This window comes from Manis pentadactyla, chromosome 4 (genome assembly GCF_030020395.1).
Source record: "Manis pentadactyla isolate mManPen7 chromosome 4, mManPen7.hap1, whole genome shotgun sequence".
NCBI classification, from domain to species: Eukaryota; Metazoa; Chordata; class Mammalia; order Pholidota; family Manidae; genus Manis; species Manis pentadactyla.
In genome coordinates, this window is record NC_080022.1 from 169,700,561 (window position 1) to 169,769,893 (window position 69,333).

A 69,333-nucleotide genomic window follows, 5' to 3' on the forward strand; every position below is an offset into this window, starting at 1 on the left:
GAAGCCGTTTTGTCCCCTCCGCTGGTTCAGAAGTTACGGATTACTCAGTGTCATCCACGCCCATTGCCTAGCTTCTCAGTGCCCAACTTTGCCCGTACTGAATTTCCTTCCTAACATTTTGATCAGGTGGAAGAATGGCCTTAAAGTTGGGGAGCGTAATATGCTTGGCAGAAAATTACTTAATTCCTCATTTGGTGTCTATAGGTTCTCAGGCCAAGGAGGTCATTCGAGAATACGGTTTTCATGATGCCCAAGAACGCATGTCCTTAGATGGCCTCCTTGTCATGAGGAACCTGGATTCTAACAAATGTTTGGTGCAGATGAATTTCAGGGAGTGGCTGGACAGCACCTGAGGCCAGGAAAGGCTCCCTGCATTCAGAAGAGCTCCCAGATGCAGAAGAGCTCCTACTGGCCCAACATTAGTTGCTGTTCCTGAGGTGTAAGACACCGATTGGGCAGGAACTTTGGACACAGGTATCATCTGCGTATACAAGAGAATAGGACTTCTGTTGTTCAAGAAGGAACTCATGTTAACATTTTGCTCATGCTCAGTCCCAGGGTTCGTTCTGACTTGTCTTGACCAATAAACTTTAAGTACCCTTGAACAGAGGACAGCCTTGGTTGTCCATCTGTCCATTTCAGCTATATAACATGACACTGTGAAATTTTCTCCTATGGAAAAGGGAGAGAGTAATTTTATGGGGACTGTATGAGGCTCAGAATGCCCAATGCATATGCTATTCCGCATGTATGTAAGTTCATATTTCTGGAATGCTGTACAATAAGACAAAAAACAATGTGGCATGTATGACGGTACAGGATTTATTAAGCCTAATGGGGGAGACACCCTACATCTAGGGAGATAACTCCAAGAGATCATAAAAGGCAGAAAGCAGGATACAAGAACTGGGAGTACATGGAAAAACAAAGCATGACTGAGAGATTTTCAACAGTGGCAGAAACGTGTGTAAAAGCTCTAAGGATATGTTTTCCCAAGTCACTTAGAAGGAGAGGAAGAAGATCTTGAGTGCAGAGTCAGAGCAGCGACCAACACTCCATGTGGAGGATGCATGAAGCTGCCACACGATTCACAAGGTCTAAGGACCAAGAGAATCGGGGTGAAGCACGCCGCACTCCATCAAGCTGGTTCACACGCTGAACAGGCAGATGAGTAAAGCAACTTTGGCGAGAGCGTGCTGCCTTTCAGTACGTTTCTAAGTGGATTTGTTGGCAAATGGCACGTCAACGTTGTGGGCAGATGACTGTTCTTGGCCGGGCAATCAGCAGCAGGAAGGCTGGCAGCAGCTGGATCCACAGCTCTGTGGCAGGCAGCCAGGCAGGCAGCAGCAGGTGGGCTGGTAGCAGGTTCTGTGGCAGTACACGGGTCCAGAGCACACTGGCTGGCTGCAGCTGGATCCACAGCAGGACTGTCCACAGCCACTAGACCCACAGCAGGAGGGCTGGCAGCAGGGGGTCACACAAGTCGGCCGGCAGCAGGTGGTCCTGCAGCAGCTGGTTTGACAGCAGGTTGGGCGGCAGCAAGGCTGGCAGCAGCTGGACCCCCAGCCACTAGACCCACAGCAGGTGGGCTGGCAGCAGGAGGCCACACAAGTCGGCCGGCAGCACGTGGTCCTGCAGCAGCTGGTTTGACAGCAGGTTGGGCGGCGGCAAGGCTGGCAGCAGCTGGACCCCCAGCAGGTCTGTCCACAGCCAATGGACCCACAGCAGGAGGGCTGGCAGCAGGGAGCGCTGCAGCAGGTGGGCTGGCAGCAGGTGGCCACACAGGTTGGCCGGCAGAAGGTGGTCCTGCAGCAGGTGGTTTGACAGCAAGTTGGGCGGCTGCAAGACCCACAGCAGGTGGGCTGGCAGCAGGGGGAGCAGCACGACTGGCACATCGTGTTACGATAGAGGGGGGCTCTTGCTCGCAGGTGAGTTGTTCAGATTCTGATGTCTCCTTGTGTTCTGGAGCTTTTTATAGTCCAGTCCCCCCAAAATTTGGGCCAATGACAAGGACTTTGCTTGTTGTTGTTTATATTGTTTTCCATAGCCGCTAGGGAATTGTAAAAGAGGAAGACTTTGTTCCCTCTTATGAATTTTTAGCAAGTAAGTGTTTGATGTGTTTCTTAATTGAGAATAACTCACAGCAACTCTTTCCAGGAAAAAGGAAGGTGGTCACCTCATCAGCATCGTTCCTGTAATGATCACAATCTGATCATGTGATGCAGTTCCCACTGGCCGACGGAGGGTCAGAGCACTTGTCCCTCGAGCTTTGTCCCTTGGTTGTACTTAGATTGGGATGTGTTCCTGCAGAGGGGCACCATGCTGATATGTTCACAGTCACAAACTGCATGCACGCCCGAGTCCAAGTCTGTTTCCCCACAGAAGCCTGATTCAGGACCACTGCACATATCTATCCATAGCATCCACCCCACCTGCGTACCCTGTTCAACCAGAGGCACTTGGGTAGAGGGTGTTTGGCACAACGTCTTTCATATGGCAAGGCAGAACCGAAGCAGTTGGATAGAGGCAGTGGGACAGTGGCACTAAGAAAGCGTCTTGTTCAATCCTGGGTGAACAACAGTCCTAATGGGTCCAGTACTAAGGGGTTTCCCAGGAAGTGGGACTTGCAACTGCAGTTTGGGCAGACCAGGGTGAGTTGGAGACTCTAGCCCAAACATGGAGAGAAAGCACCCTCAACTGACCTCATGTCACTGACAGTACGTTCATTGTGCCATTGTGCTGTCTTCTTTCTTCTCTCCCTCTCTCTCTCTCTCTCCCTCTCTCTTTTTTCCTTTCCTTCTCTTTTTATGTCTCTTGTTCTTTCTATGTTTCTTTATCTATCTCCCTTTCTGTCTGTCTCCCTCCCTTCCTTCCTCCTTCCCTATGTTTTGTCTCCCTCCTCCTTCTCCTCCTTCAATTCCTCCTCCACGTCCTTCTTTGAAAAGTTGTGGCTGTCCACCACACTGAAGATGCAAATATTCGATCCGAGTGGAGAAAATCTTAGATTACAGATGGAGTTTTTAATACGCTATGCATATGTCTTGGATCTCAGTATGTTCAGGTTAATTTCTGTCTGTCAGATCCACTTCTCTATACCTGAGGGCTCTTTTCATCCAACAGCACAAAGTCGTGCTCTGTGTGTGTGCCCCGCTGAGAAAAACACTCATCCAGTGCTTCTGGAGAGTTGGCCTATAGAGACTCCAGCTTCCTTGTTCCTCAATTAAGATCATCCCCAAATGAGTGTCTCCCATCATTTCTGATAGTGTCCCTCCAGGGTGAGCTTCAGCCGCCCACTGTGATGCTGGCTCATGACCGCCCTTCCCGCTATCACTTCCCCACTGCACTACCGCTATGGACCACACTCCCCAGACAACGACATGCACTTGAACCTTTCCTCCAGAGTAACTTCTGGGAGGAAGCAAACTATGACATTAGCTTCTTCCGTTTTAATACCTTTTTTGGGCTGTTGAGTTGTTCTCCTCTGTTCTTGTCCCCGCCGCTACAAACGATTGAAGGGCAGAGACCCAGTAGTGAAGCGGCGTGCAAGTTTTCTTTAAATACCCTCTAAGTGAGGAATGGGCCAGGGTCGAGGTTAATGAAGGCTAGTTTACTTGACTACAGTCGAGATTAAGGAAAAAAGAGGAGGAAAAGGAAGCTCATTGAACTGCTGCTTGGCCCAGGGCATAATCCCTTGCCAACTTCTAAAGCCACACTCACCTGCCGTCCAGTGCCCGCTTGAGTGTGCATGGCAAGGGATCTAAGTCTCCACCACCCAGGACTTGGGGGAGCCTGAGAGCCCTGCAATCAATGAGATTGTGTCCTCAGAACTTCCTAAACATCAAGAGAAGAGATTTTCGGGCAGGCTACTAAGGAGTATGATCGTATTGCTGCCGTTGCGTCTGGGCCACCCAGGCGATGGGAAGTTGCAAGCCCAAATCACAGCTCTCAGTAGCCCCTCCCTGCTTACTTGGAGTAGGACAGAGAGAGGGACACACTGGAAGAAAGGCGAGTGCGGGCAACCTCAGAGAGGCGGCACTCTTAAGGGCTTCGGATTCTGTCTCTCAAGGCTTTCAAGAACGGGATAAAGGTAAACGGATGGGGGGTTGGGTGGAGGTAGGCTTGATGTGTGGGTTCAACTTGTCTATCTTCAGTGAGGGACACTATGTCCTCATCCACTGTCAGTCCTCCAGGAAATTCTGTATGTGAAGCTTAACACAATGGATTGATTGATCCTGTTCCTCTCCAAGATACTCGTTAGGTGACCCGAAAGCACTGGGAATATATCAACTAAGACTGCTTACCGTGCCTTAAGATAGGTAGTTGGCTGACTACCAGAGAACATCTTAGGAATCTCACCTCCTAACTCCCTGGTTTTTAAAATGGAATCTTAGCCTATGATGGCGCCCCTCCTGTTCCTCCTGCCCTGTTTATCTCAGCATTTCTCATCACAGGCAGGAAAAGGTAATGATGATGCTTGTCTCATGTCTCAGCTCTATCTCAGCTGCATTAGCTAGAGCGAGTCTCAAGGTCAGCCCGAATCCAGAGCACGTGGCATGAACTCACATTGCCACGGGACGTTATCTCTGTGAGTCCTTTCTGGCTCTCTGGCTTTATCTGATTAACCCCCTGTATTCTTGTTGAGCGCGCCCCTCTTTGCATTGCACTTATATCTGTCTTCATGACTAACACCTTCGTCTCCAAAAGGGGAACCTTTAGACCTGCTTTGCGCATGTCTCCAAGCACTAAAGGTAATGTGTGTGAAGCATCCAGTGGCAATACCAGCAGCAGTAGGCAGCCCAGGACACGTGAGTTCCTCCTCGCATCCACCCAGATCCCCAGCAGGAAGCAGCAGCCGGCAAGCTCGGTGTGGGCAGTCTCTTCAGAACATGCCACGCACACAGTGTCACCAGCTGACACGTGTCCTGGGCACTGACCTTGTTAACTCAGCAGAGTTAGCTCTACTGCTCCCAAGGAGGTGATCCAAGTCCCAAAGTCTTCTATTCCTTTCAGAGCCCGAATCACGCCCTACCTCCCTGAATCTCAGGCAGCATCATTAGTTCAGGGCCCAAAGCGCCAGCCTCCTCTGCTGGCTCCTTTGAATGCACAGGTTCCTCGCTTTCCTTCTTTCCCACGTCGTTCAGATTCCGCTGGATTATTAACTTCATTTCCCTCCAGTGCCTCAGATTTCCCTCACAAAACACAGGAAGCCGTTTTGTCCCCTCCGCTGGTTCAGAAGTTACGGATTACTCAGTGTCATCCACGCCCATTGCCTAGCTTCTCAGTGCCCAACTTTGCCCGTACTGAATTTCCTTCCTAAAATTTTGATCAGGTGGAAGAATGGCCTTAAAGTTGGGGAGCGTAATATGCTTGGCAGAAAATTACTTAATTCCTCATTTGGTGTCTATAGGTTCTCAGGCCAAGGAGGTCATTCGAGAATACGGTTTTCATGATGCCCAAGAACGCATGTCCTTAGATGGCCTCCTTGTCATGAGGAACCTGGATTCTAACAAATGTTTGGTGCAGATGAATTTCAGGGAGTGGCTGGACAGCACCTGAGGCCAGGAAAGGCTCCCTGCATTCAGAAGAGCTCCCAGATGCAGAAGAGCTCCTACTGGCCCAACATTAGTTGCTGTTCCTGAGGTGTAAGACACCGATTGGGCAGGAACTTTGGACACAGGTATCATCTGCGTATACAAGAGAATAGGACTTCTGTTGTTCAAGAAGGAACTCATGTTAACATTTTGCTCATGCTCAGTCCCAGGGTTCGTTCTGACTTGTCTTGACCAATAAACTTTAAGTACCCTTGAACAGAGGACAGCCTTGGTTGTCCATCTGTCCATTTCAGCTATATAACATGACACTGTGAAATTTTCTCCTATGGAAAAGGGAGAGAGTAATTTTATGGGGACTGTATGAGGCTCAGAATGCCCAATGCATATGCTATTCCGCATGTATGTAAGTTCATATTTCTGGAATGCTGTACAATAAGACAAAAAACAATGTGGCATGTATGACGGTACAGGATTTATTAAGCCTAATGGGGGAGACACCCTACATCTAGGGAGATAACTCCAAGAGATCATAAAAGGCAGAAAGCAGGATACAAGAACTGGGAGTACATGGAAAAACAAAGCATGACTGAGAGATTTTCAACAGTGGCAGAAACGTGTGTAAAAGCTCTAAGGATATGTTTTCCCAAGTCACTTAGAAGGAGAGGAAGAAGATCTTGAGTGCAGAGTCAGAGCAGCGACCAACACTCCATGTGGAGGATGCATGAAGCTGCCACACGATTCACAAGGTCTAAGGACCAAGAGAATCGGGGTGAAGCACGCCGCACTCCATCAAGCTGGTTCACACGCTGAACAGGCAGATGAGTAAAGCAACTTTGGCGAGAGCGTGCTGCCTTTCAGTACGTTTCTAAGTGGATTTGTTGGCAAATGGCACGTCAACGTTGTGGGCAGATGACTGTTCTTGGCCGGGCAATCAGCAGCAGGAAGGCTGGCAGCAGCTGGATCCACAGCTCTGTGGCAGGCAGCCAGGCAGGCAGCAGCAGGTGGGCTGGTAGCAGGTTCTGTGGCAGTACACGGGTCCAGAGCACACTGGCTGGCTGCAGCTGGATCCACAGCAGGACTGTCCACAGCCACTAGACCCACAGCAGGAGGGCTGGCAGCAGGGGGTCACACAAGTCGGCCGGCAGCAGGTGGTCCTGCAGCAGCTGGTTTGACAGCAGGTTGGGCGGCAGCAAGGCTGGCAGCAGCTGGACCCCCAGCCACTAGACCCACAGCAGGTGGGCTGGCAGCAGGAGGCCACACAAGTCGGCCGGCAGCACGTGGTCCTGCAGCAGCTGGTTTGACAGCAGGTTGGGCGGCGGCAAGGCTGGCAGCAGCTGGACCCCCAGCAGGTCTGTCCACAGCCAATGGACCCACAGCAGGAGGGCTGGCAGCAGGGAGCGCTGCAGCAGGTGGGCTGGCAGCAGGTGGCCACACAGGTTGGCCGGCAGAAGGTGGTCCTGCAGCAGGTGGTTTGACAGCAAGTTGGGCGGCTGCAAGACCCACAGCAGGTGGGCTGGCAGCAGGGGGAGCAGCACGACTGGCACATCGTGTTACGATAGAGGGGGGCTCTTGCTCGCAGGTGAGTTGTTCAGATTCTGATGTCTCCTTGTGTTCTGGAGCTTTTTATAGTCCAGTCCCCCCAAAATTTGGACCAATGACAAGGACTTTGCTTGTTGTTGTTTATATTGTTTTCCATAGCCGCTAGGGAATTGTAAAAGAGGAAGACTTTGTTCCCTCTTATGAATTTTTAGCAAGTAAGTGTTTGATGTGTTTCTTAATTGAGAATAACTCACAGCAACTCTTTCCAGGAAAAAGGAAGGTGGTCACCTCATCAGCATCGTTCCTGTAATGATCACAATCTGATCATGTGATGCAGTTCCCACTGGCCGACGGAGGGTCAGAGCACTTGTCCCTCGAGCTTTGTCCCTTGGTTGTACTTAGATTGGGATGTGTTCCTGCAGAGGGGCACCATGCTGATATGTTCACAGTCACAAACTGCATGCACGCCCGAGTCCAAGTCTGTTTCCCCACAGAAGCCTGATTCAGGACCACTGCACATATCTATCCATAGCATCCACCCCACCTGCGTACCCTGTTCAACCAGAGGCACTTGGGTAGAGGGTGTTTGGCACAACGTCTTTCATATGGCAAGGCAGAACCGAAGCAGTTGGATAGAGGCAGTGGGACAGTGGCACTAAGAAAGCGTCTTGTTCAATCCTGGGTGAACAACAGTCCTAATGGGTCCAGTACTAAGGGGTTTCCCAGGAAGTGGGACTTGCAACTGCAGTTTGGGCAGACCAGGGTGAGTTGGAGACTCTAGCCCAAACATGGAGAGAAAGCACCCTCAACTGACCTCATGTCACTGACAGTACGTTCATTGTGCCATTGTGCTGTCTTCTTTCTTCTCTCCCTCTCTCTCTCTCTCTCCCTCTCTCTTTTTTCCTTTCCTTCTCTTTTTATGTCTCTTGTTCTTTCTATGTTTCTTTATCTATCTCCCTTTCTGTCTGTCTCCCTCCCTTCCTTCCTCCTTCCCTATGTTTTGTCTCCCTCCTCCTTCTCCTCCTTCAATTCCTCCTCCACGTCCTTCTTTGAAAAGTTGTGGCTGTCCACCACACTGAAGATGCAAATATTCGATCCGAGTGGAGAAACTCTTAGATTACAGATGGTGTTTTTAATACGCTATGCATATGTCTTGGATCTCAGTATGTTCAGGTTAATTTCTGTCTGTCAGATCCACTTCTCTATACCTGAGGGCTCTTTTCATCCAACAGCACAAAGTCGTGCTCTGTGTGTGTGCCCCGCTGAGAAAAACACTCATCCAGTGCTTCTGGAGAGTTGGCCTATAGAGACTCCAGCTTCCTTGTTCCTCAATTAAGATCATCCCCAAATGAGTGTCTCCCATCATTTCTGATAGTGTCCCTCCAGGGTGAGCTTCAGCCGCCCACTGTGATGCTGGCTCATGACCGCCCTTCCCGCTATCACTTCCCCACTGCACTACCGCTATGGACCACACTCCCCAGACAACGACATGCACTTGAACCTTTCCTCCAGAGTAACTTCTGGGAGGAAGCAAACTATGACATTAGCTTCTTCCGTTTTAATACCTTTTTTGGGCTGTTGAGTTGTTCTCCTCTGTTCTTGTCCCCGCCGCTACAAACGATTGAAGGGCAGAGACCCAGTAGTGAAGCGGCGTGCAAGTTTTCTTTAAATACCCTCTAAGTGAGGAATGGGCCAGGGTCGAGGTTAATGAAGGCTAGTTTACTTGACTACAGTCGAGATTAAGGAAAAAAGAGGAGGAAAAGGAAGCTCATTGAACTGCTGCTGGGCCCAGGGCATAATCCCTTGCCAACTTCTAAAGCCACACTCACCTGCCGTCCAGTGCCCGCTTGAGTGTGCATGGCAAGGGATCTAAGTCTCCACCACCCAGGACTTGGGGGAGCCTGAGAGCCCTGCAATCAATGAGATTGTGTCCTCAGAACTTCCTAAACATCAAGAGAAGAGATTTTCGGGCAGGCTACTAAGGAGTATGATCGTATTGCTGCCGTTGCGTCTGGGCCACCCAGGCGATGGGAAGTTGCAAGCCCAAATCACAGCTCTCAGTAGCCCCTCCCTGCTTACTTGGAGTAGGACAGAGAGAGGGACACACTGGAAGAAAGGCGAGTGCGGGCAACCTCAGAGAGGCGGCACTCTTAAGGGCTTCGGATTCTGTCTCTCAAGGCTTTCAAGAACGGGATAAAGGTAAACGGATGGGGGGTTGGGTGGAGGTAGGCTTGATGTGTGGGTTCAACTTGTCTCTCTTCAGTGAGGGACACTATGTCCTCATCCACTGTCAGTCCTCCAGGAAATTCTGTATGTGAAGCTTAACACAATGGATTGATTGATCCTGTTCCTCTCCAAGATACTCGTTAGGTGACCCGAAAGCACTGGGAATATATCAACTAAGACTGCTTACCGTGCCTTAAGATAGGTAGTTGGCTGACTACCAGAGAACATCTTAGGAATCTCACCTCCTAACTCCCTGGTTTTTAAAATGGAATCTTAGCCTATGATGGCGCCCCTCCTGTTCCTCCTGCCCTGTTTATCTCAGCATTTCTCATCACAGGCAGGAAAAGGTAATGATGATGCTTGTCTCATGTCTCAGCTCTATCTCAGCTGCATTAGCTAGAGCGAGTCTCAAGGTCAGCCCGGATCCAGAGCACGTGGCATGAACTCACATTGCCATGGGACGTTATCTCTGTGAGTCCTTTCTGGCTCTCTGGCTTTATCTGATTAACCCCCTGTGTTCTTGTTGAGCGCACCCCTCTTTGCATTGCACTTATATCTGTCTTCATGACTAACACCTTCGTCTCCAAAAGGGGAACCTTTAGACCTGCTTTGCACATGTCTCCAAGCACTAAAGGTAATGTGTGTGAAGCATCCAGTGGCAATACCAGCAGCAGTAGGCAGCCCAGGACACGTGAGTTCCTCCTCGCGTCCAACCAGACCCCCAGCAGGAAGCAGCAGCCGGCAAGCTCGGTGTGGGCAGTCTCTTCAGAACATGCCACGCACACAGTGTCACCAGCTGACACGTGTCCTGGGCACTGACCTTGTTAACTCAGCAGAGTTAGCTCTACTGCTCCCAAGGAGGTGATCCAAGTCCCAAAGTCTTCTATTCCTTTCAGAGCCCGAATCACGCCCTACCTCCCTGAATCTCAGGCAGCATCATTAGTTCAGGGCCCAAAGCGCCAGCCTCCTCTGCTGGCTCCTTTGAATGCACAGGTTCCTCGCTTTCCTTCTTTCCCACGTCGTTCAGATTCCGCTGGATTATTAACTTCATTTCCCTCCAGTGCCTCAGATTTCCCTCACAAAACACAGGAAGCCGTTTTGTCCCCTCAGCTGGTTCAGAGGTTACGGATTACTCAGTGTCATCCACGCCCATCGCATAGCTTCTCAGTGCCCAACTTTGCCCGTACTGAATTTCCTTCCTAACATTTTGGTCAGGTGGAAGAATGGCCTTAAAGTTGGGGAGCTTAATATGCTTGGCAGAAAATTACTTAATTCCTCATTTGGTGTCTATAGGTTCTCAGGCCAAGGAGGTCATTCGAGAATACGGTTTTCATGATGCCCAAGAACGCATGTCCTTAGATGGCCTCCTTGTCATGAGGAACCTGGATTCTAACAAATGTTTGGTGCAGATGAATTTCAGGGAGTGGCTGGACAGCACCTGAGGCCAGGAAAGGCTCCCTGCATTCAGAAGAGCTCCCAGATGCAGAAGAGCTCCTACTGGCCCAACATTAGTTGCTGTTCCTGAGGTGTAAGACACCGATTGGGCAGGAACTTTGGACACAGGTATCATCTGCGTATACAAGAGAATAGGACTTCTGTTGTTCAAGAAGGAACTCATGTTAACATTTTGCTCATGCTCAGTCCCAGGGTTCGTTCTGACTTGTCTTGACCAATAAACTTTAAGTACCCTTGAACAGAGGACAGCCTTGGTTGTCCATCTGTCCATTTCAGCTATATAACATGATACTGTGAAATTTTCTCCTATGGAAAAGGGAGAGAGTAATTTTATGGGGACTGTATGAGGCTCAGAATGCCCAATGCATATGCTGTTCCGCATGTATATAAGTTCATATGTCTGGAATGCTGTACAATAAGACAAAAAACAATGTGGCATGTATGACGGTACAGGATTTATTAAGCCTAATGGGGGAGACACCCTACATCTAGGGAGATAACTCCAAGAGATCATAAAAGGCAGAAAGCAGGATACAAGAACTGGGAGTACATGGAAAAACAAAGCATGACTGAGAGATTTTCAACAGTGGCAGAAACGTGTGTAAAAGCTCTAAGGATATGTTTTCCCAAGTCACTTAGAAGGAGAGGAAGAAGATCTTGAGTGCAGAGTCAGAGAAGCGACCAACACTCCATGTGGAGGATGCATGAAGCTGCCACACGATTCACAAGGTCTAAGGACCAAGAGAATCGGGGTGAAGCACGCCGCACTCCATCAAGCTGGTTCACACGCTGAACAGGCAGATGAGTAAAGCAACTTTGGCGAGAGCGTGCTGCCTTTCAGTACGTTTCTAAGTGGATTTGTTGGCAAATGGCACGTCAACGTTGTGGGCAGATGACTGTTCTTGGCCGGGCAATCAGCAGCAGGAAGGCTGGCAGCAGCTGGATCCACAGCTCTGTGGCAGGCAGCCAGGCAGGCAGCAGCAGGTGGGCTGGTAGCAGGTTCTGTGGCAGTACACGGGTCCAGAGCACACTGGCTGGCTGCAGCTGGATCCACAGCAGGACTGTCCACAGCCACTAGACCCACAGCAGGAGGGCTGGCAGCAGGGGGTCACACAAGTCGGCCGGCAGCAGGTGGTCCTGCAGCAGCTGGTTTGACAGCAGGTTGGGCGGCAGCAAGGCTGGCAGCAGCTGGACCCCCAGCCACTAGACCCACAGCAGGTGGGCTGGCAGCAGGAGGCCACACAAGTCGGCCGGCAGCACGTGGTCCTGCAGCAGCTGGTTTGACAGCAGGTTGGGCGGCGGCAAGGCTGGCAGCAGCTGGACCCCCAGCAGGTCTGTCCACAGCCAATGGACCCACAGCAGGAGGGCTGGCAGCAGGGAGCGCGGCAGCAGGTGGGCTGGCAGCAGGTGGCCACACAGGTTGGCCGGCAGAAGGTGGTCCTGCAGCAGCTGGTTTGACAGCAAGTTGGGCGGCTGCAAGACCCACAGCAGGTGGGCTGGCAGCAGGGGGAGCAGCACGACTGGCACATCGTGTTACGATAGAGGGGTCTCTTGCTCGCAGGTGAGTTGTTCAGATTCTGATGTCTCCTTGTGTTCTGGAGCTTTTTATAGTCCAGTCCCCCCAAAATTTGGACCAATGACAAGGACTTTGCTTGTTGTTGTTTATATTGTTTTCCATAGCCACTAGGGAATTGTAAAAGAGGAAGACTTTGTTCCCTCTTATGAATTTTTAGCAAGTAAGTGTTTGATGTGTTTCTTAATTGAGAATAACTCACAGCAACTCTTTCCAGGAAAAAGGAAGGTGGTCACCTCATCAGCATCGTTCCTGTAATGATCACAATCTGATCATGTGATGCAGTTCCCACTGGCCGACGGAGGGTCAGAGCACTTGTCCCTCGAGCTTTGTCCCTTGGTTGTACTTAGATTGGGATGTGTTCCTGCAGAGGGGCACCATGCTGATATGTTCACAGTCACAAACTGCATGCACGCCCGAGTCCAAGTCTGTTTCCCCACAGAAGCCTGATTCAGGACCACTGCACATATCTATCCATAGCATCCACCCCACCTGCGTACCCTGTTCAACCAGAGGCACTTGGGTAGAGGGTGTTTGGCACAACGTCTTTCATATGGCAAGGCAGAACCGAAGCAGTTGGATAGAGGCAGTGGGACAGTGGCACTAAGAAAGCGTCTTGTTCAATCCTGGGTGAACAACAGTCCTAATGGGTCCAGTACTAAGGGGTTTCCCAGGAAGTGGGACTTGCAACTGCAGTTTGGGCAGACCAGGGTGAGTTGGAGACTCTAGCCCAAACATGGAGAGAAAGCACCCTCAACTGACCTCATGTCACTGACAGTACGTTCATTGTGCCATTGTGCTGTCTTCTTTCTTCTCTCCCTCTCGCTCTCTCTCTCCCTCTCTCTTTTTTCCTTTCCTTCTCTTTTTATGTCTCTTGTTCTTTCTATGTTTCTTTATCTATCTCCCTTTCTGTCTGTCTCCCTCCCTTCCTTCCTCCTTCCCTAAGTTTTGTCTCCCTCCTCCTTCTCCTCCTTCAATTCCTCCTCAACGTCCTTCTTTGAAAAGTTGTGGCTGTCCACCACACTGAAGATGCAAATATTCGATCCGAGTGGAGAAACTCTTAGATTACAGATGGTGTTTTTAATACGCTATGCATATGTCTTGGATCTCAGTATGTTCAGGTTAATTTCTGTCTGTCAGATCCACTTCTCTATACCTGAGGGCTCTTTTCATCCAACAGCACAAAGTCGTGCTCTGTGTGTGTGCCCCGCTGAGAAAAACACTCATCCAGTGCTTCTGGAGAGTTGGCCTATAGAGACTCCAGCTTCCTTGTCCTCAATTAAGATCATCCCCAAATGAGTGTCTCCCATCATTTCTGATAGTGTCCCTCCAGGGTGAGCTTCAGCCGCCCACTGTGATGCTGGCTCATGACCGCCCTTCCCGCTATCACTTCCCCACTGCACTACCGCTATGGACCACACTCCCCAGACAACGACATGCACTTGAACCTTTCCTCCAGAGTAACTTCTGGGAGGAAGCAAACTATGACTTTAGCTTCTTCCGTTTTAATACCTTTTTTGGGCTGTTGAGTTGTTCTCCTCTGTTCTTGTCCCCGCCGCTACAAACGATTGAAGGGCAGAGACCCAGTAGTGAAGCGGCGTGCAAGTTTTCTTTAAATACCCTCTAAGTGAGGAATGGGCCAGGGTCGAGGTTAATGAAGGCTAGTTTACTTGACTACAGTCGAGATTAAGGAAAAAAGAGGAGGAAAAGGAAGCTCATTGAACTGCTGCTTGGCCCAGGGCATAATCCCTTGCCAACTTCTAAAGCCACACTCACCTGCCGTCCAGTGCCCGCTTGAGTGTGCATGGCAAGGGAACTAAGTCTCCACCACCCAGGACTTGGGGGAGCCTGAGAGCCCTGCAATCAATGAGATTGTGTCCTCAGAACTTCCTAAACATCAAGAGAAGAGATTTTCGGGCAGGCTACTAAGGAGTATGATCGTATTGCTGCCGTTGCGTCTGGGCCACCCAGGCGATGGGAAGTTGCAAGCCCAAATCACAGCTCTCAGTAGCCCCTCCCTGCTTACTTGGAGTAGGACAGAGAGAGGGACACACTGGAAGAAAGGCGAGTGCGGGCAACCTCAGAGAGGCGGCACTCTTAAGGGCTTCGGATTCTGTCTCTCAAGGCTTTCAAGAACGGGATAAAGGTAAACGGATGGGGGGTTGGGTGGAGGTAGGCTTGATGTGTGGGTTCAACTTGTCTATCTTCAGTGAGGGACACTATGTCCTCATCCACTGTCAGTCCTCCAGGAAATTCTGTATGTGAAGCTTAACACAATGGATTGATTGATCCTGTTCCTCTCCAAGATACTCGTTAGGTGACCCGAAAGCACTGGGAATATATCAACTAAGACTGCTTACCGTGCCTTAAGATAGGTAGTTGGCTGACTACCAGAGAACATCTTAGGAATCTCACCTCCTAACTCCCTGGTTTTTAAAATGGAATCTTAGCCTATGATGGCGCCCCTCCTGTTCCTCCTGCCCTGTTTATCTCAGCATTTCTCATCACAGGCAGGAAAAGGTAATGATGATGCTTGTCTCATGTCTCAGCTCTATCTCAGCTGCATTAGCTAGAGCGAGTCTCAAGGTCAGCCCGGATCCAGAGCACGTGGCATGAACTCACATTGCCACGGGACGTTATCTCTGTGAGTCCTTTCTGGCTCTCTGGCCTTATCTGATTAACCCCCTGTGTTCTTGTTGAGCGCGCCGCTCTTTGCATTGCACTTATATCTGTCTTCATGACTAACACCTTCGTCTCCAAAAGGGGAACCTTTAGACCTGCTTTGCACATGTCTCCAAGCACTAAAGGTAATGTGTGTGAAGCATCCAGTGGCAATACCAGCAGCAGTAGGCAGCCCAGGACACGTGAGTTCCTCCTCACGTCCACCCAGACCCCCAGCAAAAAGCAGCAGCCGGCAAGCTCGGTGTGGGCAGTCTCTTCAGAACATGCCACGCACACAGTGTCACCAGCTGACACGTGTCCTGGGCACTGACCTTGTTAACTCAGCAGAGTTACCTCTACTGCTCCCAAGGAGGTGATCCAAGTCCCAAAGTCTTCTATTCCTTTCAGAGCCCGAATCACGCCCTACCTCCCTGAATCTCAGGCAGCATCATTAGTTCAGGGCCTAAAGCGCCAGCCTCCTCTGCTGGCTCCTGTGAATGCACAGGTTCCTCGCTTTCCTTCTTACCCACGTCGTTCAGATTCCGCTGGATTATTAACTTCATTTCCCTCCAGTGCCTCAGATTTCCCTCACAAAACACAGGAAGCCGTTTTGTCCCCTCAGCTGGTTCAGAGGTTACGGATTACTCAGTGTCATCCACGCCCATCGCCTAGCTTCTCAGTGCCCAACTTTGCCCGTACTGAATTTCCTTCCTAACATTTTGGTCAGGTGGAAGAATGGCCTTAAAGTTGGGGAGCGTAATATGCTTGGCAGAAAATTACTTAATTCCTCATTTGGTGTCTATAGGTTCTCAGGCCAAGGAGGTCATTCGAGAATACGGTTTTCATGATGCCCAAGAACGCATGTCCTTAGATGGCCTCCTTGTCATGAGGAACCTGGATTCTAACAAATGTTTGGTGCAGATGAATTTCAGGGAGTGGCTGGACAGCACCTGAGGCCAGGAAAGGCTCCCTGCATTCAGAAGAGCTCCCAGATGCAGAAGAGCTCCTACTGGCCCAACATTAGTTGCTGTTCCTGAGGTGTAAGACACCGATTGGGCAGGAACTTTGGACACAGGTATCATCTGCGTATACAAGAGAATAGGACTTCTGTTGTTCAAGAAGGAACTCATGTTAACATTTTGCTCATGCTCAGTCCCAGGGTTCGTTCTGACTTGTCTTGACCAATAAACTTTAAGTACCCTTGAACAGAGGACAGCCTTGGTTGTCCATCTGTCCATTTCAGCTATATAACATGACACTGTGAAATTTTCTCCTATGGAAAAGGGAGAGAGTAATTTTATGGGGACTGTATGAGGCTCAGAATGCCCAATGCATATGCTGTTCCGCATGTATGTAAGTTCATATGTCTGGAATGCTGTACAATAAGACAAAAAACAATGTGGCATGTATGACGGTACAGGATTTATTAAGCCTAATGGGGGAGACACCCTACATCTAGGGAGATAACTCCAAGAGATCATAAAAGGCAGAAAGCAGGATACAAGAACTGGGAGTACATGGAAAAACAAAGCATGACTGAGAGATTTTCAACAGTGGCAGAAACGTGTGTAAAAGCTCTAAGGATATGTTTTCCCAAGTCACTTAGAAGGAGAGGAAGAAGATCTTGAGTGCAGAGTCAGAGCAGCGACCAACACTCCATGTGGAGGATGCATGAAGCTGCCACACGATTCACAAGGTCTAAGGACCAAGAGAATCGGGGTGAAGCACGCCGCACTCCATCAAGCTGGTTCACACGCTGAACAGGCAGATGAGTAAAGCAACTTTGGCGAGAGCGTGCTGCCTTTCAGTACGTTTCTAAGTGGATTTGTTGGCAAATGGCACGTCAACGTTGTGGGCAGATGACTGTTCTTGGCCGGGCAATCAGCAGCAGGAAGGCTGGCAGCAGCTGGATCCACAGCTCTGTGGCAGGCAGCCAGGCAGGCAGCAGCAGGTGGGCTGGTAGCAGGTTCTGTGGCAGTACACGGGTCCAGAGCACACTGGCTGGCTGCAGCTGGATCCACAGCAGGACTGTCCACAGCCACTAGACCCACAGCAGGAGGGCTGGCAGCAGGGGGTCACACAAGTCGGCCGGCAGCAGGTGGTCCTGCAGCAGCTGGTTTGACAGCAGGTTGGGCGGCAGCAAGGCTGGCAGCAGCTGGACCCCCAGCCACTAGACCCACAGCAGGTGGGCTGGCAGCAGGAGGCCACACAAGTCGGCCGGCAGCACGTGGTCCTGCAGCAGCTGGTTTGACAGCAGGTTGGGCGGCGGCAAGGCTGGCAGCAGCTGGACCCCCAGCAGGTCTGTCCACAGCCAATGGACCCACAGCAGGAGGGCTGGCAGCAGGGAGCGCTGCAGCAGGTGGGCTGGCAGCTGGTGGCCACACAGGTTGGCCGGCAGAAGGTGGTCCTGCAGCAGCTGGTTTGACAGCAAGTTGGGTGGCTGCAAGACCCACAGCAGGTGGGCTGGCAGCAGGGGGAGCAGCACGACTGGCACATCGTGTTACGATAGAGGGGGGCTCTTGCTCGCAGGTGAGTTGTTCAGATTCTGATGTCTCCTTGTGTTCTGGAGCTTTATATAGTCCAGTCCCCCCAAAATTTGGACCAATGACAAGGACTTTGCTTGTTGTTGTTTATATTGTTTTCCATAGCCACTAGGGAATTGTAAAAGAGGAAGACTTTGTTCCCTCTTATGAATTTTTAGCAAGTAAGTGTTTGATGTGTTTCTTAATTGAGAATAACTCACAGCAACTCTTTCCAGGAAAAAGGAAGGTGGTCACCTCATCAGCATCGTTCCTGTAATGATCACAATCTGATCATGTGATGCAGTTCCCACTGGCCGACGGAGGGTCAGAGCACTTGTCCCTCGAGCTTTGTCCCTTGGTTGTACTTAGATTGGGATGTGTTCCTGCAGAGGGGCACCATGCTGATATGTTCACAGTCACAAACTGCATGCACGCCCGAGTCCAAGTCTGTTTCCCCACAGAAGCCTGATTCAGGACCACTGCACATATCTATCCATAGCATCCACCCCACCTGCGTACCCTGTTCAACCAGAGGCACTTGGGTAGAGGGTGTTTGGCACAACGTCTTTCATATGGCAAGGCAGAACCGAAGCAGTTGGATAGAGGCAGTGGGACAGTGGCACTAAGAAAGCGTCTTGTTCAATCCTGGGTGAACAACAGTCCTAATGGGTCCAGTACTAAGGGGTTTCCCAGGAAGTGGGACTTGCAACTGCAGTTTGGGCAGACCAGGGTGAGTTGGAGACTCTAGCCCAAACATGGAGAGAAAGCACCCTCAACTGACCTCATGTCACTGACAGTACGTTCATTGTGCCATTGTGCTGTCTTCTTTCTTCTCTCCCTCTCTCTCTCTCTCTCCCTCTCTCTTTTTTCCTTTCCTTCTCTTTTTATGTCTCTTGTTCTTTCTATGTTTCTTTATCTATCTCCCTTTCTGTCTGTCTCCCTCCCTTCCTTCCTCCTTCCCTATGTTTTGTCTCCCTCCTCCTTCTCCTCCTTCAATTCCTCCTCCACGTCCTTCTTTGAAAAGTTGTGGCTGTCCACCACACTGAAGATGCAAATATTCGATCCGAGTGGAGAAACTCTTAGATTACAGATGGAGTTTTTAATACGCTATGCATATGTCTTGGATCTCAGTATGTTCAGGTTAATTTCTGTCTGTCAGATCCACTTCTCTATACCTGAGGGCTCTTTTCATCCAACAGCACAAAGTCGTGCTCTGTGTGTGTGCCCCGCTGAGAAAAACACTCATCCAGTGCTTCTGGAGAGTTGGCCTATAGAGACTCCAGCTTCCTTGTCCTCAATTAAGATCATCCCCAAATGAGTGTCTCCCATCATTTCTGATAGTGTCCCTCCAGGGTGAGCTTCAGCCGCCCACTGTGATGCTGGCTCATGACCGCCCTTCCCGCTATCACTTCCCCACTGCACTACCGCTATGGACCACACTCCCCAGACAACGACATGCACTTGAACCTTTCCTCCAGAGTAACTTCTGGGAGGAAGCAAACTATGACTTTAGCTTCTTCCGTTTTAATACCTTTTTTGGGCTGTTGAGTTGTTCTCCTCTGTTCTTGTCCCCGCCGCTACAAACGATTGAAGGGCAGAGACCCAGTAGTGAAGCGGCGTGCAAGTTTTCTTTAAATACCCTCTAAGTGAGGAATGGGCCAGGGTCGAGGTTAATGAAGGCTAGTTTACTTGACTACAGTCGAGATTAAGGAAAAAAGAGGAGGAAAAGGAAGCTCATTGAACTGCTGCTTGGCCCAGGGCATAATCCCTTGCCAACTTCTAAAGCCACACTCACCTGCCGTCCAGTGCCCGCTTGAGTGTGCATGGCAAGGGAACTAAGTCTCCACCACCCAGGACTTGGGGGAGCCTGAGAGCCCTGCAATCAATGAGATTGTGTCCTCAGAACTTCCTAAACATCAAGAGAAGAGATTTTCGGGCAGGCTACTAAGGAGTATGATCGTATTGCTGCCGTTGCGTCTGGGCCACCCAGGCGATGGGAAGTTGCAAGCCCAAATCACAGCTCTCAGTAGCCCCTCCCTGCTTACTTGGAGTAGGACAGAGAGAGGGACACACTGGAAGAAAGGCGAGTGCGGGCAACCTCAGAGAGGCGGCACTCTTAAGGGCTTCGGATTCTGTCTCTCAAGGCTTTCAAGAACGGGATAAAGGTAAACGGATGGGGGGTTGGGTGGAGGTAGGCTTGATGTGTGGGTTCAACTTGTCTATCTTCAGTGAGGGACACTATGTCCTCATCCACTGTCAGTCCTCCAGGAAATTCTGTATGTGAAGCTTAACACAATGGATTGATTGATCCTGTTCCTCTCCAAGATACTCGTTAGGTGACCCGAAAGCACTGGGAATATATCAACTAAGACTGCTTACCGTGCCTTAAGATAGGTAGTTGGCTGACTACCAGAGAACATCTTAGGAATCTCACCTCCTAACTCCCTGGTTTTTAAAATGGAATCTTAGCCTATGATGGCGCCCCTCCTGTTCCTCCTGCCCTGTTTATCTCAGCATTTCTCATCACAGGCAGGAAAAGGTAATGATGATGCTTGTCTCATGTCTCAGCTCTATCTCAGCTGCATTAGCTAGAGCGAGTCTCAAGGTCAGCCCGGATCCAGAGCACGTGGCATGAACTCACATTGCCACGGGACGTTATCTCTGTGAGTCCTTTCTGGCTCTCTGGCCTTATCTGATTAACCCCCTGTGTTCTTGTTGAGCGCGCCCCTCTTTGCATTGCACTTATATCTGTCTTCATGACTAACACCTTCGTCTCCAAAAGGGGAACCTTTAGACCTGCTTTGCACATGTCTCCAAGCACTAAAGGTAATGTGTGTGAAGCATCCAGTGGCAATACCAGCAGCAGTAGGCAGCCCAGGACACGTGAGTTCCTCCTCACGTCCACCCAGACCCCCAGCAAAAAGCAGCAGCCGGCAAGCTCGGTGTGGGCAGTCTCTTCAGAACATGCCACGCACACAGTGTCACCAGCTGACACGTGTCCTGGGCACTGACCTTGTTAACTCAGCAGAGTTACCTCTACTGCTCCCAAGGAGGTGATCCAAGTCCCAAAGTCTTCTATTCCTTTCAGAGCCCGAATCACGCCCTACCTCCCTGAATCTCAGGCAGCATCATTAGTTCAGGGCCTAAAGCGCCAGCCTCCTCTGCTGGCTCCTGTGAATGCACAGGTTCCTCGCTTTCCTTCTTACCCACGTCGTTCAGATTCCGCTGGATTATTAACTTCATTTCCCTCCAGTGCCTCAGATTTCCCTCACAAAACACAGGAAGCCGTTTTGTCCCCTCAGCTGGTTCAGAGGTTACGGATTACTCAGTGTCATCCACGCCCATCGCCTAGCTTCTCAGTGCCCAACTTTGCCCGTACTGAATTTCCTTCCTAACATTTTGGTCAGGTGGAAGAATGGCCTTAAAGTTGGGGAGCGTAATATGCTTGGCAGAAAATTACTTAATTCCTCATTTGGTGTCTATAGGTTCTCAGGCCAAGGAGGTCATTCGAGAATACGGTTTTCATGATGCCCAAGAACGCATGTCCTTAGATGGCCTCCTTGTCATGAGGAACCTGGATTCTAACAAATGTTTGGTGCAGATGAATTTCAGGGAGTGGCTGGACAGCACCTGAGGCCAGGAAAGGCTCCCTGCATTCAGAAGAGCTCCCAGATGCAGAAGAGCTCCTACTGGCCCAACATTAGTTGCTGTTCCTGAGGTGTAAGACACCGATTGGGCAGGAACTTTGGACACAGGTATCATCTGCGTATACAAGAGAATAGGACTTCTGTTGTTCAAGAAGGAACTCATGTTAACATTTTGCTCATGCTCAGTCCCAGGGTTCGTTCTGACTTGTCTTGACCAATAAACTTTAAGTACCCTTGAACAGAGGACAGCCTTGGTTGTCCATCTGTCCATTTCAGCTATATAACATGACACTGTGAAATTTTCTCCTATGGAAAAGGGAGAGAGTAATTTTATGGGGACTGTATGAGGCTCAGAATGCCCAATGCATATGCTGTTCCGCATGTATGTAAGTTCATATGTCTGGAATGCTGTACAATAAGACAAAAAACAATGTGGCATGTATGACGGTACAGGATTTATTAAGCCTAATGGGGGAGACACCCTACATCTAGGGAGATAACTCCAAGAGATCATAAAAGGCAGAAAGCAGGATACAAGAACTGGGAGTACATGGAAAAACAAAGCATGACTGAGAGATTTTCAACAGTGGCAGAAACGTGTGTAAAAGCTCTAAGGATATGTTTTCCCAAGTCACTTAGAAGGAGAGGAAGAAGATCTTGAGTGCAGAGTCAGAGCAGCGACCAACACTCCATGTGGAGGATGCATGAAGCTGCCACACGATTCACAAGGTCTAAGGACCAAGAGAATCGGGGTGAAGCACGCCGCACTCCATCAAGCTGGTTCACACGCTGAACAGGCAGATGAGTAAAGCAACTTTGGCGAGAGCGTGCTGCCTTTCAGTACGTTTCTAAGTGGATTTGTTGGCAAATGGCACGTCAACGTTGTGGGCAGATGACTGTTCTTGGCCGGGCAATCAGCAGCAGGAAGGCTGGCAGCAGCTGGATCCACAGCTCTGTGGCAGGCAGCCAGGCAGGCAGCAGCAGGTGGGCTGGTAGCAGGTTCTGTGGCAGTACACGGGTCCAGAGCACACTGGCTGGCTGCAGCTGGATCCACAGCAGGACTGTCCACAGCCACTAGACCCACAGCAGGAGGGCTGGCAGCAGGGGGTCACACAAGTCGGCCGGCAGCAGGTGGTCCTGCAGCAGCTGGTTTGACAGCAGGTTGGGCGGCAGCAAGGCTGGCAGCAGCTGGACCCCCAGCCACTAGACCCACAGCAGGTGGGCTGGCAGCAGGAGGCCACACAAGTCGGCCGGCAGCACGTGGTCCTGCAGCAGCTGGTTTGACAGCAGGTTGGGCGGCGGCAAGGCTGGCAGCAGCTGGACCCCCAGCAGGTCTGTCCACAGCCAATGGACCCACAGCAGGAGGGCTGGCAGCAGGGAGCGCTGCAGCAGGTGGGCTGGCAGCTGGTGGCCACACAGGTTGGCCGGCAGAAGGTGGTCCTGCAGCAGCTGGTTTGACAGCAAGTTGGGTGGCTGCAAGACCCACAGCAGGTGGGCTGGCAGCAGGGGGAGCAGCACGACTGGCACATCGTGTTACGATAGAGGGGGGCTCTTGCTCGCAGGTGAGTTGTTCAGATTCTGATGTCTCCTTGTGTTCTGGAGCTTTATATAGTCCAGTCCCCCCAAAATTTGGACCAATGACAAGGACTTTGCTTGTTGTTGTTTATATTGTTTTCCATAGCCACTAGGGAATTGTAAAAGAGGAAGACTTTGTTCCCTCTTATGAATTTTTAGCAAGTAAGTGTTTGATGTGTTTCTTAATTGAGAATAACTCACAGCAACTCTTTCCAGGAAAAAGGAAGGTGGTCACCTCATCAGCATCGTTCCTGTAATGATCACAATCTGATCATGTGATGCAGTTCCCACTGGCCGACGGAGGGTCAGAGCACTTGTCCCTCGAGCTTTGTCCCTTGGTTGTACTTAGATTGGGATGTGTTCCTGCAGAGGGGCACCATGCTGATATGTTCACAGTCACAAACTGCATGCACGCCCGAGTCCAAGTCTGTTTCCCCACAGAAGCCTGATTCAGGACCACTGCACATATCTATCCATAGCATCCACCCCACCTGCGTACCCTGTTCAACCAGAGGCACTTGGGTAGAGGGTGTTTGGCACAACGTCTTTCATATGGCAAGGCAGAACCGAAGCAGTTGGATAGAGGCAGTGGGACAGTGGCACTAAGAAAGCGTCTTGTTCAATCCTGGGTGAACAACAGTCCTAATGGGTCCAGTACTAAGGGGTTTCCCAGGAAGTGGGACTTGCAACTGCAGTTTGGGCAGACCAGGGTGAGTTGGAGACTCTAGCCCAAACATGGAGAGAAAGCACCCTCAACTGACCTCATGTCACTGACAGTACGTTCATTGTGCCATTGTGCTGTCTTCTTTCTTCTCTCCCTCTCTCTCTCTCTCTCCCTCTCTCTTTTTTCCTTTCCTTCTCTTTTTATGTCTCTTGTTCTTTCTATGTTTCTTTATCTATCTCCCTTTCTGTCTGTCTCCCTCCCTTCCTTCCTCCTTCCCTATGTTTTGTCTCCCTCCTCCTTCTCCTCCTTCAATTCCTCCTCCACGTCCTTCTTTGAAAAGTTGTGGCTGTCCACCACACTGAAGATGCAAATATTCGATCCGAGTGGAGAAACTCTTAGATTACAGATGGTGTTTTTAATACGCTATGCATATGTCTTGGATCTCAGTATGTTCAGGTTAATTTCTGTCTGTCAGATCCACTTCTCTATACCTGAGGGCTCTTTTCATCCAACAGCACAAAGTCGTGCTCTGTGTGTGTGCCCCGCTGAGAAAAACACTCATCCAGTGCTTCTGGAGAGTTGGCCTATAGAGACTCCAGCTTCCTTGTTCCTCAATTAAGATCATCCCCAAATGAGTGTCTCCCATCATTTCTGATAGTGTCCCTCCAGGGTGAGCTTCAGCCGCCCACTGTGATGCTGGCTCATGACCGCCCTTCCCGCTATCACTTCCCCACTGCACTACCGCTATGGACCACACTCCCCAGACAACGACATGCACTTGAACCTTTCCTCCAGAGTAACTTCTGGGAGGAAGCAAACTATGACATTAGCTTCTTCCGTTTTAATACCTTTTTTGGGCTGTTGAGTTGTTCTCCTCTGTTCTTGTCCCCGCCGCTACAAACGATTGAAGGGCAGAGACCCAGTAGTGAAGCGGCGTGCAAGTTTTCTTTAAATACCCTCTAAGTGAGGAATGGGCCAGGGTCGAGGTTAATGAAGGCTAGTTTACTTGACTACAGTCGAGATTAAGGAAAAAAGAGGAGGAAAAGGAAGCTCATTGAACTGCTGCTTGGCCCAGGGCATAATCCCTTGCCAACTTCTAAAGCCACACTCACCTGCCGTCCAGTGCCCGCTTGAGTGTGCATGGCAAGGGATCTAAGTCTCCACCACCCAGGACTTGGGGGAGCCTGAGAGCCCTGCAATCAATGAGATTGTGTCCTCAGAACTTCCTAAACATCAAGAGAAGAGATTTTCGGGCAGGCTACTAAGGAGTATGATCGTATTGCTGCCGTTGCGTCTGGGCCACCCAGGCGATGGGAAGTTGCAAGCCCAAATCACAGCTCTCAGTAGCCCCTCCCTGCTTACTTGGAGTAGGACAGAGAGAGGGACACACTGGAAGAAAGGCGAGTGCGGGCAACCTCAGAGAGGCGGCACTCTTAAGGGCTTCGGATTCTGTCTCTCAAGGCTTTCAAGAACGGGATAAAGGTAAACGGATGGGGGGTTGGGTGGAGGTAGGCTTGATGTGTGGGTTCAACTTGTCTATCTTCAGTGAGGGACACTATGTCCTCATCCACTGTCAGTCCTCCAGGAAATTCTGTATGTGAAGCTTAACACAATGGATTGATTGATCCTGTTCCTCTCCAAGATACTCGTTAGGTGACCCGAAAGCACTGGGAATATATCAACTAAGACTGCTTACCGTGCCTTAAGATAGGTAGTTGGCTGACTACCAGAGAACATCTTAGGAATCTCACCTCCTAACTCCCTGGTTTTTAAAATGGAATCTTAGCCTATGATGGCGCCCCTCCTGTTCCTCCTGCCCTGTTTATCTCAGCATTTCTCATCACAGGCAGGAAAAGGTAATGATGATGCTTGTCTCATGTCTCAGCTCTATCTCAGCTGCATTAGCTAGAGCGAGTCTCAAGGTCAGCCCGGATCCAGAGCACGTGGCATGAACTCACATTGCCACGGGACGTTATCTCTGTGAGTCCTTTCTGGCTCTCTGGCTTTATCTGATTAACCCCCTGTGTTCTTGTTGAGCGCGCCCCTCTTTGCATTGCACTTATATCTGTCTTCATGACTAACACCTTCGTCTCCAAAAGGGGAACCTTTAGACCTGCTTTGCGCATGTCTCCAAGCACTAAAGGTAATGTGTGTGAAGCATCCAGTGGCAATACCAGCAGCAGTAGGCAGCCCAGGACACGTGAGTTCCTCCTCGCGTCCACCCAGACCCCCAGCAGGAAGCAGCAGCCGGCAAGCTCGGTGTGGGCAGTCTCTTCAGAACATGCCACGCACACAGTGTCACCAGCTGACACGTGTCCTGGGCACTGACCTTGTTAACTCAGCAGAGTTAGCTCTACTGCTCCCAAGGAGGTGATCCAAGTCCCAAAGTCTTCTATTCCTTTCAGAGCCCGAATCACACCCTACCTCCCTGAATCTCAGGCAGCATCATTAGTTCAGGGCCTAAAGCGCCAGCCTCCTCTGCTGGCTCCTGTGAATGCACAGGTTCCTCGCTTTCCTTCTTACCCACGTCGTTCAGATTCCGCTGGATTATTAACTTCATTTCCCTCCAGTGCCTCAGATTTCCCTCACAAAACACAGGAAGCCGTTTTGTCCCCTCAGCTGGTTCAGAGGTTACGGATTACTCAGTGTCATCCACGCCCATCGCCTAGCTTCTCAGTGCCCAACTTTGCCCGTACTGAATTTCCTTCCTAACATTTTGGTCAGGTGGAAGAATGGCCTTAAAGTTGGGGAGCGTAATATGCTTGGCAGAAAATTACTTAATTCCTCATTTGGTGTCTATAGGTTCTCAGGCCAAGGAGGTCATTCGAGAATACGGTTTGCATGATGCCCAAGAACGCATGTCCTTAGATGGCCTCCTTGTCATGAGGAACCTGGATTCTAACAAATGTTTGGTGCAGATGAATTTCAGGGAGTGGCTGGACAGCACCTGAGGCCAGGAAAGGCTCCCTGCATTCAGAAGAGCTCCCAGATGCAGAAGAGCTCCTACTGGCCCAACATTAGTTGCTGTTCCTGAGGTGTAAGACACCGATTGGGCAGGAACTTTGGACACAGGTATCATCTGCGTATACAAGAGAATAGGACTTCTGTTGTTCAAGAAGGAACTCATGTTAACATTTTGCTCATGCTCAGTCCCAGGGTTCGTTCTGACTTGTCTTGACCAATAAACTTTAAGTACCCTTGAACAGAGGACAGCCTTGGTTGTCCATCTGTCCATTTCAGCTATATAACATGACACTGTGAAATTTTCTCCTATGGAAAAGGGAGAGAGTAATTTTATGGGGACTGTATGAGGCTCAGAATGCCCAATGCATATGCTGTTCCGCATGTATGTAAGTTCATATGTCTGGAATGCTGTACAATAAGACAAAAAACAATGTGGCATGTATGACGGTACAGGATTTATTAAGCCTAATGGGGGAGACACCCTACATCTAGGGAGATAACTCCAAGAGATCATAAAAGGCAGAAAGCAGGATACAAGAACTGGGAGTACATGGAAAAACAAAGCATGACTGAGAGATTTTCAATAGTGGCAGAAACGTGTGTAAAAGCTCTAAGGATATGTTTTCCCAAGTCACTTAGAAGGAGAGGAAGAAGATCTTGAGTGCAGAGTCAGAGCAGCGACCAACACTCCATGTGGAGGATGCATGAAGCTGCCACACGATTCACAAGGTCTAAGGACCAAGAGAATCGGGGTGAAGCACGCCGCACTCCATCAAGCTGGTTCACACGCTGAACAGGCAGATGAGTAAAGCAACTTTGGCGAGAGCGTGCTGCCTTTCAGTACGTTTCTAAGTGGATTTGTTGGCAAATGGCACGTCAACGTTGTGGGCAGATGACTGTTCTTGGCCGGGCAATCAGCAGCAGGAAGGCTGGCAGCAGCTGGATCCACAGCTCTGTGGCAGGCAGCCAGGCAGGCAGCAGCAGGTGGGCTGGTAGCAGGTTCTGTGGCAGTACACGGGTCCAGAGCACACTGGCTGGCTGCAGCTGGATCCACAGCAGGACTGTCCACAGCCACTAGACCCACAGCAGGAGGGCTGGCAGCAGGGGGTCACACAAGTCGGCCGGCAGCAGGTGGTCCTGCAGCAGCTGGTTTGACAGCAGGTTGGGCGGCAGCAAGGCTGGCAGCAGCTGGACCCCCAGCCACTAGACCCACAGCAGGTGGGCTGGCAGCAGGAGGCCACACAAGTCGGCCGGCAGCACGTGGTCCTGCAGCAGCTGGTTTGACAGCAGGTTGGGCGGCGGCAAGGCTGGCAGCAGCTGGACCCCCAGCAGGTCTGTCCACAGCCAATGGACCCACAGCAGGAGGGCTGGCAGCAGGGAGCGCTGCAGCAGGTGGGCTGGCAGCAGGTGGCCACACAGGTTGGCCGGCAGAAGGTGGTCCTGCAGCAGCTGGTTTGACAGCAAGTTGGGCGGCTGCAAGACCCACAGCAGGTGGGCTGGCAGCAGGGGGAGCAGCACGACTGGCACATCGTGTTACGATAGAGGGGGGCTCTTGCTCGCAGGTGAGTTGTTCAGATTCTGATGTCTCCTTGTGTTCTGGAGCTTTATATAGTCCAGTCCCCCCAAAATTTGGACCAATGACAAGGACTTTGCTTGTTGTTGTTTATATTGTTTTCCATAGCCACTAGGGAATTGTAAAAGAGGAAGACTTTGTTCCCTCTTATGAATTTTTAGCAAGTAAGTGTTTGATGTGTTTCTTAATTGAGAATAACTCACAGCAACTCTTTCCAGGAAAAAGGAAGGTGGTCACCTCATCAGCATCGTTCCTGTAATGATCACAATCTGATCATGTGATGCAGTTCCCACTGGCCGACGGAGGGTCAGAGCACTTGTCCCTCGAGCTTTGTCCCTTGGTTGTACTTAGATTGGGATGTGTTCCTGCAGAGGGGCACCATGCTGATATGTTCACAGTCACAAACTGCATGCACGCCCGAGTCCAAGTCTGTTTCCCCACAGAAGCCTGATTCAGGACCACTGCACATATCTATCCATAGCATCCACCCCACCTGCGTACCCTGTTCAACCAGAGGCACTTGGGTAGAGGGTGTTTGGCACAACGTCTTTCATATGGCAAGGCAGAACCGAAGCAGTTGGATAGAGGCAGTGGGACAGTGGCACTAAGAAAGCGTCTTGTTCAATCCTGGGTGAACAACAGTCCTAATGGGTCCAGTACTAAGGGGTTTCCCAGGAAGTGGGACTTGCAACTGCAGTTTGGGCAGACCAGGGTGAGTTGGAGACTCTAGCCCAAACATGGAGAGAAAGCACCCTCAACTGACCTCATGTCACTGACAGTACGTTCATTGTGCCATTGTGCTGTCTTCTTTCTTCTCTCCCTCTCTCTCTCTCTCTCCCTCTCTCTTTTTTCCTTTCCTTCTCTTTTTATGTCTCTTGTTCTTTCTATGTTTCTTTATCTATCTCCCTTTCTGTCTGTCTCCCTCCCTTCCTTCCTCCTTCCCTATGTTTTGTCTCCCTCCTCCTTCTCCTCCTTCAATTCCTCCTCCACGTCCTTCTTTGAAAAGTTGTGGCTGTCCACCACACTGAAGATGCAAATATTCGATCCGAGTGGAGAAACTCTTAGATTACAGATGGTGTTTTTAATACGCTATGCATATGTCTTGGATCTCAGTATGTTCAGGTTAATTTCTGTCTGTCAGATCCACTTCTCTATACCTGAGGGCTCTTTTCATCCAACAGCACAAAGTCGTGCTCTGTGTGTGTGCCCCGCTGAGAAAAACACTCATCCAGTGCTTCTGGAGAGTTGGCCTATAGAGACTCCAGCTTCCTTGTTCCTCAATTAAGATCATCCCCAAATGAGTGTCTCCCATCATTTCTGATAGTGTCCCTCCAGGGTGAGCTTCAGCCGCCCACTGTGATGCTGGCTCATGACCGCCCTTCCCGCTATCACTTCCCCACTGCACTACCGCTATGGACCACACTCCCCAGACAACGACATGCACTTGAACCTTTCCTCCAGAGTAACTTCTGGGAGGAAGCAAACTATGACATTAGCTTCTTCCGTTTTAATACCTTTTTTGGGCTGTTGAGTTGTTCTCCTCTGTTCTTGTCCCCGCCGCTACAAACGATTGAAGGGCAGAGACCCAGTAGTGAAGCGGCGTGCAAGTTTTCTTTAAATACCCTCTAAGTGAGGAATGGGCCAGGGTCGAGGTTAATGAAGGCTAGTTTACTTGACTACAGTCGAGATTAAGGAAAAAAGAGGAGGAAAAGGAAGCTCATTGAACTGCTGCTTGGCCCAGGGCATAATCCCTTGCCAACTTCTAAAGCCACACTCACCTGCCGTCCAGTGCCCGCTTGAGTGTGCATGGCAAGGGATCTAAGTCTCCACCACCCAGGACTTGGGGGAGCCTGAGAGCCCTGCAATCAATGAGATTGTGTCCTCAGAACTTCCTAAACATCAAGAGAAGAGATTTTCGGGCAGGCTACTAAGGAGTATGATCGTATTGCTGCCGTTGCGTCTGGGCCACCCAGGCGATGGGAAGTTGCAAGCCCAAATCACAGCTCTCAGTAGCCCCTCCCTGCTTACTTGGAGTAGGACAGAGAGAGGGACACACTGGAAGAAAGGCGAGTGCGGGCAACCTCAGAGAGGCGGCACTCTTAAGGGCTTCGGATTCTGTCTCTCAAGGCTTTCAAGAACGGGATAAAGGTAAACGGATGGGGGGTTGGGTGGAGGTAGGCTTGATGTGTGGGTTCAACTTGTCTATCTTCAGTGAGGGACACTATGTCCTCATCCACTGTCAGTCCTCCAGGAAATTCTGTATGTGAAGCTTAACACAATGGATTGATTGATCCTGTTCCTCTCCAAGATACTCGTTAGGTGACCCGAAAGCACTGGGAATATATCAACTAAGACTGCTTACCGTGCCTTAAGATAGGTAGTTGGCTGACTACCAGAGAACATCTTAGGAATCTCACCTCCTAACTCCCTGGTTTTTAAAATGGAATCTTAGCCTATGATGGCGCCCCTCCTGTTCCTCCTGCCCTGTTTATCTCAGCATTTCTCATCACAGGCAGGAAAAGGTAATGATGATGCTTGTCTCATGTCTCAGCTCTATCTCAGCTGCATTAGCTAGAGCGAGTCTCAAGGTCAGCCCGGATCCAGAGCACGTGGCATGAACTCACATTGCCACGGGACGTTATCTCTGTGAGTCCTTTCTGGCTCTCTGGCTTTATCTGATTAACCCCCTGTGTTCTTGTTGAGCGCGCCCCTCTTTGCATTGCACTTATATCTGTCTTCATGACTAACACCTTCGTCTCCAAAAGGGGAACCTTTAGACCTGCTTTGCACATGTCTCCAAGCACTAAAGGTAATGTGTGTGAAGCATCCAGTGGCAATACCAGCAGCAGTAGGCAGCCCAGGACACGTGAGTTCCTCCTCGCGTCCACCCAGACCCCCAGCAGGAAGCAGCAGCCGGCAAGCTCGGTGTGGGCAGTCTCTTCAGAACATGCCACGCACACAGTGTCACCAGCTGACACGTGTCCTGGGCACTGACCTTGTTAACTCAGCAGAGTTAGCTCTACTGCTCCCAAGGAGGTGATCCAAGTCCCAAAGTCTTCTATTCCTTTCAGAGCCCGAATCACGCCCTACCTCCCTGAATCTCAGGCAGCATCATTAGTTCAGGGCCCAAAGCGCCAGCCTCCTCTGCTAGCTCCTGTGAATGCACAGGTTCCTCGCTTTCCTTCTTTCCCACGTCGTTCAGATTCCGCTGGATTATTAACTTCATTTCCCTCCAGTGCCTCAGATTTCCCTCACAAAACACAGGAAGCCGTTTTGTCCCCTCAGCTGGTTCAGAGGTTACGGATTACTCAGTGTCATCCACGCCCATCGCCTAGCTTCTCAGTGCCCAACTTTGCCCGTACTGAATTTCCTTCCTAACATTTTGGTCAGGTGGAAGAATGGCCTTAAAGTTGGGGAGCGTAATATGCTTGGCAGAAAATTACTTAATTCCTCATTTGGTGTCTATAGGTTCTCAGGCCAAGGAGGTCATTCGAGAATACGGTTTTCATGATGCCCAAGAACGCATGTCCTTAGATGGCCTCCTTGTCATGAGGAACCTGGATTCTAACAAATGTTTGGTGCAGATGAATTTCAGGGAGTGGCTGGACAGCACCTGAGGCCAGGAAAGGCTCCCTGCATTCAGAAGAGCTCCCAGATGCAGAAGAGCTCCTACTGGCCCAACATTAGTTGCTGTTCCTGAGGTGTAAGACACCGATTGGGCAGGAACTTTGGACACAGGTATCATCTGCGTATACAAGAGAATAGGACTTCTGTTGTTCAAGAAGGAACTCATGTTAACATTTTGCTCATGCTCAGTCCCAGGGTTCGTTCTGACTTGTCTTGACCAATAAACTTTAAGTACCCTTGAACAGAGGACAGCCTTGGTTGTCCATCTGTCCATTTCAGCTATATAACATGACACTGTGAAATTTTCTCCTATGGAAAAGGGAGAGAGTAATTTTATGGGGACTGTATGAGGCTCAGAATGCCCAATGCATATGCTGTTCTGCATGTATGTAAGTTCATATGTCTGGAATGCTGTACAATAAGACAAAAAACAATGTGGCATGTATGACGGTACAGGATTTATTAAGCCTAATGGGGGAGACACCCTACATCTAGGGAGATAACTCCAAGAGATCATAAAAGGCAGAAAGCAGGATACAAGAACTGGGAGTACATGGAAAAACAAAGCATGACTGAGAGATTTTCAACAGTGGCAGAAACGTGTGTAAAAGCTCTAAGGATATGTTTTCCCAAGTCACTTAGAAGGAGAGGAAGAAGATCTTGAGTGCAGAGTCAGAGCAGCGACCAACACTCCATGTGGAGGATGCATGAAGCTGCCACACGATTCACAAGGTCTAAGGACCAAGAGAATCGGGGTGAAGCACGCCGCACTCCATCAAGCTGGTTCACACGCTGAACAGGCAGATGAGTAAAGCAACTTTGGCGAGAGCGTGCTGCCTTTCAGTACGTTTCTAAGTGGATTTGTTGGCAAATGGCACGTCAACGTTGTGGACAGATGACTGTTCTTGGCCGGGCAATCAGCAGCAGGAAGGCTGGCAGCAGCTGGATCCACAGCTCTGTGGCAGGCAGCCAGGCAGGCAGCAGCAGGTGGGCTGGTAGCAGGTTCTGTGGCAGTACACGGGTCCAGAGCACACTGGCTGGCTGCAGCTGGATCCACAGCAGGACTGTCCACAGCCACTAGACCCACAGCAGGAGGGCTGGCAGCAGGGGGTCACACAAGTCGGCCGGCAGCAGGTGGTCCTGCAGCAGCTGGTTTGACAGCAGGTTGGGCGGCAGCAAGGCTGGCAGCAGCTGGACCCCCAGCCACTAGACCCACAGCAGGTGGGCTGGCAGCAGGAGGCCACACAAGTCGGCCGGCAGCACGTGGTCCTGCAGCAGCTGGTTTGACAGCAGGTTGGGCGGCGGCAAGGCTGGCAGCAGCTGGACCCCCAGCAGGTCTGTCCACAGCCAATGGACCCACAGCAGGAGGGCTGGCAGCAGGGAGCGCGGCAGCAGGTGGGCTGGCAGCAGGTGGCCACACAGGTTGGCCGGCAGAAGGTGGTCCTGCAGCAGCTGGTTTGACAGCAAGTTGGGCGGCTGCAAGACCCACAGCAGGTGGGCTGGCAGCAGGGGGAGCAGCACGACTGGCACATCGTGTTACGATAGAGGGGTCTCTTGCTCGCAGGTGAGTTGTTCAGATTCTGATGTCTCCTTGTGTTCTGGAGCTTTTTATAGTCCAGTCCCCCCAAAATTTGGACCAATGACAAGGACTTTGCTTGTTGTTGTTTATATTGTTTTCCATAGCCACTAGGGAATTGTAAAAGAGGAAGACTTTGTTCCCTCTTATGAATTTTTAGCAAGTAAGTGTTTGATGTGTTTCTTAATTGAGAATAACTCACAGCAACTCTTTCCAGGAAAAAGGAAGGTGGTCACCTCATCAGCATCGTTCCTGTAATGATCACAATCTGATCATGTGATGCAGTTCCCACTGGCCGACGGAGGGTCAGAGCACTTGTCCCTCGAGCTTTGTCCCTTGGTTGTACTTAGATTGGGATGTGTTCCTGCAGAGGGGCACCATGCTGATATGTTCACAGTCACAAACTGCATGCACGCCCGAGTCCAAGTCTGTTTCCCCACAGAAGCCTGATTCAGGACCACTGCACATATCTATCCATAGCATCCACCCCACCTGCGTACCCTGTTCAACCAGAGGCACTTGGGTAGAGGGTGTTTGGCACAACGTCTTTCATATGGCAAGGCAGAACCGAAGCAGTTGGATAGAGGCAGTGGGACAGTGGCACTAAGAAAGCGTCTTGTTCAATCCTGGGTGAACAACAGTCCTAATGGGTCCAGTACTAAGGGGTTTCCCAGGAAGTGGGACTTGCAACTGCAGTTTGGGCAGACCAGGGTGAGTTGGAGACTCTAGCCCAAACATGGAGAGAAAGCACCCTCAACTGACCTCATGTCACTGACAGTACGTTCATTGTGCCATTGTGCTGTCTTCTTTCTTCTCTCCCTCTCGCTCTCTCTCTCCCTCTCTCTTTTTTCCTTTCCTTCTCTTTTTATGTCTCTTGTTCTTTCTATGTTTCTTTATCTATCTCCCTTTCTGTCTGTCTCCCTCCCTTCCTTCCTCCTTCCCTAAGTTTTGTCTCCCTCCTCCTTTTCCTCCTTCAATTCCTCCTCCACGTCCTTCTTTGAAAAGTTGTGGCTGTCCACCACACTGAAGATGCAAATATTCGATCCGAGTGGAGAAACTCTTAGATTACAGATGGTGTTTTTAATACGCTATGCATATGTCTTGGATCTCAGTATGTTCAGGTTAATTTCTGTCTGTCAGATCCACTTCTCTATACCTGAGGGCTCTTTTCATCCAACAGCACAAAGTCGTGCTCTGTGTGTGTGCCCCGCTGAGAAAAACACTCATCCAGTGCTTCTGGAGAGTTGGCCTATAGAGACTCCAGCTTCCTTGTCCTCAATTAAGATCATCCCCAAATGAGTGTCTCCCATCATTTCTGATAGTGTCCCTCCAGGGTGAGCTTCAGCCGCCCACTGTGATGCTGGCTCATGACCGCCCTTCCCGCTATCACTTCCCCACTGCACTACCGCTATGGACCACACTCCCCAGACAACGACATGCACTTGAACCTTTCCTCCAGAGTAACTTCTGGGAGGAAGCAAACTATGACTTTAGCTTCTTCCGTTTTAATACCTTTTTTGGGCTGTTGAGTTGTTCTCCTCTGTTCTTGTCCCCGCCGCTACAAACGATTGAAGGGCAGAGACCCAGTAGTGAAGCGGCGTGCAAGTTTTCTTTAAATACCCTCTAAGTGAGGAATGGGCCAGGGTCGAGGTTAATGAAGGCTAGTTTACTTGACTACAGTCGAGATTAAGGAAAAAAGAAGAGGAAAAGGAAGCTCATTGAACTGCTGCTTGGCCCAGGGCATAATCCCTTGCCAACTTCTAAAGCCACACTCACCTGCCGTCCAGTGCCCGCTTGAGTGTGCATGGCAAGGGAACTAAGTCTCCACCACCCAGGACTTGGGGGAGCCTGAGAGCCCTGCAATCAATGAGATTGTGTCCTCAGAACTTCCTAAACATCAAGAGAAGAGATTTTCGGGCAGGATACTAAGGAGTATGATCGTATTGCTGCCGTTGCGTCTGGGCCACCCAGGCGATGGGAAGTTGCAAGCCCAAATCACAGCTCTCAGTAGCCCCTCCCTGCTTACTTGGAGTAGGACAGAGAGAGGGACACACTGGAAGAAAGGCGAGTGCGGGCAACCTCAGAGAGGCGGCACTCTTAAGGGCTTCGGATTCTGTCTCTCAAGGCTTTCAAGAACGGGATAAAGGTAAACGGATGGGGGGTTGGGTGGAGGTAGGCTTGATGTGTGGGTTCAACTTGTCTATCTTCAGTGAGGGACACTATGTCCTCATCCACTGTCAGTCCTCCAGGAAATTCTGTATGTGAAGCTTAACACAATGGATTGATTGATCCTGTTCCTCTCCAAGATACTCGTTAGGTGACCCGAAAGCACTGGGAATATATCAACTAAGACTGCTTACCGTGCCTTAAGATAGGTAGTTGGCTGACTACCAGAGAACATCTTAGGAATCTCACCTCCTAACTCCCTGGTTTTTAAAATGGAATCTTAGCCTATGATGGCGCCCCTCCTGTTCCTCCTGCCCTGTTTATCTCAGCATTTCTCATCACAGGCAGGAAAAGGTAATGATGATGCTTGTCTCATGTCTCAGCTCTATCTCAGCTGCATTAGCTAGAGCGAGTCTCAAGGTCAGCCCGGATCCAGAGCACGTGGCATGAACTCACATTGCCACGGGACGTTATCTCTGTGAGTCCTTTCTGGCTCTCTGGCTTTATCTGATTAACCCCCTGTGTTCTTGTTGAGCGCGCCCCTCTTTGCATTGCACTTATATCTGTCTTCATGACTAACACCTTCGTCTCCAAAAGGGGAACCTTTAGACCTGCTTTGCGCATGTCTCCAAGCACTAAAGGTAATGTGTGTGAAGCATCCAGTGGCAATACCAGCAGCAGTAGGCAGCCCAGGACACGTGAGTTCCTCCTCGCGTCCACCCAGACCCCCAGCAGGAAGCAGCAGCCGGCAAGCTCGGTGTGGGCAGTCTCTTCAGAACATGCCACGCACACAGTGTCACCAGCTGACACGTGTCCTGGGCACTGACCTTGTTAACTCAGCAGAGTTAGCTCTACTGCTCCCAAGGAGGTGATCCAAGTCCCAAAGTCTTCTATTCCTTTCAGAGCCCGAATCACACCCTACCTCCCTGAATCTCAGGCAGCATCATTAGTTCAGGGCCTAAAGCGCCAGCCTCCTCTGCTGGCTCCTGTGAATGCACAGGTTCCTCGCTTTCCTTCTTACCCACGTCGTTCAGATTCCGCTGGATTATTAACTTCATTTCCCTCCAGTGCCTCAGATTTCCCTCACAAAACACAGGAAGCCGTTTTGTCCCCTCAGCTGGTTCAGAGGTTACGGATTACTCAGTGTCATCCACGCCCATCGCCTAGCTTCTCAGTGCCCAACTTTGCCCGTACTGAATTTCCTTCCTAACATTTTGGTCAGGTGGAAGAATGGCCTTAAAGTTGGGGAGCGTAATATGCTTGGCAGAAAATTACTTAATTCCTCATTTGGTGTCTATAGGTTCTCAGGCCAAGGAGGTCATTCGAGAATACGGTTTTCATGATGCCCAAGAACGCATGTCCTTAGATGGCCTCCTTGTCATGAGGAACCTGGATTCTAACAAATGTTTGGTGCAGATGAATTTCAGGGAGTGGCTGGACAGCACCTGAGGCCAGGAAAGGCTCCCTGCATTCAGAAGAGCTCCCAGATGCAGAAGAGCTCCTACTGGCCCAACATTAGTTGCTGTTCCTGAGGTGTAAGACACCGATTGGGCAGGAACTTTGGACACAGGTATCATCTGCGTATACAAGAGAATAGGACTTCTGTTGTTCAAGAAGGAACTCATGTTAACATTTTGCTCATGCTCAGTCCCAGGGTTCGTTCTGACTTGTCTTGACCAATAAACTTTAAGTACCCTTGAACAGAGGACAGCCTTGGTTGTCCATCTGTCCATTTCAGCTATATAACATGACACTGTGAAATTTTCTCCTATGGAAAAGGGAGAGAGTAATTTTATGGGGACTGTATGAGGCTCAGAATGCCCAATGCATATGCTGTTCCGCATGTATGTAAGTTCATATGTCTGGAATGCTGTACAATAAGACAAAAAACAATGTGGCATGTATGACGGTACAGGATTTATTAAGCCTAATGGGGGAGACACCCTACATCTAGGGAGATAACTCCAAGAGATCATAAAAGGCAGAAAGCAGGATACAAGAACTGGGAGTACATGGAAAAACAAAGCATGACTGAGAGATTTTCAACAGTGGCAGAAACGTGTGTAAAAGCTCTAAGGATATGTTTTCCCAAGTCACTTAGAAGGAGAGGAAGAAGATCTTGAGTGCAGAGTCAGAGCAGCGACCAACACTCCATGTGGAGGATGCATGAAGCTGCCACACGATTCACAAGGTCTAAGGACCAAGAGAATCGGGGTGAAGCACGCCGCACTCCATCAAGCTGGTTCACACGCTGAACAGGCAGATGAGTAAAGCAACTTTGGCGAGAGCGTGCTGCCTTTCAGTACGTTTCTAAGTGGATTTGTTGGCAAATGGCACGTCAACGTTGTGGGCAGATGACTGTTCTTGGCCGGGCAATCAGCAGCAGGAAGGCTGGCAGCAGCTGGATCCACAGCTCTGTGGCAGGCAGCCAGGCAGGCAGCAGCAGGTGGGCTGGTAGCAGGTTCTGTGGCAGTACACGGGTCCAGAGCACACTGGCTGGCTGCAGCTGGATCCACAGCAGGACTGTCCACAGCCACTAGACCCACAGCAGGAGGGCTGGCAGCAGGGGGTCACACAAGTCGGCCGGCAGCAGGTGGTCCTGCAGCAGCTGGTTTGACAGCAGGTTGGGCGGCAGCAAGGCTGGCAGCAGCTGGACCCCCAGCCACTAGACCCACAGCAGGTGGGCTGGCAGCAGGAGGCCACACAAGTCGGCCGGCAGCACGTGGTCCTGCAGCAGCTGGTTTGACAGCAGGTTGGGCGGCGGCAAGGCTGGCAGCAGCTGGACCCCCAGCAGGTCTGTCCACAGCCAATGGACCCACAGCAGGAGGGCTGGCAGCAGGGAGCGCTGCAGCAGGTGGGCTGGCAGCTGGTGGCCACACAGGTTGGCCGGCAGAAGGTGGTCCTGCAGCAGCTGGTTTGACAGCAAGTTGGGCGGCTGCAAGACCCACAGCAGGTGGGCTGGCAGCAGGGGGAGCAGCACGACTGGCACATCGTGTTACGATAGAGGGGGGCTCTTGCTCGCAGGTGAGTTGTTCAGATTCTGATGTCTCCTTGTGTTCTGGAGCTTTATATAGTCCAGTCCCCCCAAAATTTGGACCAATGACAAGGACTTTGCTTGTTGTTGTTTATATTGTTTTCCATAGCCACTAGGGAATTGTAAAAGAGGAAGACTTTGTTCCCTCTTATGAATTTTTAGCAAGTAAGTGTTTGATGTGTTTCTTAATTGAGAATAACTCACAGCAACTCTTTCCAGGAAAAAGGAAGGTGGTCACCTCATCAGCATCGTTCCTGTAATGATCACAATCTGATCATGTGATGCAGTTCCCACTGGCCGACGGAGGGTCAGAGCACTTGTCCCTCGAGCTTTGTCCCTTGGTTGTACTTAGATTGGAATGTGTTCCTGCAGAGGGGCACCATGCTGATATGTTCACAGTCACAAACTGCATGCACGCCCGAGTCCAAGTCTGTTTCCCCACAGAAGCCTGATTCAGGACCACTGCACATATCTATCCATAGCATCCACCCCACCTGCGTACCCTGTTCAACCAGAGGCACTTGGGTAGAGGGTGTTTGGCACAACGTCTTTCATATGGCAAGGCAGAACCGAAGCAGTTGGATAGAGGCAGTGGGACAGTGGCACTAAGAAAGCGTCTTGTTCAATCCTGGGTGAACAACAGTCCTAATGGGTCCAGTACTAAGGGGTTTCCCAGGAAGTGGGACTTGCAACTGCAGTTTGGGCAGACCAGGGTGAGTTGGAGACTCTAGCCCAAACATGGAGAGAAAGCACCCTCAACTGACCTCATGTCACTGACAGTACGTTCATTGTGCCATTGTGCTGTCTTCTTTCTTCTCTCCCTCTCTCTCTCTCTCTCCCTCTCTCTTTTTTCCTTTCCTTCTCTTTTTATGTCTCTTGTTCTTTCTATGTTTCTTTATCTATCTCCCTTTCTGTCTGTCTCCCTCCCTTCCTTCCTCCTTCCCTATGTTTTGTCTCCCTCCTCCTTCTCCTCCTTCAATTCCTCCTCCACGTCCTTCTTTGAAAAGTTGTGGCTGTCCACCACACTGAAGATGCAAATATTCGATCCGAGTGGAGAAACTCTTAGATTACAGATGGTGTTTTTAATACGCTATGCATATGTCTTGGATCTCAGTATGTTCAGGTTAATTTCTGTCTGTCAGATCCACTTCTCTATACCTGAGGGCTCTTTTCATCCAACAGCACAAAGTCGTGCTCTGTGTGTGTGCCCCGCTGAGAAAAACACTCATCCAGTGCTTCTGGAGAGTTGGCCTATAGAGACTCCAGCTTCCTTGTTCCTCAATTAAGATCATCCCCAAATGAGTGTCTCCCATCATTTCTGATAGTGTCCCTCCAGGGTGAGCTTCAGCCGCCCACTGTGATGCTGGCTCATGACCGCCCTTCCCGCTATCACTTCCCCACTGCACTACCGCTATGGACCACACTCCCCAGACAACGACATGCACTTGAACCTTTCCTCCAGAGTAACTTCTGGGAGGAAGCAAACTATGACATTAGCTTCTTCCGTTTTAATACCTTTTTTGGGCTGTTGAGTTGTTCTCCTCTGTTCTTGTCCCCGCCGCTACAAACGATTGAAGGGCAGAGACCCAGTAGTGAAGCGGCGTGCAAGTTTTCTTTAAATACCCTCTAAGTGAGGAATGGGCCAGGGTCGAGGTTAATGAAGGCTAGTTTACTTGACTACAGTCGAGATTAAGGAAAAAAGAGGAGGAAAAGGAAGCTCATTGAACTGCTGCTTGGCCCAGGGCATAATCCCTTGCCAACTTCTAAAGCCACACTCACCTGCCGTCCAGTGCCCGCTTGAGTGTGCATGGCAAGGGATCTAAGTCTCCACCACCCAGGACTTGGGGGAGCCTGAGAGCCCTGCAATCAATGAGATTGTGTCCTCAGAACTTCCTAAACATCAAGAGAAGAGATTTTCGGGCAGGCTACTAAGGAGTATGATCGTATTGCTGCCGTTGCGTCTGGGCCACCCAGGCGATGGGAAGTTGCAAGCCCAAATCACAGCTCTCAGTAGCCCCTCCCTGCTTACTTGGAGTAGGACAGAGAGAGGGACACACTGGAAGAAAGGCGAGTGCGGGCAACCTCAGAGAGGCGGCACTCTTAAGGGCTTCGGATTCTGTCTCTCAAGGCTTTCAAGAACGGGATAAAGGTAAACGGATGGGGGGTTGGGTGGAGGTAGGCTTGATGTGTGGGTTCAACTTGTCTATCTTCAGTGAGGGACACTATGTCCTCATCCACTGTCAGTCCTCCAGGAAATTCTGTATGTGAAGCTTAACACAATGGATTGATTGATCCTGTTCCTCTCCAAGATACTCGTTAGGTGACCCGAAAGCACTGGGAATATATCAACTAAGACTGCTTACCGTGCCTTAAGATAGGTAGTTGGCTGACTACCAGAGAACATCTTAGGAATCTCACCTCCTAACTCCCTGGTTTTTAAAATGGAATCTTAGCCTATGATGGCGCCCCTCCTGTTCCTCCTGCCCTGTTTATCTCAGCATTTCTCATCACAGGCAGGAAAAGGTAATGATGATGCTTGTCTCATGTCTCAGCTCTATCTCAGCTGCATTAGCTAGAGCGAGTCTCAAGGTCAGCCCGGATCCAGAGCACGTGGCATGAACTCACATTGCCACGGGACGTTATCTCTGTGAGTCCTTTCTGGCTCTCTGGCTTTATCTGATTAAACCCCTGTGTTCTTGTTGAGCGCGCCCCTCTTTGCATTGCACTTATATCTGTCTTCATGACTAACACCTTCGTCTCCAAAAGGGGAACCTTTAGACCTGCTTTGCACATGTCTCCAAGCACTAAAGGTAATGTGTGTGAAGCATCCAGTGGCAATACCAGCAGCAGTAGGCAGCCCAGGACACGTGAGTTCCTCCTCGCGTCCACCCAGACCCCCAGCAGGAAGCAGCAGCCGGCAAGCTCGGTGTGGGCAGTCTCTTCAGAACATGCCACGCACACAGTGTCACCAGCTGACACGTGTCCTGGGCACTGACCTTGTTAACTCAGCAGAGTTAGCTCTACTGCTCCCAAGGAGGTGATCCAAGTCCCAAAGTCTTCTATTCCTTTCAGAGCCCGAATCACGCCCTACCTCCCTGAATCTCAGGCAGCATCATTAGTTCAGGGCCCAAAGCGCCAGCCTCCTCTGCTAGCTCCTGTGAATGCACAGGTTCCTCGCTTTCCTTCTTTCCCACGTCGTTCAGATTCCGCTGGATTATTAACTTCATTTCCCTCCAGTGCCTCAGATTTCCCTCACAAAACACAGGAAGCCGTTTTGTCCCCTCAGCTGGTTCAGAGGTTACGGATTACTCAGTGTCATCCACGCCCATTGCCTAGCTTCTCAGTGCCCAACTTTGCCCGTACTGAATTTCCTTCCTAACATTTTGATCAGGTGGAAGAATGGCCTTAAAGTTGGGGAGCGTAATATGCTTGGCAGAAAATTACTTAATTCCTCATTTGGTGTCTATAGGTTCTCAGGCCAAGGAGGTCATTCGAGAATACGGTTTTCATGATGCCCAAGAACGCATGTCCTTAGATGGCCTCCTTGTCATGAGGAACCTGGATTCTAACAAATGTTTGGTGCAGATGAATTTCAGGGAGTGGCTGGACAGCACCTGAGGCCAGGAAAGGCTCCCTGCATTCAGAAGAGCTCCCAGATGCAGAAGAGCTCCTACTGGCCCAACATTAGTTGCTGTTCCTGAGGTGTAAGACACCGATTGGGCAGGAACTTTGGACACAGGTATCATCTGCGTATACAAGAGAATAGGACTTCTGTTGTTCAAGAAGGAACTCATGTTAACATTTTGCTCATGCTCAGTCCCAGGGTTCGTTCTGACTTGTCTTGACCAATAAACTTTAAGTACCCTTGAACAGAGGACAGCCTTGGTTGTCCATCTGTCCATTTCAGCTATATAACATGACACTGTGAAATTTTCTCCTATGGAAAAGGGAGAGAGTAATTTTATGGGGACTGTATGAGGCTCAGAATGCCCAATGCATATGCTGTTCCGCATGTATGTAAGTTCATATGTCTGGAATGCTGTACAATAAGACAAAAAACAATGTGGCATGTATGACGGTACAGGATTTATTAAGCCTAATGGGGGAGACACCCTACATCTAGGGAGATAACTCCAAGAGATCATAAAAGGCAGAAAGCAGGATACAAGAACTGGGAGTACATGGAAAAACAAAGCATGACTGAGAGATTTTCAACAGTGGCAGAAACGTGTGTAAAAGCTCTAAGGATATGTTTTCCCAAGTCACTTAGAAGGAGAGGAAGAAGATCTTGAGTGCAGAGTCAGAGCAGCGACCAACACTCCATGTGGAGGATGCATGAAGCTGCCACACGATTCACAAAGTCTAAGGACCAAGAGAATCGGGGTGAAGCACGCCGCACTCCATCAAGCTGGTTCACACGCTGAACAGGCAGATGAGTAAAGCAACTTTGGCGAGAGCGGGCTGCGTTTCAGTACGTTTCTAAGTGGATTTGTTGGCAAATGGCACGTCAACGTTGTGGGCAGATGACTGTTCTTGGCCGGGCAATCAGCAGCAGGAAGGCTGGCAGCAGCTGGATCCACAGCTCTGTGGCAGGCAGCCAGGCAGGCAGCAGCAGGTGGGCTGGTAGCAGGTTCTGTGGCAGTACACGGGTCCAGAGCACACTGGCTGGCTGCAGCTGGATCCACAGCAGGACTGTCCACAGCCACTAGACCCACAGCAGGAGGGCTGGCAGCAGGGGGTCACACAAGTCGGCCGGCAGCAGGTGGTCCTGCAGCAGCTGGTTTGACAGCAGGTTGGGCGGCGGCAATGCTGGCAGCAGCTGGACCCCCAGCCACTAGACCCACAGCAGGTGGGCTGGCAGCAGGAGGCCACACAAGTCGGCCGGCAGCACGTGGTCCTGCAGCAGCTGGTTTGACAGCAGGTTGGGCGGCGGCAAGGCTGGCAGCAGCTGGACCCCCAGCAGGTCTGTCCACAGCCAATGGACCCACAGCAGGAGGGCTGGCAGCAGGGAGCGCTGCAGCAGGTGGGCTGGCAGCAGGTGGCCACACAGGTTGGCCTGCAGAAGGTGGTCCTGCAGCAGCTGGTTTGACAGCAAGTTGGGCGGCTGCAAGACCCACAGCAGGTGGGCTGGCAGCAGGGGGAGCAGCACGACTGGCACATCGTGTTACGATAGAGGGGGGCTCTTGCTCGCAGGTGAGTTGTTCAGATTCTGATGTCTCCTTGTGTTCTGGAGCTTTTTATAGTCCAGTCCCCCCAAAATTTGGACCAATGACAAGGACTTTGCTTGTTGTTGTTTATATTGTTTTCCATAGCCACTAGGGAATTGTAAAAGAGGAAGACTTTGTTCCCTCTTATGAATTTTTAGCAAGTAAGTGTTTGATGTGTTTCTTAATTGAGAATAACTCACAGCAACTCTTTCCAGGAAAAAGGAAGGTGGTCACCTCATCAGCATCGTTCCTGTAATGATCACAATCTGATCATGTGATGCAGTTCCCACTGGCCGACGGAGGGTCAGAGCACTTGTCCCTCGAGCTTTGTCCCTTGGTTGTACTTAGATTGGAATGTGTTCCTGCAGAGGGGCACCATGCTGATATGTTCACAGTCACAAACTGCATGCACGCCCGAGTCCAAGTCTGTTTCCCCACAGAAGCCTGATTCAGGACCACTGCACATATCTATCCATAGCATCCACCCCACCTGCGTACCCTGTTCAACCAGAGGCACTTGGGTAGAGGGTGTTTGGCACAACGTCTTTCATATGGCAAGGCAGAACCGAAGCAGTTGGATAGAGGCAGTGGGACAGTGGCACTAAGAAAGCGTCTTGTTCAATCCTGGGTGAACAACAGTCCTAATGGGTCCAGTACTAAGGGGTTTCCCAGGAAGTGGGACTTGCAACTGCAGTTTGGGCAGACCAGGGTGAGTTGGAGACTCTAGCCCAAACATGGAGAGAAAGCACCCTCAACTGACCTCATGTCACTGACAGTACGTTCATTGTGCCATTGTGCTGTCTTCTTTCTTCTCTCCCTCTCGCTCTCTCTCTCCCTCTCTCTTTTTTCCTTTCCTTCTCTTTTTATGTCTCTTGTTCTTTCTATGTTTCTTTATCTATCTCCCTTTCTGTCTGTCTCCCTCCCTTCCTTCCTCCTTCCCTATGTTTTGTCTCCCTCCTCCTTCTCCTCCTTCAATTCCTCCTCCACGTCCTTCTTTGAAAAGTTGTGGCTGTCCACCACACTGAAGATGCAAATATTCGATCCGAGTGGAGAAACTCTTAGATTACAGATGGTGTTTTTAATACGCTATGCATATGTCTTGGATCTCAGTATGTTCAGGTTAATTTCTGTCTGTCAGTTCCACTTCTCTATACCTGAGGGCTCTTTTCATCCAACAGCACAAAGTCGTGCTCTGTGTGTGTGCCCTGCTGAGAAAAACACTCATCCAGTGCTTCTGGAGAGTTGGCCTATAGAGACTCCAGCTTCCTTGTTCCTCAATTAAGATCATCCCCAAATGAGTGTCTCCCATCATTTCTGATAGTGTCCCTCCAGGGTGAGCTTCAGCCGCCCACTGTGATGCTGGCTCATGACCGCCCTTCCCGCTATCACTTCCCCACTGCACTACCGCTATGGACCACACTCCCCAGACAACGACATGCACTTGAACCTTTCCTCCAGAGTAACTTCTGGGAGGAAGCAAACTATGACATTAGCTTCTTCCGTTTTAATACCTTTTTTGGGCTGTTGAGTTGTTCTCCTCTGTTCTTATCCCCGCCGCTACAAACGATTGAAGGGCAGAGACCCAGTAGTGAAGCGGCGTGCAAGTTTTCTTTAAATACCCTCCAAGTGAGGAATGGGCCAGGGTCGAGGTTAATGAAGGCTAGTTTACTTGACTACAGTCGAGATTAAGGAAAAAAGAGGAGGAAAAGGAAGCTCATTGAACTGCTGCTTGGCCCAGGGCATAATCCCTTGCCAACTTCTAAAGCCACACTCACCTGCCGTCCAGTGCCCGCTTGAGTGTGCATGGCAAGGGAACTAAGTCTCCACCACCCAGGACTTGGGGGAGCCTGAGAGCCCTGCAATCAATGAGATTGTGTCCTCAGAACTTCCTAAACATCAAGAGAAGAGATTTTCGGGCAGGCTACTAAGGAGTATGATCGTATTGCTGCCGTTGCGTCTGGGCCACCCAGGCGATGGGAAGTTGCAAGCCCAAATCACAGCTCTCAGTAGCCCCTCCCTGCTTACTTGGAGTAGGACAGAGAGAGGGACACACTGGAAGAAAGGCGAGTGCGGGCAACCTCAGAGAGGCGGCACTCTTAAGGGCTTCGGATTCTGTCTCTCAAGGCTTTCAAGAACGGGATAAAGGTAAACGGATGGGGGGTTGGGTGGAGGTAGGCTTGATGTGTGGGTTCAACTTGTCTATCTTCAGTGAGGGACACTATGTCCTCATCCACTGTCAGTCCTCCAGGAAATTCTGTATGTGAAGCTTAACACAATGGATTGATTGATCCTGTTCCTCTCCAAGATACTCGTTAGGTGACCCGAAAGCACTGGGAATATATCAACTAAGACTGCTTACCGTGCCTTAAGATAGGTAGTTGGCTGACTACCAGAGAACATCTTAGGAATCTCACCTCCTAACTCCCTGGTTTTTAAAATGGAATCTTAGCCTATGATGGCGCCCCTCCTGTTCCTCCTGCCCTGTTTATCTCAGCATTTCTCATCACAGGCAGGAAAAGGTAATGATGATGCTTGTCTCATGTCTCAGCTCTATCTCAGCTGCATTAGCTAGAGCGAGTCTCAAGGTCAGCCCGGATCCAGAGCACGTGGCATGAACTCACATTGCCACGGGACGTTATCTCTGTGAGTCCTTTCTGGCTCTCTGGCTTTATCTGATTAAACCCCTGTGTTCTTGTTGAGCGCGCCCCTCTTTGCATTGCACTTATATCTGTCTTCATGACTAACACCTTCGTCTCCAAAAGGGGAACCTTTAGACCTGCTTTGCACATGTCTCCAAGCACTAAAGGTAATGTGTGTGAAGCATCCAGTGGCAATACCAGCAGCAGTAGGCAGCCCAGGACACGTGAGTTCCTCCTCGCGTCCACCCAGACCCCCAGCAGGAAGCAGCAGCCGGCAAGCTCGGTGTGGGCAGTCTCTTCAGAACATGCCACGCACACAGTGTCACCAGCTGACACGTGTCCTGGGCACTGACCTTGTTAACTCAGCAGAGTTAGCTCTACTGCTCCCAAGGAGGTGATACAAGTCCCAAAGTCTTCTATTCCTTTCAGAGCCCGAATCACGCCCTACCTCCCTGAATCTCAGGCAGCATCATTAGTTCAGGGCCCAAAGCGCCAGCCTCCTCTGCTGGCTCCTGTGAATGCACAGGTTCCTCGCTTTCCTTCTTTCCCACGTCGTTCAGATTCCGCTGGATTATTAACTTCATTTCCCTCCAGTGCCTCAGATTTCCCTCACAAAACACAGGAAGCCGTTTTGTCCCCTCAGCTGGTTCAGAGGTTACGGATTACTCAGTGTCATCCACGCCCATTGCCTAGCTTCTCAGTGCCCAACTTTGCCCGTACTGAATTTCCTTCCTAACATTTTGATCAGGTGGAAGAATGGCCTTAAAGTTGGGGAGCGTAATATGCTTGGCAGAAAATTACTTAATTCCTCATTTGGTGTCTATAGGTTCTCAGGCCAAGGAGGTCATTCGAGAATACGGTTTTCATGATGCCCAAGAACGCATGTCCTTAGATGGCCTCCTTGTCATGAGGAACCTGGATTCTAACAAATGTTTGGTGCAGATGAATTTCAGGGAGTGGCTGGACAGCACCTGAGGCCAGGAAAGGCTCCCTGCATTCAGAAGAGCTCCCAGATGCAGAAGAGCTCCTACTGGCCCAACATTAGTTGCTGTTCCTGAGGTGTAAGACACCGATTGGGCAGGAACTTTGGACACAGGTATCATCTGCGTATACAAGAGAATAGGACTTCTGTTGTTCAAGAAGGAACTCATGTTAACATTTTGCTCATGCTCAGTCCCAGGGTTCGTTCTGACTTGTCTTGACCAATAAACTTTAAGTACCCTTGAACAGAGGACAGCCTTGGTTGTCCATCTGTCCATTTCAGCTATATAACATGACACTGTGAAATTTTCTCCTATGGAAAAGGGAGAGAGTAATTTTATGGGGACTGTATGAGGCTCAGAATGCCCAATGCATATGCTGTTCCGCATGTATGTAAGTTCATATGTCTGGAATGCTGTACAATAAGACAAAAAACAATGTGGCATGTATGACGGTACAGGATTTATTAAGCCTAATGGGGGAGACACCCTACATCTAGGGAGATAACTCCAAGAGATCATAAAAGGCAGAAAGCAGGATACAAGAACTGGGAGTACATGGAAAAACAAAGCATGACTGAGAGATTTTCAACAGTGGCAGAAACGTGTGTAAAAGCTCTAAGGATATGTTTTCCCAAGTCACTTAGAAGGAGAGGAAGAAGATCTTGAGTGCAGAGTCAGAGCAGCGACCAACACTCCATGTGGAGGATGCATGAAGCTGCCACACGATTCACAAGGTCTAAGGACCAAGAGAATCGGGGTGAAGCACGCCGCACTCCATCAAGCTGGTTCACACGCTGAACAGGCAGATGAGTAAAGCAACTTTGGCGAGAGCGTGCTGCCTTTCAGTACGTTTCTAAGTGGATTTGTTGGCAAGTGGCACGTCAACGTTGTGGGCAGATGACTGTTCTTGGCCGGGCAATCAGCAGCAGGAAGGCTGGCAGCAGCTGGATCCACAGCTCTGTGGCAGGCAGCCAGGCAGGCAGCAGCAGGTGGGCTGGTAGCAGGTTCTGTGGCAGTACACGGGTCCAGAGCACACTGGCTGGCTGCAGCTGGATCCACAGCAGGACTGTCCACAGCCACTAGACCCACAGCAGGAGGGCTGGCAGCAGGGGGTCACACAAGTCGGCCGGCAGCAGGTGGTCCTGCAGCAGCTGGTTTGACAGCAGGTTGGGCGGCAGCAAGGCTGGCAGCAGCTGGACCCCCAGCCACTAGACCCACAGCAGGTGGGCTGGCAGCAGGAGGCCACACAAGTCGGCCGGCAGCACGTGGTCCTGCAGCAGCTGGTTTGACAGCAGGTTGGGCGGCGGCAAGGCTGGCAGCAGCTGGACCCCCAGCAGGTCTGTCCACAGCCAATGGACCCACAGCAGGAGGGCTGGCAGCAGGGAGCGCTGCAGCAGGTGGGCTGGCAGCAGGTGGCCACACAGGTTGGCCTGCAGAAGGTGGTCCTGCAGCAGCTGGTTTGACAGCAAGTTGGGCGGCTGCAAGACCCACAGCAGGTGGGCTGGCAGCAGGGGGAGCAGCACGACTGGCACATCGTGTTACGATAGAGGGGGGCTCTTGCTCGCAGGTGAGTTGTTCAGATTCTGATGTCTCCTTGTGTTCTGGAGCTTTTTATAGTCCAGTCCCCCCAAAATTTGGACCAATGACAAGGACTTTGCTTGTTGTTGTTTATATTGTTTTCCATAGCCACTAGGGAATTGTAAAAGAGGAAGACTTTGTTCCCTCTTATGAATTTTTAGCAAGTAAGTGTTTGATGTGTTTCTTAATTGAGAATAACTCACAGCAACTCTTTCCAGGAAAAAGGAAGGTGGTCACCTCATCAGCATCGTTCCTGTAATGATCACAATCTGATCATGTGATGCAGTTCCCACTGGCCGACGGAGGGTCAGAGCACTTGTCCCTCGAGCTTTGTCCCTTGGTTGTACTTAGATTGGGATGTGTTCCTGCAGAGGGGCACCATGCTGATATGTTCACAGTCACAAACTGCATGCACGCCCGAGTCCAAGTCTGTTTCCCCACAGAAGCCTGATTCAGGACCACTGCACATATCTATCCATAGCATCCACCCCACCTGCGTACCCTGTTCAACCAGAGGCACTTGGGTAGAGGGTGTTTGGCACAACGTCTTTCATATGGCAAGGCAGAACCGAAGCAGTTGGATAGAGGCAGTGGGACAGTGGCACTAAGAAAGCGTCTTGTTCAATCCTGGGTGAACAACAGTCCTAATGGGTCCAGTACTAAGGGGTTTCCCAGGAAGTGGGACTTGCAACTGCAGTTTGGGCAGACCAGGGTGAGTTGGAGACTCTAGCCCAAACATGGAGAGAAAGCACCCTCAACTGACCTCATGTCACTGACAGTACGTTCATTGTGCCATTGTGCTGTCTTCTTTCTTCTCTCCCTCTCGCTCTCTCTCTCCCTCTCTCTTTTTTCCTTTCCTTCTCTTTTTATGTCTCTTGTTCTTTCTATGTTTCTTTATCTATCTCCCTTTCTGTCTGTCTCCCTCCCTTCCTTCCTCCTTCCCTATGTTTTGTCTCCCTCCTCCTTCTCCTCCTTCAATTCCTCCTCCACGTCCTTCTTTGAAAAGTTGTGGCTGTCCACCACACTGAAGATGCAAATATTCGATCCGAGTGGAGAAACTCTTAGATTACAGATGGTGTTTTTAATACGCTATGCATATGTCTTGGATCTCAGTATGTTCAGGTTAATTTCTGTCTGTCAGATCCACTTCTCTATACCTGAGGGCTCTTTTCATCCAACAGCACAAAGTCGTGCTCTGTGTGTGTGCCCCGCTGAGAAAAACACTCATCCAGTGCTTCTGGAGAGTTGGCCTATAGAGACTCCAGCTTCCTTGTTCCTCAATTAAGATCATCCCCAAATGAGTGTCTCCCATCATTTCTGATAGTGTCCCTCCAGGGTGAGCTTCAGCCGCCCACTGTGATGCTGGCTCATGACCGCCCTTCCCGCTATCACTTCCCCACTGCACTACCGCTATGGACCACACTCCCCAGACAACGACATGCACTTGAACCTTTCCTCCAGAGTAACTTCTGGGAGGAAGCAAACTATGACATTAGCTTCTTCCGTTTTAATACCTTTTTTGGGCTGTTGAGTTGTTCTCCTCTGTTCTTGTCCCCGCGGCTACAAACGATTGAAGGGCAGAGACCCAGTAGTGAAGCGGCATGCAAGTTTTCTTTAAATACCCTCTAAGTGAGGAATGGGCCAGGGTCGAGGTTAATGAAGGCTAGTTTACTTGACTACAGTCGAGATTAAGGAAAAAAGAGGAGGAAAAGGAAGCTCATTGAACTGCTGCTTGGCCCAGGGCATAATCCCTTGCCAACTTCTAAAGCCACACTCACCTGCCGTCCAGTGCCCGCTTGAGTGTGCATGGCAAGGGAACTAAGTCTCCACCACCCAGGACTTGGGGGAGCCTGAGAGCCCTGCAATCAATGAGATTGTGTCCTCAGAACTTCCTAAACATCAAGAGAAGAGATTTTCGGGCAGGCTACTAAGGAGTATGATCGTATTGCTGCCGTTGCGTCTGGGCCACCCAGGCAATGGGAAGTTGCAAGCCCAAATCACAGCTCTCAGTAGCCCCTCCCTGCTTACTTGGAGTAGGACAGAGAGAGGGACACACTGGAAGAAAGGCGAGTGCGGGCAACCTCAGAGAGGCGGCACTCTTAAGGGCTTCGGATTCTGTCTCTCAAGGCTTTCAAGAACGGGATAAAGGTAAACGGATGGGGGGTTGGGTGGAGGTAGGCTTGATGTGTGGGTTCAACTTGTCTATCTTCAGTGAGGGACACTATGTCCTCATCCACTGTCAGTCCTCCAGGAAATTCTGTATGTGAAGCTTAACACAATGGATTGATTGATCCTGTTCCTCTCCAAGATACTCGTTAGGTGACCCGAAAGCACTGGGAATATATCAACTAAGACTGCTTACCGTGCCTTAAGATAGGTAGTTGGCTGACTACCAGAGAACATCTTAGGAATCTCACCTCCTAACTCCCTGGTTTTTAAAATGGAATCTTAGCCTATGATGGCGCCCCTCCTGTTCCTCCTGCCCTGTTTATCTCAGCATTTCTCATCACAGGCAGGAAAAGGTAATGATGATGCTTGTCTCATGTCTCAGCTCTATCTCAGCTGCATTAGCTAGAGCGAGTCTCAAGGTCAGCCCGGATCCAGAGCACGTGGCATGAACTCACATTGCCACGGGACGTTATCTCTGTGAGTCCTTTCTGGCTCTCTGGCTTTATCTGATTAACCCCCTGTGTTCTTGTTGAGCGCGCCCCTCTTTGCATTGCACTTATATCTGTCTTCATGACTAACACCTTCGTCTCCAAAAGGGGAACCTTTAGACCTGCTTTGCACATGTCTCCAAGCACTAAAGGTAATGTGTGTGAAGCATCCAGTGGCAATACCAGCAGCAGTAGGCAGCCCAGGACACGTGAGTTCCTCCTCGCGTCCACCCAGACCCCCAGCAGGAAGCAGCAGCCGGCAAGCTCGGTGTGGGCAGTCTCTTCAGAACATGCCACGCACACAGTGTCACCAGCTGACACGTGTCCTGGGCACTGACCTTGTTAACTCAGCAGAGTTAGCTCTACTGCTCCCAAGGAGGTGATCCAAGTCCCAAAGTCTTCTATTCCTTTCAGAGCCCGAATCACGCCCTACCTCCCTGAATCTCAGGCAGCATCATTAGTTCAGGGCCCAAAGCGCCAGCCTCCTCTGCTGGCTCCTGTGAATGCACAGGTTCCTCGCTTTCCTTCTTACCCACGTCGTTCAGATTCCGCTGGATTATTAACTTCATTTCCCTCCAGTGCCTCAGATTTCCCTCACAAAACACAGGAAGCCGTTTTGTCCCCTCCGCTGGTTCAGAGGTTACGGATTACTCAGTGTCATCCACGCCCATCGCCTAGCTTCTCAGTGCCCAACTTTGCCCGTACTGAATTTCCTTCCTAACATTTTGGTCAGGTGGAAGAATGGCCTTAAAGTTGGGGAGCGTAATATGCTTGGCAGAAAATTACTTAATTCCTCATTTGGTGTCTATAGGTTCTCAGGCCAAGGAGGTCATTCGAGAATACGGTTTTCATGATGCCCAAGAACGCATGTCCTTAGATGGCCTCCTTGTCATGAGGAACCTGGATTCTAACAAATGTTTGGTGCAGATGAATTTCAGGGAGTGGCTGGACAGCACCTGAGGCCAGGAAAGGCTCCCTGCATTCAGAAGAGCTCCCAGATGCAGAAGAGCTCCTACTGGCCCAACATTAGTTGCTGTTCCTGAGGTGTAAGACACCGATTGGGCAGGAACTTTGGACACAGGTATCATCTGCGTATACAAGAGAATAGGACTTCTGTTGTTCAAGAAGGAACTCATGTTAACATTTTGCTCATGCTCAGTCCCAGGGTTCGTTCTGACTTGTCTTGACCAATAAACTTTAAGTACCCTTGAACAGAGGACAGCCTTGGTTGTCCATCTGTCCATTTCAGCTATATAACATGACACTGTGAAATTTTCTCCTATGGAAAAGGGAGAGAGTAATTTTATGGGGACTGTATGAGGCTCAGAATGCCCAATGCATATGCTGTTCCGCATGTATGTAAGTTCATATGTCTGGAATGCTGTACAATAAGACAAAAAACAATGTGGCATGTATGACGGTACAGGATTTATTAAGCCTAATGGGGGAGACACCCTACATCTAGGGAGATAACTCCAAGAGATCATAAAAGGCAGAAAGCAGGATACAAGAACTGGGAGTACATGGAAAAACAAAGCATGACTGAGAGATTTTCAACAGTGGCAGAAACGTGTGTAAAAGCTCTAAGGATATGTTTTCCCAAGTCACTTAGAAGGAGAGGAAGAAGATCTTGAGTGCAGAGTCAGAGCAGCGACCAACACTCCATGTGGAGGATGCATGAAGCTGCCACACGATTCACAAGGTCTAAGGACCAAGAGAATCGGGGTGAAGCACGCCGCACTCCATCAAGCTGGTTCACACGCTGAACAGGCAGATGAGTAAAGCAACTTTGGCGAGAGCGTGCTGCCTTTCAGTACGTTTCTAAGTGGATTTGTTGGCAAGTGGCACGTCAACGTTGTGGGCAGATGACTGTTCTTGGCCGGGCAATCAGCAGCAGGAAGGCTGGCAGCAGCTGGATCCACAGCTCTGTGGCAGGCAGCCAGGCAGGCAGCAGCAGGTGGGCTGGTAGCAGGTTCTGTGGCAGTACACGGGTCCAGAGCACACTGGCTGGCTGCAGCTGGATCCACAGCAGGACTGTCCACAGCCACTAGACCCACAGCAGGAGGGCTGGCAGCAGGGGGTCACACAAGTCGGCCGGCAGCAGGTGGTCCTGCAGCAGCTGGTTTGACAGCAGGTTGGGCGGCAGAAAGGCTGGCAGCAGCTGGACCCCCAGCCACTAGACCCACAGCAGGTGGGCTGGCAGCAGGAGGCCACACAAGTCGGCAGGCAGCACGTGGTCCTGCAACAGCTGGTTTGACAGCAGGTTGGGCGGCGGCAAGGCTGGCAGCAGCTGGACCCCCAGCAGGTCTGTCCACAGCCAATGGACCCACAGCAGGAGGGCTGGCAGCAGGGAGCGCTGCAGCAGGTGGGCTGGCAGCAGGTGGCCACACAGGTTGGCCTGCAGAAGGTGGTCCTGCAGCAGCTGGTTTGACAGCAAGTTGGGCGGCTGCAAGACCCACAGCAGGTGGGCTGGCAGCAGGGGGAGCAGCACGACTGGCACATCGTGTTACGATAGAGGGGGGCTCTTGCTCGCAGGTGAGTTTTTCAGATTCTGATGTCTCCTTGTGTTCTGGAGCTTTTTATAGTCCAGAACCCCCAAAATTTGGACCAATGACAAGGACTTTGCTTGTTGTTGTTTATATTGTTTTCCATAGCCACTAGGGAATTGTAAAAGAGGAAGACTTTGTTCCCTCTTATGAATTTTTAGCAAGTAAGTGTTTGATGTGTTTCTTAATTGAGAATAACTCACAGCAACTCTTTCCAGGAAAAAGGAAGGTGGTCACCTCATCAGCATCGTTCCTGTAATGATCACAATCTGATCATGTGATGCAGTTCCCACTGGCCGACGGAGGGTCAGAGCACTTGTCCCTCGAGCTTTGTCCCTTGGTTGTACTTAGATTGGGATGTGTTCCTGCAGAGGGGCACCATGCTGATATGTTCACAGTCACAAACTGCATGCACGCCCGAGTCCAAGTCTGTTTCCCCACAGAAGCCTGATTCAGGACCACTGCACATATCTATCCATAGCATCCACCCCACCTGCGTACCCTGTTCAACCAGAGGCACTTGGGTAGAGGGTGTTTGGCACAACGTCTTTCATATGGCAAGGCAGAACCGAAGCAGTTGGATAGAGGCAGTGGGACAGTGGCACTAAGAAAGCGTCTTGTTCAATCCTGGGTGAACAACAGTCCTAATGGGTCCAGTACTAAGGGGTTTCCCAGGAAGTGGGACTTGCAACTGCAGTTTGGGCAGACCAGGGTGAGTTGGAGACTCTAGCCCAAACATGGAGAGAAAGCACCCTCAACTGACCTCATGTCACTGACAGTACGTTCATTGTGCCATTGTGCTGTCTTCTTTCTTCTCTCCCTCTCGCTCTCTCTCTCCCTCTCTCTTTTTTCCTTTCCTTCTCTTTTTATGTCTCTTGTTCTTTCTATGTTTCTTTATCTATCTCCCTTTCTGTCTGTCTCCCTCCCTTCCTTCCTCCTTCCCTATGTTTTGTCTCCCTCCTCCTTCTCCTCCTTCAATTCCTCCTCCACGTCCTTCTTTGAAAAGTTGTGGCTGTCCACCACACTGAAGATGCAAATATTCGATCCGAGTGGAGAAACTCTTAGATTACAGATGGTGTTTTTAATACGCTATGCATATGTCTTGGATCTCAGTATGTTCAGGTTAATTTCTGTCTGTCAGATCCACTTCTCTATACCTGAGGGCTCTTTTCATCCAACAGCACAAAGTCGTGCTCTGTGTGTGTGCCCCGCTGAGAAAAACACTCATCCAGTGCTTCTGGAGAGTTGGCCTATAGAGACTCCAGCTTCCTTGTTCCTCAATTAAGATCATCCCCAAATGAGTGTCTCCCATCATTTCTGATAGTGTCCCTCCAGGGTGAGCTTCAGCCGCCCACTGTGATGCTGGCTCATGACCGCCCTTCCCGCTATCACTTCCCCACTGCACTACCGCTATGGACCACACTCCCCAGACAACGACATGCACTTGAACCTTTCCTCCAGAGTAACTTCTGGGAGGAAGCAAACTATGACATTAGCTTCTTCCGTTTTAATACCTTTTTTGGGCTGTTGAGTTGTTCTCCTCTGTTCTTGTCCCCGCGGCTACAAACGATTGAAGGGCAGAGACCCAGTAGTGAAGCGGCATGCAAGTTTTCTTTAAATACCCTCTAAGTGAGGAATGGGCCAGGGTCGAGGTTAATGAAGGCTAGTTTACTTGACTACAGTCGAGATTAAGGAAAAAAGAGGAGGAAAAGGAAGCTCATTGAACTGCTGCTTGGCCCAGGGCATAATCCCTTGCCAACTTCTAAAGCCACACTCACCTGCCGTCCAGTGCCCGCTTGAGTGTGCATGGCAAGGGAACTAAGTCTCCACCACCCAGGACTTGGGGGAGCCTGAGAGCCCTGCAATCAATGAGATTGTGTCCTCAGAACTTCCTAAACATCAAGAGAAGAGATTTTCTGGCAGGCTACTAAGGAGTATGATCGTATTGCTGCCGTTGCGTCTGGGCCACCCAGGCGATGGGAAGTTGCAAGCCCAAATCACAGCTCTCAGTAGCCCCTCCCTGCTTACTTGGAGTAGGACAGAGAGAGGGACACACTGGAAGAAAGGCGAGTGCGGGCAACCTCAGAGAGGCGGCACTCTTAAGGGCTTCGGATTCTGTCTCTCAAGGCTTTCAAGAACGGGATAAAGGTAAACGGATGGGGGGTTGGGTGGAGGTAGGCTTGATGTGTGGGTTCAACTTGTCTATCTTCAGTGAGGGACACTATGTCCTCATCCACTGTCAGTCCTCCAGGAAATTCTGTATGTGAAGCTTAACACAATGGATTGATTGATCCTGTTCCTCTCCAAGATACTCGTTAGGTGACCCGAAAGCACTGGGAATATATCAACTAAGACTGCTTACCGTGCCTTAAGATAGGTAGTTGGCTGACTACCAGAGAACATCTTAGGAATCTCACCTCCTAACTCCCTGGTTTTTAAAATGGAATCTTAGCCTATGATGGCGCCCCTCCTGTTCCTCCTGCCCTGTTTATCTCAGCATTTCTCATCACAGGCAGGAAAAGGTAATGATGATGCTTGTCTCATGTCTCAGCTCTATCTCAGCTGCATTAGCTAGAGCGAGTCTCAAGGTCAGCCCGGATCCAGAGCACGTGGCATGAACTCACATTGCCACGGGACGTTATCTCTGTGAGTCCTTTCTGGCTCTCTGGCTTTATCTGATTAACCCCCTGTGTTCTTGTTGAGCGCGCCCCTCTTTGCATTGCACTTATATCTGTCTTCATGACTAACACCTTCGTCTCCAAAAGGGGAACCTTTAGACCTGCTTTGCACATGTCTCCAAGCACTAAAGGTAATGTGTGTGAAGCATCCAGTGGCAATACCAGCAGCAGTAGGCAGCCCGGGACACGTGAGTTCCTCCTCGCGTCCACCCAGACCCCCAGCAGGAAGCAGCAGCCGGCAAGCTCGGTGTGGGCAGTCTCTTCAGAACATGCCACGCACACAGTGTCACCAGCTGACACGTGTCCTGGGCACTGACCTTGTTAACTCAGCAGAGTTAGCTCTACTGCTCCCAAGGAGGTGATCCAAGTCCCAAAGTCTTCTATTCCTTTCAGAGCCCGAATCACGCCCTACCTCCCTGAATCTCAGGCAGCATCATTAGTTCAGGGCCCAAAGCGCCAGCCTCCTCTGCTGGCTCCTGTGAATGCACAGGTTCCTCGCTTTCCTTCTTTCCCACGTCGTTCAGATTCCGCTGGATTATTAACTTCATTTCCCTCCAGTGCCTCAGATTTCCCTCACAAAACACAGGAAGCCGTTTTGTCCCCTCCGCTGGTTCAGAGGTTACGGATTACTCAGTGTCATCCACGCCCATCGCCTAGCTTCTCAGTGCCCAACTTTGCCCGTACTGAATTTCCTTCCTAACATTTTGATCAGGTGGAAGAATGGCCTTAAAGTTGGGGAGCGTAATATGCTTGGCAGAAAATTACTTAATTCCTCATTTGGTGTCTATAGGTTCTCAGGCCAAGGAGGTCATTCGAGAATACGGTTTGCATGATGCCCAAGAACGCATGTCCTTAGATGGCCTCCTTGTCATGAGGAACCTGGATTCTAACAAATGTTTGGTGCAGATGAATTTCAGGGAGTGGCTGGACAGCACCTGAGGCCAGGAAAGGCTCCCTGCATTCAGAAGAGCTCCCAGATGCAGAAGAGCTCCTACTGGCCCAACATTAGTTGCTGTTCCTGAGGTGTAAGACACCGATTGGGCAGGAACTTTGGACACAGGTATCATCTGCGTATACAAGAGAATAGGACTTCTGTTGTTCAAGAAGGAACTCATGTTAACATTTTGCTCATGCTCAGTCCCAGGGTTCGTTCTGACTTGTCTTGACCAATAAACTTTAAGTACCCTTGAACAGAGGACAGCCTTGGTTGTCCATCTGTCCATTTCAGCTATATAACATGACACTGTGAAATTTTCTCCTATGGAAAAGGGAGAGAGTAATTTTATGGGGACTGTATGAGGCTCAGAATGCCCAATGCATATGCTGTTCCGCATGTATGTAAGTTCATATGTCTGGAATGCTGTACAATAAGACAAAAAACAATGTGGCATGTATGACGGTACAGGATTTATTAAGCCTAATGGGGGAGACACCCTACATCTAGGGAGATAACTCCAAGAGATCATAAAAGGCAGAAAGCAGGATACAAGAACTGGGAGTACATGGAAAAACAAAGCATGACTGAGAGATTTTCAACAGTGGCAGAAACGTGTGTAAAAGCTCTAAGGATATGTTTTCCCAAGTCACTTAGAAGGAGAGGAAGAAGATCTTGAGTGCAGAGTCAGAGCAGCGACCAACACTCCATGTGGAGGATGCATGAAGCTGCCACACGATTCACAAGGTCTAAGGACCAAGAGAATCGGGGTGAAGCACGCCGCACTCCATCAAGCTGGTTCACACGCTGAACAGGCAGATGAGTAAAGCAACTTTGGCGAGAGCGTGCTGCCTTTCAGTACGTTTCTAAGTGGATTTGTTGGCAAGTGGCACGTCAACGTTGTGGGCAGATGACTGTTCTTGGCCGGGCAATCAGCAGCAGGAAGGCTGGCAGCAGCTGGATCCACAGCTCTGTGGCAGGCAGCCAGGCAGGCAGCAGCAGGTGGGCTGGTAGCAGGTTCTGTGGCAGTACACGGGTCCAGAGCACACTGGCTGGCTGCAGCTGGATCCACAGCAGGACTGTCCACAGCCACTAGACCCACAGCAGGAGGGCTGGCAGCAGGGGGTCACACAAGTCGGCCGGCAGCAGGTGGTCCTGCAGCAGCTGGTTTGACAGCAGGTTGGGCGGCAGCAAGGCTGGCAGCAGCTGGACCCCCAGCCACTAGACCCACAGCAGGTGGGCTGGCAGCAGGAGGCCACACAAGTCGGCCGGCAGCACGTGGTCCTGCAGCAGCTGGTTTGACAGCAGGTTGGGCGGCGGCAAGGCTGGCAGCAGCTGGACCCCCAGCAGGTCTGTCCACAGCCAATGGACCCACAGCAGGAGGGCTGGCAGCAGGGAGCGCTGCAGCAGGTGGGCTGGCAGCAGGTGGCCACACAGGTTGGCCTGCAGAAGGTGGTCCTGCAGCAGCTGGTTTGACAGCAAGTTGGGCGGCTGCAAGACCCACAGCAGGTGGGCTGGCAGCAGGGGGAGCAGCACGACTGGCACATCGTGTTACGATAGAGGGGGGCTCTTGCTCGCAGGTGAGTTGTTCAGATTCTGATGTCTCCTTGTGTTCTGGAGCTTTTTATAGTCCAGTCCCCCCAAAATTTGGACCAATGACAAGGACTTTGCTTGTTGTTGTTTATATTGTTTTCCATAGCCACTAGGGAATTGTAAAAGAGGAAGACTTTGTTCCCTCTTATGAATTTTTAGCAAGTAAGTGTTTGATGTGTTTCTTAATTGAGAATAACTCACAGCAACTCTTTCCAGGAAAAAGGAAGGTGGTCACCTCATCAGCATCGTTCCTGTAATGATCACAATCTGATCATGTGATGCAGTTCCCACTGGCCGACGGAGGGTCAGAGCACTTGTCCCTCGAGCTTTGTCCCTTGGTTGTACTTAGATTGGGATGTGTTCCTGCAGAGGGGCACCATGCTGATATGTTCACAGTCACAAACTGCATGCACGCCCGAGTCCAAGTCTGTTTCCCCACAGAAGCCTGATTCAGGACCACTGCACATATCTATCCATAGCATCCACCCCACGTGCGTACCCTGTTCAACCAGAGGCACTTGGGTAGAGGGTGTTTGGCACAACGTCTTTCATATGGCAAGGCAGAACCGAAGCAGTTGGATAGAGGCAGTGGGACAGTGGCACTAAGAAAGCGTCTTGTTCAATCCTGGGTGAACAACAGTCCTAATGGGTCCAGTACTAAGGGGTTTCCCAGGAAGTGGGACTTGCAACTGCAGTTTGGGCAGACCAGGGTGAGTTGGAGACTCTAGCCCAAACATGGAGAGAAAGCACCCTCAACTGACCTCATGTCACTGACAGTACGTTCATTGTGCCATTGTGCTGTCTTCTTTCTTCTCTCCCTCTCGCTCTCTCTCTCCCTCTCTCTTTTTTCCTTTCCTTCTCTTTTTATGTCTCTTGTTCTTTCTATGTTTCTTTATCTATCTCCCTTTCTGTCTGTCTCCCTCCCTTCCTTCCTCCTTCCCTATGTTTTGTCTCCCTCCTCCTTCTCCTCCTTCAATTCCTCCTCCACGTCCTTCTTTGAAAAGTTGTGGCTGTCCACCACACTGAAGATGCAAATATTCGATCCGAGTGGAGAAACTCTTAGATTACAGATGGTGTTTTTAATACGCTATGCATATGTCTTGGATCTCAGTATGTTCAGGTTAATTTCTGTCTGTCAGATCCACTTCTCTATACCTGAGGGCTCTTTTCATCCAACAGCACAAAGTCGTGCTCTGTGTGTGTGCCCCGCTGAGAAAAACACTCATCCAGTGCTTCTGGAGAGTTGGCCTATAGAGACTCCAGCTTCCTTGTTCCTCAATTAAGATCATCCCCAAATGAGTGTCTCCCATCATTTCTGATAGTGTCCCTCCAGGGTGAGCTTCAGCCGCCCACTGTGATGCTGGCTCATGACCGCCCTTCCCGCTATCACTTCCCCACTGCACTACCGCTATGGACCACACTCCCCAGACAACGACATGCACTTGAACCTTTCCTCCAGAGTAACTTCTGGGAGGAAGCAAACTATGACATTAGCTTCTTCCGTTTTAATACCTTTTTTGGGCTGTTGAGTTGTTCTCCTCTGTTCTTGTCCCCGCGGCTACAAACGATTGAAGGGCAGAGACCCAGTAGTGAAGCGGCGTGCAAGTTTTCTTTAAATACCCTCTAAGTGAGGAATGGGCCAGGGTCGAGGTTAATGAAGGCTAGTTTACTTGACTACAGTCGAGATTAAGGAAAAAAGAGGAGGAAAAGGAAGCTCATTGAACTGCTGCTTGGCCCAGGGCATAATCCCTTGCCAACTTCTAAAGCCACACTCACCTGCCGTCCAGTGCCCGCTTGAGTGTGCATGGCAAGGGATCTAAGTCTCCACCACCCAGGACTTGGGGGAGCCTGAGAGCCCTGCAATCAATGAGATTGTGTCCTCAGAACTTCCTAAACATCAAGAGAAGAGATTTTCGGGCAGGCTACTAAGGAGTATGATCGTATTGCTGCCGTTGCGTCTGGGCCACCCAGGCGATGGGAAGTTGCAAGCCCAAATCACAGCTCTCAGTAGCCCCTCCCTGCTTACTTGGAGTAGGACAGAGAGAGGGACACACTGGAAGAAAGGCGAGTGCGGGCAACCTCAGAGAGGCGGCACTCTTAAGGGCTTCGGATTCTGTCTCTCAAGGCTTTCAAGAACGGGATAAAGGTAAACGGATGGGGGGTTGGGTGGAGGTAGGCTTGATGTGTGGGTTCAACTTGTCTATCTTCAGTGAGGGACACTATGTCCTCATCCACTGTCAGTCCTCCAGGAAATTCTGTATGTGAAGCTTAACACAATGGATTGATTGATCCTGTTCCTCTCCAAGATACTCGTTAGGTGACCCGAAAGCACTGGGAATATATCAACTAAGACTGCTTACCGTGCCTTAAGATAGGTAGTTGGCTGACTACCAGAGAACATCTTAGGAATCTCACCTCCTAACTCCCTGGTTTTTAAAATGGAATCTTAGCCTATGATGGCGCCCCTCCTGTTCCTCCTGCCCTGTTTATCTCAGCATTTCTCATCACAGGCAGGAAAAGGTAATGATGATGCTTGTCTCATGTCTCAGCTCTATCTCAGCTGCATTAGCTAGAGCGAGTCTCAAGGTCAGCCCGAATCCAGAGCACGTGGCATGAACTCACATTGCCACGGGACGTTATCTCTGTGAGTCCTTTCTGGCTCTCTGGCTTTATCTGATTAACCCCCTGTATTCTTGTTGAGCGCGCCCCTCTTTGCATTGCACTTATATCTGTCTTCATGACTAACACCTTCGTCTCCAAAAGGGGAACCTTTAGACCTGCTTTGCGCATGTCTCCAAGCACTAAAGGTAATGTGTGTGAAGCATCCAGTGGCAATACCAGCAGCAGTAGGCAGCCCAGGACACGTGAGTTCCTCCTCGCATCCACCCAGATCCCCAGCAGGAAGCAGCAGCCGGCAAGCTCGGTGTGGGCAGTCTCTTCAGAACATGCCACGCACACAGTGTCACCAGCTGACACGTGTCCTGGGCACTGACCTTGTTAACTCAGCAGAGTTAGCTCTACTGCTCCCAAGGAGGTGATCCAAGTCCCAAAGTCTTCTATTCCTTTCAGAGCCCGAATCACGCCCTACCTCCCTGAATCTCAGGCAGCATCATTAGTTCAGGGCCCAAAGCGCCAGCCTCCTCTGCTGGCTCCTTTGAATGCACAGGTTCCTCGCTTTCCTTCTTTCCCACGTCGTTCAGATTCCGCTGGATTATTAACTTCATTTCCCTCCAGTGCCTCAGATTTCCCTCACAAAACACAGGAAGCCGTTTTGTCCCCTCCGCTGGTTCAGAAGTTACGGATTACTCAGTGTCATCCACGCCCATTGCCTAGCTTCTCAGTGCCCAACTTTGCAGGTACTGAATTTCCTTCCTAAAATTTTGATCAGGTGGAAGAATGGCCTTAAAGTTGGGGAGCGTAATATGCTTGGCAGAAAATTACTTAATTCCTCATTTGGTGTCTATAGGTTCTCAGGCCAAGGAGGTCATTCGAGAATACGGTTTTCATGATGCCCAAGAACGCATGTCCTTAGATGGCCTCCTTGTCATGAGGAACCTGGATTCTAACAAATGTTTGGTGCAGATGAATTTCAGGGAGTGGCTGGACAGCACCTGAGGCCAGGAAAGGCTCCCTGCATTCAGAAGAGCTCCCAGATGCAGAAGAGCTCCTACTGGCCCAACATTAGTTGCTGTTCCTGAGGTGTAAGACACCGATTGGGCAGGAACTTTGGACACAGGTATCATCTGCGTATACAAGAGAATAGGACTTCTGTTGTTCAAGAAGGAACTCATGTTAACATTTTGCTCATGCTCAGTCCCAGGGTTCGTTCTGACTTGTCTTGACCAATAAACTTTAAGTACCCTTGAACAGAGGACAGCCTTGGTTGTCCATCTGTCCATTTCAGCTATATAACATGACACTGTGAAATTTTCTCCTATGGAAAAGGGAGAGAGTAATTTTATGGGGACTGTATGAGGCTCAGAATGCCCAATGCATATGCTATTCCGCATGTATGTAAGTTCATATTTCTGGAATGCTGTACAATAAGACAAAAAACAATGTGGCATGTATGACGGTACAGGATTTATTAAGCCTAATGGGGGAGACACCCTACATCTAGGGAGATAACTCCAAGAGATCATAAAAGGCAGAAAGCAGGATACAAGAACTGGGAGTACATGGAAAAACAAAGCATGACTGAGAGATTTTCAACAGTGGCAGAAACGTGTGTAAAAGCTCTAAGGATATGTTTTCCCAAGTCACTTAGAAGGAGAGGAAGAAGATCTTGAGTGCAGAGTCAGAGCAGCGACCAACACTCCATGTGGAGGATGCATGAAGCTGCCACACGATTCACAAGGTCTAAGGACCAAGAGAATCGGGGTGAAGCACGCCGCACTCCATCAAGCTGGTTCACACGCTGAACAGGCAGATGAGTAAAGCAACTTTGGCGAGAGCGTGCTGCCTTTCAGTACGTTTCTAAGTGGATTTGTTGGCAAATGGCACGTCAACGTTGTGGGCAGATGACTGTTCTTGGCCGGGCAATCAGCAGCAGGAAGGCTGGCAGCAGCTGGATCCACAGCTCTGTGGCAGGCAGCCAGGCAGGCAGCAGCAGGTGGGCTGGTAGCAGGTTCTGTGGCAGTACACGGGTCCAGAGCACACTGGCTGGCTGCAGCTGGATCCACAGCAGGACTGTCCACAGCCACTAGACCCACAGCAGGAGGGCTGGCAGCAGGGGGTCACACAAGTCGGCCGGCAGCAGGTGGTCCTGCAGCAGCTGGTTTGACAGCAGGTTGGGCGGCAGCAAGGCTGGCAGCAGCTGGACCCCCAGCCACTAGACCCACAGCAGGTGGGCTGGCAGCAGGAGGCCACACAAGTCGGCCGGCAGCACGTGGTCCTGCAGCAGCTGGTTTGACAGCAGGTTGGGCGGCGGCAAGGCTGGCAGCAGCTGGACCCCCAGCAGGTCTGTCCACAGCCAATGGACCCACAGCAGGAGGGCTGGCAGCAGGGAGCGCTGCAGCAGGTGGGCTGGCAGCAGGTGGCCACACAGGTTGGCCGGCAGAAGGTGGTCCTGCAGCAGGTGGTTTGACAGCAAGTTGGGCGGCTGCAAGACCCACAGCAGGTGGGCTGGCAGCAGGGGGAGCAGCACGACTGGCACATCGTGTTACGATAGAGGGGGGCTCTTGCTCGCAGGTGAGTTGTTCAGATTCTGATGTCTCCTTGTGTTCTGGAGCTTTTTATAGTCCAGTCCCCCCAAAATTTGGACCAATGACAAGGACTTTGCTTGTTGTTGTTTATATTGTTTTCCATAGCCGCTAGGGAATTGTAAAAGAGGAAGACTTTGTTCCCTCTTATGAATTTTTAGCAAGTAAGTGTTTGATGTGTTTCTTAATTGAGAATAACTCACAGCAACTCTTTCCAGGAAAAAGGAAGGTGGTCACCTCATCAGCATCGTTCCTGTAATGATCACAATCTGATCATGTGATGCAGTTCCCACTGGCCGACGGAGGGTCAGAGCACTTGTCCCTCGAGCTTTGTCCCTTGGTTGTACTTAGATTGGGATGTGTTCCTGCAGAGGGGCACCATGCTGATATGTTCACAGTCACAAACTGCATGCACGCCCGAGTCCAAGTCTGTTTCCCCACAGAAGCCTGATTCAGGACCACTGCACATATCTATCCATAGCATCCACCCCACCTGCGTACCCTGTTCAACCAGAGGCACTTGGGTAGAGGGTGTTTGGCACAACGTCTTTCATATGGCAAGGCAGAACCGAAGCAGTTGGATAGAGGCAGTGGGACAGTGGCACTAAGAAAGCGTCTTGTTCAATCCTGGGTGAACAACAGTCCTAATGGGTCCAGTACTAAGGGGTTTCCCAGGAAGTGGGACTTGCAACTGCAGTTTGGGCAGACCAGGGTGAGTTGGAGACTCTAGCCCAAACATGGAGAGAAAGCACCCTCAACTGACCTCATGTCACTGACAGTACGTTCATTGTGCCATTGTGCTGTCTTCTTTCTTCTCTCCCTCTCTCTCTCTCTCTCCCTCTCTCTTTTTTCCTTTCCTTCTCTTTTTATGTCTCTTGTTCTTTCTATGTTTCTTTATCTATCTCCCTTTCTGTCTGTCTCCCTCCCTTCCTTCCTCCTTCCCTATGTTTTGTCTCCCTCCTCCTTCTCCTCCTTCAATTCCTCCTCCACGTCCTTCTTTGAAAAGTTGTGGCTGTCCACCACACTGAAGATGCAAATATTCGATCCGAGTGGAGAAACTCTTAGATTACAGATGGTGTTTTTAATACGCTATGCATATGTCTTGGATCTCAGTATGTTCAGGTTAATTTCTGTCTGTCAGATCCACTTCTCTATACCTGAGGGCTCTTTTCATCCAACAGCACAAAGTCGTGCTCTGTGTGTGTGCCCCGCTGAGAAAAACACTCATCCAGTGCTTCTGGAGAGTTGGCCTATAGAGACTCCAGCTTCCTTGTTCCTCAATTAAGATCATCCCCAAATGAGTGTCTCCCATCATTTCTGATAGTGTCCCTCCAGGGTGAGCTTCAGCCGCCCACTGTGATGCTGGCTCATGACCGCCCTTCCCGCTATCACTTCCCCACTGCACTACCGCTATGGACCACACTCCCCAGACAACGACATGCACTTGAACCTTTCCTCCAGAGTAACTTCTGGGAGGAAGCAAACTATGACATTAGCTTCTTCCGTTTTAATACCTTTTTTGGGCTGTTGAGTTGTTCTCCTCTGTTCTTGTCCCCGCCGCTACAAACGATTGAAGGGCAGAGACCCAGTAGTGAAGCGGCGTGCAAGTTTTCTTTAAATACCCTCTAAGTGAGGAATGGGCCAGGGTCGAGGTTAATGAAGGCTAGTTTACTTGACTACAGTCGAGATTAAGGAAAAAAGAGGAGGAAAAGGAAGCTCATTGAACTGCTGCTTGGCCCAGGGCATAATCCCTTGCCAACTTCTAAAGCCACACTCACCTGCCGTCCAGTGCCCGCTTGAGTGTGCATGGCAAGGGATCTAAGTCTCCACCACCCAGGACTTGGGGGAGCCTGAGAGCCCTGCAATCAATGAGATTGTGTCCTCAGAACTTCCTAAACATCAAGAGAAGAGATTTTCGGGCAGGCTACTAAGGAGTATGATCGTATTGCTGCCGTTGCGTCTGGGCCACCCAGGCGATGGGAAGTTGCAAGCCCAAATCACAGCTCTCAGTAGCCCCTCCCTGCTTACTTGGAGTAGGACAGAGAGAGGGACACACTGGAAGAAAGGCGAGTGCGGGCAACCTCAGAGAGGCGGCACTCTTAAGGGCTTCGGATTCTGTCTCTCAAGGCTTTCAAGAACGGGATAAAGGTAAACGGATGGGGGGTTGGGTGGAGGTAGGCTTGATGTGTGGGTTCAACTTGTCTCTCTTCAGTGAGGGACACTATGTCCTCATCCACTGTCAGTCCTCCAGGAAATTCTGTATGTGAAGCTTAACACAATGGATTGATTGATCCTGTTCCTCTCCAAGATACTCGTTAGGTGACCCGAAAGCACTGGGAATATATCAACTAAGACTGCTTACCGTGCCTTAAGATAGGTAGTTGGCTGACTACCAGAGAACATCTTAGGAATCTCACCTCCTAACTCCCTGGTTTTTAAAATGGAATCTTAGCCTATGATGGCGCCCCTCCTGTTCCTCCTGCCCTGTTTATCTCAGCATTTCTCATCACAGGCAGGAAAAGGTAATGATGATGCTTGTCTCATGTCTCAGCTCTATCTCAGCTGCATTAGCTAGAGCGAGTCTCAAGGTCAGCCCGGATCCAGAGCACGTGGCATGAACTCACATTGCCATGGGACGTTATCTCTGTGAGTCCTTTCTGGCTCTCTGGCTTTATCTGATTAACCCCCTGTGTTCTTGTTGAGCGCACCCCTCTTTGCATTGCACTTATATCTGTCTTCATGACTAACACCTTCGTCTCCAAAAGGGGAACCTTTAGACCTGCTTTGCACATGTCTCCAAGCACTAAAGGTAATGTGTGTGAAGCATCCAGTGGCAATACCAGCAGCAGTAGGCAGCCCAGGACACGTGAGTTCCTCCTCGCGTCCAACCAGACCCCCAGCAGGAAGCAGCAGCCGGCAAGCTCGGTGTGGGCAGTCTCTTCAGAACATGCCACGCACACAGTGTCACCAGCTGACACGTGTCCTGGGCACTGACCTTGTTAACTCAGCAGAGTTAGCTCTACTGCTCCCAAGGAGGTGATCCAAGTCCCAAAGTCTTCTATTCCTTTCAGAGCCCGAATCACGCCCTACCTCCCTGAATCTCAGGCAGCATCATTAGTTCAGGGCCCAAAGCGCCAGCCTCCTCTGCTGGCTCCTTTGAATGCACAGGTTCCTCGCTTTCCTTCTTTCCCACGTCGTTCAGATTCCGCTGGATTATTAACTTCATTTCCCTCCAGTGCCTCAGATTTCCCTCACAAAACACAGGAAGCCGTTTTGTCCCCTCAGCTGGTTCAGAGGTTACGGATTACTCAGTGTCATCCACGCCCATCGCATAGCTTCTCAGTGCCCAACTTTGCCCGTACTGAATTTCCTTCCTAACATTTTGGTCAGGTGGAAGAATGGCCTTAAAGTTGGGGAGCTTAATATGCTTGGCAGAAAATTACTTAATTCCTCATTTGGTGTCTATAGGTTCTCAGGCCAAGGAGGTCATTCGAGAATACGGTTTTCATGATGCCCAAGAACGCATGTCCTTAGATGGCCTCCTTGTCATGAGGAACCTGGATTCTAACAAATGTTTGGTGCAGATGAATTTCAGGGAGTGGCTGGACAGCACCTGAGGCCAGGAAAGGCTCCCTGCATTCAGAAGAGCTCCCAGATGCAGAAGAGCTCCTACTGGCCCAACATTAGTTGCTGTTCCTGAGGTGTAAGACACCGATTGGGCAGGAACTTTGGACACAGGTATCATCTGCGTATACAAGAGAATAGGACTTCTGTTGTTCAAGAAGGAACTCATGTTAACATTTTGCTCATGCTCAGTCCCAGGGTTCGTTCTGACTTGTCTTGACCAATAAACTTTAAGTACCCTTGAACAGAGGACAGCCTTGGTTGTCCATCTGTCCATTTCAGCTATATAACATGATACTGTGAAATTTTCTCCTATGGAAAAGGGAGAGAGTAATTTTATGGGGACTGTATGAGGCTCAGAATGCCCAATGCATATGCTGTTCCGCATGTATATAAGTTCATATGTCTGGAATGCTGTACAATAAGACAAAAAACAATGTGGCATGTATGACGGTACAGGATTTATTAAGCCTAATGGGGGAGACACCCTACATCTAGGGAGATAACTCCAAGAGATCATAAAAGGCAGAAAGCAGGATACAAGAACTGGGAGTACATGGAAAAACAAAGCATGACTGAGAGATTTTCAACAGTGGCAGAAACGTGTGTAAAAGCTCTAAGGATATGTTTTCCCAAGTCACTTAGAAGGAGAGGAAGAAGATCTTGAGTGCAGAGTCAGAGAAGCGACCAACACTCCATGTGGAGGATGCATGAAGCTGCCACACGATTCACAAGGTCTAAGGACCAAGAGAATCGGGGTGAAGCACGCCGCACTCCATCAAGCTGGTTCACACGCTGAACAGGCAGATGAGTAAAGCAACTTTGGCGAGAGCGTGCTGCCTTTCAGTACGTTTCTAAGTGGATTTGTTGGCAAATGGCACGTCAACGTTGTGGACAGATGACTGTTCTTGGCCGGGCAATCAGCAGCAGGAAGGCTGGCAGCAGCTGGATCCACAGCTCTGTGGCAGGCAGCCAGGCAGGCAGCAGCAGGTGGGCTGGTAGCAGGTTCTGTGGCAGTACACGGGTCCAGAGCACACTGGCTGGCTGCAGCTGGATCCACAGCAGGACTGTCCACAGCCACTAGACCCACAGCAGGAGGGCTGGCAGCAGGGGGTCACACAAGTCGGCCGGCAGCAGGTGGTCCTGCAGCAGCTGGTTTGACAGCAGGTTGGGCGGCAGCAAGGCTGGCAGCAGCTGGACCCCCAGCCACTAGACCCACAGCAGGTGGGCTGGCAGCAGGAGGCCACACAAGTCGGCCGGCAGCACGTGGTCCTGCAGCAGCTGGTTTGACAGCAGGTTGGGCGGCGGCAAGGCTGGCAGCAGCTGGACCCCCAGCAGG

At 50.4% G+C, this 69,333-nt stretch overlaps 10 protein-coding genes across 10 annotated transcripts; all 10 read right to left on the minus strand.

Moving 5' to 3' along the window:
• Window positions 1–1,191: 1,191 nt before the first annotated feature.
• On the minus strand, window positions 1,192–4,823 carry LOC130683266 (keratin-associated protein 9-1-like). The gene is made up of 2 exons (XM_057499523.1): window positions 4,806–4,823; window positions 1,192–1,862 (listed from the first exon to the last, which is right to left on the minus strand). The coding sequence occupies exons 1-2, from the start codon at window positions 4,821–4,823 to the stop codon at window positions 1,281–1,283; spliced, it is 600 nt and encodes a 199-aa protein (XP_057355506.1). The 3' UTR covers window positions 1,192–1,280.
• Window positions 4,824–6,394: 1,571 nt separating this feature from the next.
• Window positions 6,395–7,065, minus strand: LOC130683699 (keratin-associated protein 9-1-like; the record flags this gene model as incomplete). Its single annotated transcript, XM_057501959.1, has 1 exon — window positions 6,395–7,065. A coding segment is annotated over one exon (582 nt), but the record flags the coding sequence as incomplete, so codon positions are not given.
• Window positions 7,066–11,600: 4,535 nt separating this feature from the next.
• On the minus strand, window positions 11,601–12,235 carry LOC130683700 (keratin-associated protein 9-2-like; the record flags this gene model as incomplete). The annotated part of the gene is made up of 2 exons (XM_057501960.1): window positions 11,601–11,909; window positions 11,982–12,235. Coding segments are annotated over 2 exons (477 nt in total), but the record flags the coding sequence as incomplete, so codon positions are not given.
• A 4,563-nt stretch (window positions 12,236–16,798) lies between these two features.
• On the minus strand, window positions 16,799–17,436 carry LOC130683701 (keratin-associated protein 4-12-like; the record flags this gene model as incomplete). The annotated part of the gene is made up of 1 exon (XM_057501961.1): window positions 16,799–17,436. A coding segment is annotated over one exon (549 nt), but the record flags the coding sequence as incomplete, so codon positions are not given.
• A 4,564-nt stretch (window positions 17,437–22,000) lies between these two features.
• LOC130683702 (keratin-associated protein 4-12-like) lies at window positions 22,001–22,638 on the minus strand (the record flags this gene model as incomplete). The annotated part of the gene is made up of 1 exon (XM_057501963.1): window positions 22,001–22,638. A coding segment is annotated over one exon (549 nt), but the record flags the coding sequence as incomplete, so codon positions are not given.
• A 4,565-nt stretch (window positions 22,639–27,203) lies between these two features.
• Window positions 27,204–31,949, minus strand: LOC130683267 (keratin-associated protein 9-1-like). The gene is made up of 2 exons (XM_057499524.1): window positions 31,941–31,949; window positions 27,204–27,874 (listed from the first exon to the last, which is right to left on the minus strand). Exons 1-2 carry the CDS (start codon window positions 31,947–31,949, stop codon window positions 27,293–27,295), a joined length of 591 nt encoding a protein of 196 aa, XP_057355507.1. The 3' UTR covers window positions 27,204–27,292.
• Window positions 31,950–32,495: 546 nt separating this feature from the next.
• LOC130683703 (keratin-associated protein 9-2-like) lies at window positions 32,496–33,044 on the minus strand (the record flags this gene model as incomplete). Its single annotated transcript, XM_057501964.1, has 2 exons — window positions 32,496–32,718; window positions 32,791–33,044. Coding segments are annotated over 2 exons (477 nt in total), but the record flags the coding sequence as incomplete, so codon positions are not given.
• A 4,563-nt stretch (window positions 33,045–37,607) lies between these two features.
• On the minus strand, window positions 37,608–38,257 carry LOC130683704 (keratin-associated protein 9-7-like; the record flags this gene model as incomplete). The annotated part of the gene is made up of 1 exon (XM_057501965.1): window positions 37,608–38,257. A coding segment is annotated over one exon (561 nt), but the record flags the coding sequence as incomplete, so codon positions are not given.
• Window positions 38,258–42,843: 4,586 nt separating this feature from the next.
• Window positions 42,844–43,448, minus strand: LOC130683705 (keratin-associated protein 9-2-like; the record flags this gene model as incomplete). The annotated part of the gene is made up of 2 exons (XM_057501966.1): window positions 42,844–43,122; window positions 43,195–43,448. Coding segments are annotated over 2 exons (477 nt in total), but the record flags the coding sequence as incomplete, so codon positions are not given.
• A 4,616-nt stretch (window positions 43,449–48,064) lies between these two features.
• Window positions 48,065–59,060, minus strand: LOC130683268 (keratin-associated protein 9-1-like; the record flags this gene model as incomplete). Its single annotated transcript, XM_057499525.1, has 4 exons — window positions 48,065–48,084; window positions 48,153–48,684; window positions 53,753–53,911; window positions 58,707–59,060. Coding segments are annotated over 4 exons (1,065 nt in total), but the record flags the coding sequence as incomplete, so codon positions are not given.
• Window positions 59,061–69,333: the final 10,273 nt, after the last annotated feature.